This window comes from Ostrea edulis, chromosome 1 (assembly GCF_947568905.1).
Source record: "Ostrea edulis chromosome 1, xbOstEdul1.1, whole genome shotgun sequence".
In the NCBI taxonomy this organism is placed as follows: domain Eukaryota; kingdom Metazoa; phylum Mollusca; class Bivalvia; order Ostreida; family Ostreidae; genus Ostrea; species Ostrea edulis.
The window spans coordinates 106360399-106432487 of NC_079164.1; the positions used below are offsets into that span (position 1 = coordinate 106360399).

The window sequence follows — 72089 nt, forward strand, 5'->3', positions numbered from 1 at the left end:
CGTGCTAAGAGCGGTGTATAGTTTGCTGCAAACACCAACAAACCTAAGAATTTGGGGAATTACAGAAGACTCGATGTGTCCACTTTGTCACAAGCCACCAAACTTTGTGCACGTTTCATCATCATAACATATTTCTCTAAGGTAGGGAAGGTATAGGTTGGGGCAGGACCAAGTAGTCAAAGAATTAGCCCACACAATAGAGATGAAGTGGAGGAATTTGAATCAAAACACTCATATCAGCCACGGTTTGTTAACTTTGTCAGAAGTGGAGATCACAACACAGCGCAGAGACGGCATACTAAGTATGGCAAGAAACGGGAAGGTGTGAGTCAATATTTGTAAGAAGCTATATTATTCCCATTCATAATAGAGACAACACAACGACCTGCTAATATCTGAAGACAAGAAACTGGTGGTGATAGAACTGACAGTACTCTGGGAAACTCAATGTCTGAAGGCCCGTGGACAAACAATTGTAAAGTATGTCGATCTGGTGAATGACTGGAAAAAAGAAGGATAGTAGACGTGGAAGTTCCTAGTCGAAGTTGGGGCACGGGGTTCCCCAGCAGCATCACGTTGGAAGATGATGGCAGCACTGATATTGAGTGGACGAACAGGGAAACGTGGCTGTAACAGCCGAGAGGTCATCGAGCTGATTGTGGCTACAAAGAAGCCTGACTATGGGGGGTAGGTGACTGATCCCATTCTGCTGTCCCGTCATTCTGAGGACTTTTCAGGGTAGGGAATGAAACGTCTGGAGACGGATGGACATGGCTGATGACTCGATTGTTCAGTGGCAACAACACCACAACTGTTTCAAGTACTTGTGGGTCTGAAGAACCAATGGCGTTCAGGAAAGATTAAGTGATAACCTTGAAAGATTGGTGACTCTTGGAGAGACATCTGGCGTCCAGGAAAGACTAGGACGACCAAGGCATGGATCCCAAGGGACTGAAAATCAATCAGAAAATCAAATGTGGAACTGGTAAAATGTAAGGGGAACGCACAGCAGTTGCTGGTCAGACGGAGGAGAACCACACTCTGGACCAGAACCATAGAACCGAGGACCTTCAACCAAATGTTTCAAACCAGGGAATCAGGGGGGAACCAAGTGGTGAATCTAGGGTTACCTGGAGAACCTTTAAGGCGGTGTGAAAGAAAGGATAAAGGGGCCATCAATGATCATCAATGAATGGAAAAAGTTTCACGAGGATATGGACAGACTCCTTAAGCTGACACTCATTGGATCAGCATCAGGAAAGAAAAATTGACCACCAAAGATGCAGATCACAAACATCCGCTAGACACCCCGAACTCTTGCAAATAGATATAGCGAATCAGGGATGAAGAACGGGTAGGGCTATCCGAACTAAGAAGCGGCCTCAAGGGGAGATTAAAAAAGGCGAGAAAGCATGATAAAATCAGAAAGAACAATTTAGACGGACAGAAAGAGAACGGCTTTCATCAGGAACCGTTACAAGTTTGCATCAAGGTTGGGTTGGGTTTTTTTTTGGGGGGGGGGGGCTGGAAAGCTAGTTAAACCTAAAGTAGAGGTTGAAAAACATCCGAAGGAAACATATTCAAATGCAATAAGAGACGAACCACTTAGAGAGAAAAAACAGAATTGAAGCAGCATTACCACCCCCAGAGACCTGTAGACATTAAAGAACCATCGCTGAAGGAAGTTAGAGAAATGCTAAGGAAAGCGAAGGCAGAATCAACACCAGGACCAAATGGAATTTCATACAAGGCCTACAAGAAATACCCGAAATTTCTCAACAGATTACGGAAACCTAGGGAAGTTATTTGGAGGAAAGGTCGCATACCACCTGACTGGCAAGTAGCAGATGGATTGCTTTGTGCCAAAGGAGTAGAACTCGAAGATCATGTATTTCAGGACCATATCATCCCTCAATGTGGAAGGCAGGATCTTTGCAATGATTACAAGACGACTTCCTACATAGTGGAGAGTGGATACATCGGTGTAGAAAGGAGAAATTCCAGGATTCCCAGAATGCTTACAGGACATCAGTATATCATTTCTCAACTAATCAAGGAGGCGAAAGGGACAAAGTGGACTTCATTCTGTCTGGCAAGGTCCAACAACCGCATATAGTACAAATGCCCACAAGCTTATCGAGATAGCGCTTCAGCACCATCATCTCCACGATGCTAATTTATTATCTCAGAAGGAATCATGCATGATTCGGAGTTGAAGACTGCATAACAATATGGCCACGGCTAGAGAGAAATTAAGGGATGGTGACTGGATGCATGTATTTGTTACGTTTGTATAGTTGTCATGGCAATGAATCTATGGCTACAGACCTACAACTTGATAAAAACTATGAAAAAGCAAATACAAATTCCCATAATGATTTTTTTACGCGTTTAAAAAAATTACTTCCTTTCGCTCTCATTCAATAGGAAGATATATTAATCACAGGCGGATCCAGGAATTTGTGAAAGGGGGGTGTCTATAGCACTTGATCTTTTAGGTTCTTTTCACAACCTCTCCCTTACCCCACTTACACCTTTTTGCATGCTTGTGTACATAATATCCTAGGGTAGACCTTGAGATAGTTTTTATACATGAAAACGTTTAATTTATTTACTATTTGTTTCAAAGTTCTGGTCATTCTAATCGCCATATTCAGATCTGATTTCGCAATGAAATAAAAAAAGCAAGAAAAAAATGCAGCAAAAGCTGATTCCAAGAGGCCGGGTTTTGGGGGCCCCGGAAGCTTCACTGTAAATGGTGCAAAACCCTGCATACTGAACATTTCCTGGCCCTTCTTTCTCACTTTCAAACTGTTTTATTTTAAGAAAACTTTTATGTTACATATACTTTTTAATAATTCTTAAGTGATACTCGTATCTGACGAAAATATTGTAAATGGGCCTATATATTAGTATGTCGTCTTATTTATCGTAGAATTAAATGATACACTGGTGTTGATGAATTTGAATGATATATCCCCCGCTCTGGATCCGCCCTTGTTAATCACAATTGAATATCTAAATACCTGCATTTTTAAGTGTCAGTTTAGTATTCAAATTTCTTCAAATAATGTCTCTATCATACTTAAATCTTCTATATTGAATTAGAGTGTACATACATTATGTTCATAGGCAGTTTAAAAATAAATCAAACACGGGCCCATAGAACATAGAATCATACATATGCCAGTTTCTATAAAATAAAGTATACCATAGATTCTACAATGAGGCAAAATGTACCAGGTATAACTCAGATGCTTATTCTACAAATGTTCATTATGTATCATAGATTCTAAAAATAAATTATATATATATAATACATGTACAATATTTTTATACATATACTGTATTTCTAGACAGCTTAATTGTCGTGAGTTCAACCCCGGGTAGGGGCGGAAGTAGGTCTCCAAATAAAGTGAAGTTTTTTGTTCTTTATATTAAATATATCTTCACTTAGGGCAGTTATGTTCATTTAAGAGTTCATTGCTATTTCCGTGCTTTATATATATATATATCTCTAAGGTGAAGATAACTAACAGTGATCAATCTCACAACTCCTATAAACAATACAAAATAGATAGTTGGGTAAACACGGACCCCTGGACACATCAGAGGTGGGATCAGGTGCCTAGGAGGAGTAAGCATCCCCTGTTGACCGGTCACACCCGCCGTGAGCCCCATATCCTGATCAGGTAAACGGAGTTATCCACAGTTAAAATCAGTGTGCCAAGAACGGCTTAACAATCGGTGTGAAACACGTCAGACAGCATTTGACCCAATGCGAGGTTGTATTGACGAACTAAATCGTTATAACGACCATAGCATTTGCGAAATGCTGACTTCAATCGAGACTGTTGAAATCCCTGTACCATCAACTTGTTTGTCAGTAGCTTACCTCGATTTAAAAACTGACTATACGCAGAACAAGCTCTTGCATATCGAATCAGTTGAGATATATAAACACCATATGCAGGTGATAATGGAATATTGCTACATAAATATGGGAAGTTGACGATGGAGAAGCTGAAATCATTCCGTTTGTCATACAGTTGAGTTGTCAGTTTGCTGTTAATGCCTACTTTCAATAAAAGATCTAAGTATGAAGCAGAAGTGGACGACTCTGTGGTGTCCTTTATTTCGAGCTCACAGGGATATATCAAATCGACAAATGAATGAAAGCTATCATTATTAATAGACAAAACGTCACCGATATATCTAAATGTCGAATTGAAGGTCACAGCGAGAGATTTTTTCTTCTCACGTAGAAGTTTTTGAATAAATTCTGCTTCATAGGAATATAAAAACATGTCAGCTAACAAAGGAGCACAATTCGTGCCCATGGGAATTCCAACATACTGTTGGAAGACCTGATCACCAAAGACCACGAAGATATTGTCAATGAGGAACTCTAGCATATTTTTTATTTCAACTTTAGAGTACTTGTGCGTCGAATCAGAGTGGTGTTTAACAAAGTAAGTTTTTGAATGACTGATCACTAGATACGAATATTTCCGTTTTCCGTTTTTGTTGAAGAAGCAACTGTCTATGATGTCAAAAAGTCTAGTCTTTAATTTATCGTGAGGAATGGTCGTGTATAGTGTTGAAAAGTCATAGGTTTTAATGCTATTGATTTGGGAAAAATTATGTGATTTCAAGTTTACTAAAAGTTCTTTAGAATTTTTTAGAATCCACATTTGATTAACACCACTTCTGGCATATGTAGTCGCACAGTAAGTTTGAAGTTTCTCCTTCACAGCTGTTAACATTTTCGTGAGGAGCAAAGATAGGGGCTTGGTAGAGCACTTACTGGATCCAGCAATGTATCTTTGTTTGTAAGGATTCTTATGTAGTTTAGGAATCCAGTATAGGTACAGTAACTCATATTCATTCGACCCATTGACTGGAATATTAAATGTGTCTAAAACTGAAGCATGGTTTTGAAGAATTTCGTCTTTTGAAAGGGCAGTTGGAGTATAAGTATGATTACCAAAAGTGGAATTAATGCCAAGTTCGTTTAAAATACAGTTGTAATAATAAGCCTTACAAACAAAGACAATGTTGTTACAAGCTTTGTCAGCTGGAACCAAAACATATTCCTCATGTAACCTATCTAATTCTTTTATCACTTCTGGTTTACTAAACACAGAAGGATAGATGGTACGTATTTTTGTTTTCATGTGTCTAATGCGGGATTAATATCCCTCTTATGCTTTTAACCCATTCTGACAATGTATCAAGTTCTTCTTCTTCATATTTAGCCCATCGTCTGGATAATCTTCGACAGAACTCATAATAGAGATGAAGTTCTGTCGCCAATTAAAAGACCGAGGTTCTCTGTATTTAGGACCTTTAAGAATAAGTGATTTGAGGTCCTCATTTTCAACTATATCAACATCACCAGTAATGACATGTCCAGCTGGACTATAGTTGAAAGAAAATGAAGAACAATCGTCGGTGGATTACGTATAAGATGGTCTATATCTAAGCACTGCAAAGTTTGGATGCAATAGTAGAAGTATAGCTGTAGGAAATACAGGGTGTAGACTTGAACTTGAAATAAGTTGGAATACACGACTGAACCCTTTTATGACGAAGAATGTTGCTTATGTTGACGGCATATATTCCTTTGTTTGTAAATTTGAGCTTAAGGAACTGACGGCATGATTTGGAAGGAATATCATCCATGGTCCGTGCTGGTTTATAGAGCCTGTGGTAGGCAACATCCATAATCATAGAGTTCAGTCTATATTCAGGTGTTGAAAAATCCAAGTATAGACTAGCCATAGCTTCTTCAAATAACGTATGTAAAACCCTCAATGGAATAGAGTAAAGTTTTGTACGAATATGATGTGGACCTAATTGTCTGTTGACGTGAGGCAAAAGTGAATCAAACGTGACATAATTTATACTTGGTCTTTTATATATTGGTAAAAGATGTTATATTGCAATCCCTGTATGTTTTCATGGACATAATTCATATATGTCTCATTAATAATAATAATTAAAAAAAAATAGTCTCAACTCAAGCAATCTGATTAAAATCAGATCCTCGATCCGCTCCTTTATTTCTTTTGATTTGTCGCTACTAGCGACAAATCAAAAGAAATAAAGGAGCGGATCGAGGATCTGATTTTAATGAGATTGCAACTCAAGGTTTCAAATACACGAGATAACGAATCGTCCGGGCACCGCTTAATGCACCACATCCGATGAAAACAAATATGGCGTCGAGCTACACATCGTCTCCTCGATACATAAATGACACGGATTATGATGATATCGATAGCCTAGATTTAGACGATGATCGAGATTTCGAAAATTTTACCGATGAAGGTAAAGACAAAATTCAAACAGCAAATATTTGCCTCCAGTATGTTTGTGAATATGCCTTGGCGCCAAGCATGCAGCAAGCATTTGTTTGTAGCTTGTTTAGGTATTTAATTGTCAGAGTTTTTTATGTGTTTGTTATTGTATTCATTCATATATAAAGCTTATGAAAACCACAACAATATTTTGGAAACGTTTTGTTGACCCTGAATGGAAATAGTGAGCAATGTTCTCAGGATGCGATTTGTTTTGTGTTCGAATTTCCTCTTGATCGAAGAGCACAAACAAATTGCATAGTGTTTATTGTTAACGGCGGAGAAGTAATTCATTTATTTATCAATTGATATTGTTCTCTGTATTTTGCCCATATTGCTTTATAGTAGATTTTGAGTATACAGGATCTGCATGCCTGTTTTGAATTAACAGGTTTCGTACACAGTGAACACTGCTTGAATTTTGGCCCATGCGCCCTGTCCAACAGCACAGTGACATGAAGAAGTGCTAAAATTTGCATTTGAAGTGCTTGATTTTTTTAGATTGTGCTTCAATTCTTATCACGTTTTACTACACATATGTAAACAAAATTTTAAAACAAGTAAAGAAAATCATGATGACTTCATTTATATGTGTAGCTGTCAGACTGGTTCTAGAAACGGTGGCCAGATAGCTCAGTTGGTAGAGAACCTGACTAGTCTGTGGAGATTCAGGGGGCCTGGGTTCAAATCTTGGTCTGGTCCTTTGCTTCTCTCTACTTGTTACACATACATTACAAATGTTTATAAATGTGGCCTAGAGATGCCTGAATATGCTGTGTTTTTATATGTATAAAGCGTTCTTGTGACTTAATTTTCCATATCTTTACAGAACCTGTGGTAAGAATGAATTGTTATAGTTTTACAACATAGTTTGGGAATCTAAGCATAACTTGGGTCAAAGCATTTAAGCACTGTATGTGTGCAACATGACAGGATGATAAATATTGTTAATACAGGGGATGCTGCTCTTAATTCTAACATGCGAGGTGGTGATAAATATAAGAAATTATCGGGATTGAGTTTTGACAATTTTTCTATGACATTGTATCTAAAAATGGAAAGTAATTAACTTTATTCTTTTAACTGTTGATCTTGAAATGTTAGGGAGAGGAGACTGTGAACAGGAGGTTATATGAGCTAAAGAAATAATTTATCATATACTATCTTGTATTGTCCAAAAGGGCTTGAAAAATGGTCTTAGAAGTGTTGGAATAGTGCTTGAAAAAAATTGAGCTGGGCTGTACAAACTTTGATATTTGATTAATGTCAACTCACGTGCTAAATTTCAAAATATGTATTGTGTGTTAGTTATGATGTGGTCGCTGGATTTTTTTATAACATATTTTATCAGTTACAATGTCGATGTTATTTGTTAATGATTGGTTTTTTGGCTTGTGTAGATACGTGATTGTAATGTGATTGTCATCCAGGGTTCTTAAAGCTATGGACCTGGCCTTCAGTGTAGAATTTATTTTCTATAGTAAATATGATTGTTTATGTAAACTGATACCAGCATGTTATAAGTACCTAGTGATATTTGAATTGGAGTTATCTTTCTTGTAATGATATCATTGTAGCAATGGCTTCCTTCAGTAAGTAAATGATGACTCAGTGTAATTTATTAATTTTCCAATTCATGATTAATGATCAGTGACAACTGTTTTATATAGTAATGAAGAATTATATTTTATCTCTGGTATATCATTAGAAACACATGAATAGTCAAATTGTCATAATTTTATTGTATTCACTTTAGATGAAGTTATATAGTATAACAGAAACTCCCTCTGATCAAGGTCTACTTTCACTTTGCATATTTTCATTTAAACATTCATGCCATCATTTAAACATTCATGTCATTATTCTGGTGCATGCGAATACATAAAAATGTAAGAACATTGTATTGTTGGATTCTGGAATTATTTTAATTATTGGAATTTTCAAAACTGTCAGAAAAAAGTCATGAGCTACCATATTACCTAATAATAACATCAAATTAAATGCCAAGTTACGTTAATCACAACTAACCTAAAAACACTATATTACAAGCATAAATTTATTTAGTGAATTATTTTAGTGTAAGTAATGTAACTAACTAAACCAAAATTTAATTACAAATATTGGGGTACTTGAAAATTGCAGAGCTTCAACAGCTCCATAACTAATAACTAAAATTCTATCAAATCATGGTTGGTTACTTGTAATTAATATTGTCCATACTCAATGCTTGTTTAAAATTTGTAATGTCTACTAGTATTGATTTATTTTCATTCTAAGACTTGCATTCTACTCATGTTGTAATCTTAAAATCTATTCATGCTGCATTTGTTTGTGTTGTAATTTCAATTTTATTTTACTAAGACAGTTTCTTGTACAATGATAGTCGAGACATGCTCATTTGTTGGTTTTGTCCTTCTGCTGCATCTGAGCATGTAGTGGTATTTCACTCTGAGAATCAATATGACATTGCAATCTCACCAGTCTGAATAAGGATTTTCAATACCAATCATAAAATATATGGAAACACTGATCAATGGTCATGTCATGGAATATTTCTGATGTTGAAATTTTTCAATTTTGGTGTAATTTTATTATAAGCACTCGATCTGTTCAATGTATATTGGACACAATTTAGGGAGCATATGTGCAAAAAACATTTAACTGTGGTGAAACCCAGATTTAATTTTCATAGTTGTAGAGCTGTTTTTAAGCACTGTGCAATTTTCAATTAATCCAATAAATGTAAGTAAAATTTGGGTTAGCTAGGTTAATCGTGACTGATATAAAGTCGCATGTGATTTTCTTTATGAAATAATGCTGTTAGTTCAGTACTGACTATAACATGACATACTATTTGTTGTTACTATTGTTATTTGGCTGTGACAAATGAATTTTTTGACAGTTTTATAAATTCCAGAATATTTGGCTGTGACGAATGACTTTTTTGACAGCTTTATAAATTTCAGAATCCAATAATACACTGTTAAAGTTTGTTTTGTGACTCCTGCTTGTGCAGCATGTTTGTAACACATTGTTTTATATAAGTATATATATCAATAATGAAGTGTGGAGTACATTGCTCAGCAGTTTAATGATTGACAAGCAAAAGGTGCAATTTCAAATCCCAGCATGGTCACTTGATATTACGCATCATGTTCTCAGATTCAGTCCGCCCTGTCCTGTCTGTATACATTGTATGGATGTCAGCTCTTTCTCAGATTCAGTCCGCCCTGTCCTGTCTGTATACATTGTATGGGTGTCAGCTCTTTCTCAGATTCAGTCCGCCCTGTCCTGACTGTATGTACATTGTATGGATGTCAGATATTTCTCAGATTCAGTCTGCCCTGTCCTGTCTGTATACATTGTGTGGATGTCAGCTCTTTCTCAGATTCAGTCCGCCCTGTCCTGTCTGTATACATTGTGTGGATGTCAGCACTTTCTCAGATTCAGTCCGCCCTGTCCTGTCTGTATACATTGTATGGGTGTCAGCTCTTTCTCAGATTCAGTCCGCCCTGTCCTGACTGTATACATTGTATGGATGTCAGCACTTTCTCAGATTCAGTCCGCCCTGTCTTGGCTGTATACATTGTATGGATGTCAGCACTTTCTCAGATTCAGTCCGTCCTGTTCTGTCTGTATACATTGTATGGGTGTCAGCTTTAAGAGTCGGTTTAAGAACTCTGTAGCGCTCATGATAAGTATAAGCAGATGTCTTCTTAGATTCCATGGCAAAGGAAGAATTTGACTTAAAAGTACAGTATAATTTGTCCAATCTAGATTTTGAGTACTTAAAAATTTTGTTCATTCCATCGCAAAAACCGTTAAGTTAGTCCCAAGCAAATTTCTATTAATTCTAATACTAAAAACTTGTGTCTTCCAATACTGTCTATTGTGTATTTTTAACTGGTTTTCAAGTACAAATTGGTCATAAATAACTAATTATACTGTCTAATGTTGGCCTCTGTCAGAGACACTTGAAATTGGTTCATGGTCAAACGTACATGGTGTTCACATTACTGTGATATCAGTTGTGACTCTAATGTGTAACATAATCGCATGCAATATCTACACAAGAATTAAGCATTAAAGGGAGACAATCAGGTAAATAGACTATGACTATTAATCAAATGAAATAAAACAACAAATATTTTAGTGTTAGAAAATTTTATTCTCTTTTGACCTGGGAAATTGTTGACTTTGCAAAAATGCGGGTTAAATTTGCAATGACCAAAGGGAAGGACATTTACCCGTGACCCTGTATCAGTCGTAAATCTGATTTAGTTCTCAATGTAGGTAGGTAAAAGCTTGATTGGGACTGGAAGTGGTGCTAGTGTTGGTTTAAGATACAGAGATCTTTAATGTATAAAACAGCTAAACTTTTTTGAAAGAACAAAGTATATAAAAGCTGTACATTATTGTTCTGTTGATTTTGCTCAACAATATAAAAATTGGTTTTCAACAAATAGTAATACAGTATTCAGATAAATAACTTAATAACAGGTTGTAGACTGTTTTAACACAATCATAATTTATCAGTATTGCACTATTAGTGAACATGAATTGCCACAATCTGATTAAAATCCTATCTTTGATCCACACCAATATTGTTATGTTGGAGCTGATCAAAGATCGGAATCGGATTTTAATCAGATTGGAATTGCCATTGACAAATTAATTGTCTTGATTTGGTTGTGATTTAATCAGATACAATCTGCACAGTATTTGGGATTTAGTTACCATTTTATAGTGGTCGTACTTGCGGTCCAGAATTCTTAACATTAATGAACTGATGACAGAAATAACATACTTATACCATTGTGCATGTAGTGAGATTGTTTGTAACAGATTTTAGTTATAGTGAAACAGTAACAATAGATGTTAACCATGATTCAATTGATTTAATTAATTCACTACTAGAACTTTTAAAAACTCTGAAAATTACATTGTAGACACAGAAGATGCTAGTGAAACTGACATGGTTAAGCGTGAAACAGAGTACACAGAAATCAAAGAACAGTAAGTACTGACAGTCTAAGCAGTTGGAAAAAATCACTTTTTTTATGTGGTCAGAGATATATGTATGGGTGCTGAGAAAATATTGGTACAAGTTTTAAAATTTAAATACATATATTTTCATGTAGAGTAGATTGAAATTTGTTCACATGAAGGTCTTTGTATTTAAGGGGGTTCCAAGAAGGGGTCATGTGACTGGGATTTAATGTTAACATGTGAGCAATGTGGCCCTCAGTGATTCAGATTAGAATGCAAATTGATAGGACAGAGGGCCTAAATGATCAAAAAAGTATAGGCCATTTTGGCCTAATCCATGAAAACTTAGGCCTTAAATATATATGAAGCAATATTCAAAAACTTTAAAGTTAGATACTGACTTTTTATTTCTCAATGCTTCAGTTTAATTATCATGACTTTTCACTTTTTCGGAATTCTTCTCGGTCCCTTCCTGTGTTGCTGGGTGTTATTTGATTTTTTTTGATTGTTTGTTTGTTTCATGCCCCGTTGATAATTTTTCACTCATACCGAGACGTCACCAGTTGTACATGGGTGAAGTACCACAAATCTAGACCTACGCTTAGCGTTCAGGACCATTGCAGTGAGGATTTTTTAACATGCCAATGCCTGTTGCTAGACCTATGCTTAGCGTTCAGGACCATAACAGTGAGGATTTTTTAACATGCCAATGCCTGTTGCGACCTGGGGACCTCTGTTTTTAAGGAAATATCTGAAAGACTCACGATTCTCACTTCTAAATCTAGTAAATGCTGAGCATTTGTTGAAGGAGCAATCACTACCTATGTATACTATACGTCTTAAGTTTGACGCAGCCATGGCACGAGTGGGCTTAATCTCACGACCTCCCAATAACGAAGCAATGAACTATCTCAACTGGAAAATCTGATGTTTAATAGGGTTTGTTGCCCTTCATCAAACCAGGCTCTTTTCTTCAGAGCCATTTTCCCCCTTAAACTTGTTCCCCGCGGATTGGTGCTATGCACAAACAAGAAAAGCGAGATCAACAGGGATATCAGTTTATCTTTTTTTTTTTCTCAAAGTAATTTTGATTGGATGGAAGTTTTTTGAAAACCAATCAAAATCATCTTTACAAACGATTGATTGAGTACATGTATTTATTATGACGAACCAAGACGGATAGTGGTTATATTCCCGTGGCCGGCAGTCACTAAAAATTAATCAGCCATACTGACCGAAAAACAAAAATTTCATCGGCCATCTTGGCCTTTCTGGTGAATTTTAGTTAGCCATTTTGAATATTTATCGGCCATTTGCCGATGGCCAACACCAATCTGAATAACTGGCCCTTGGAGCTTCTTCACACTTCCAATGATTAGCCTTATATTTAATGCTATGTTACTCAATGCAACTTTCCTATTAAGTACTTGTATTGATATATGTTAAATCCTACTTGATTTGCTTACAGAATGTATCAAGACAAATTGGCCCATTTAAAGAAACAGCTGACACAGTTAGAAGAGGGCACCCTTCCTGAATATATCAAAAAAAGGAAAAAAATCGACCAGCAGTATAAAGAACGAATTCGTATCAATGAAATCTGGCGAGAATTTGAGGTAAAATTTGTAAAAGTGTGCATGTTTTAGCTTCTTAATTTATGCTTATTTGTTGGTCAAAACTTCATCGGGTACTGAAACGATTCTGTAAAGAAAACATGAAGTGTAATATATTGTGTACACAAGTTTGTGAGGCTTCTTAATTTCATTGGATCATTTTTTGCTTTCAGCTTGATGTGGTAGAAAGGGAATATATAAAGGAAAAGAAGGCATCCGTCAAAGATTTTGAGGTATGAAATTATGCATCTATCTATATAAGTGGTGCAAAGGGCTTGGTTGTTTCAAAATGAAATGAATTATATTATTTCTATGGCAGCCTAGTATGAAAGGTTTCGTTTCTGTGATTCTTTGAGTAAATGTAAAAGGGGGAAGAAGAGGATAAAAGATTGTATAACACCGAATGCATTTATGTTCCATGCCTTTGTAGAAGATACTAATGGGAAACACTTCATAAGGTAGACAACATATCTTCACAACAATTAGTTCAAAGGACTAGTCCAAAAGCAATTATTCATCATCAGTCCGGTATAAAACAGGCAGACTAAAGCCAGCCATTCCTTGTTCACGGTGTTAGTACTGGTGTAGTGAAATAGTAGGGGCTGGCTTTAGTCAGGCTGAATATGAAGTATATGATTTATTTAAATTCTGTGGAGCAGCTCTACTAGCCCGACAACAAATCTGGTTGCCAGGGTTATCGAGCTAGTAGTTTATAAGTCAAGTTGCGATGAAAGTGAAGTTGGGCATCAACATTTCACTTTTCTTCGCAATATCTTAATCACTGTTTGAGCTTTACCATTGAAACTTTACATGATCCGTCTAGCTGATTTTTGGAGGGTATTTTACATGATCAGTCTTGTTGATTTTTGTAGGGTATTTAGGAGTCATGTTGTCTGTCTAATGTCTATCTGTCTGTCTTACCATCCCACTAATTGTGTCTGGGTCCTAAATTTCTTATGGAGAGATATGTGGAAGCTCATACTTGACACAAAGGTTGCTTATGGTTAGATGGTGTGGCTTGACATTTGAACATGGTTATTTAGCCTAGGTCATGGTCATTTGATCATAGTTTAGTTCATAAACATTTGATGCAGAGATTGTAATGTAGAAGTTTGCATGAAAGTGGCATTAAATATGCTGTATTTTGTGTATGCATCTTTTTGGATGAGTCATGCAGGGATAGTAGTCCCATTAGGATTGGTCTAGATAGAAGACAACTTCTGAGGCATTTAAGGGAGAAAAAATAAAAGCCACGGTCATAAGCCATGTTTATATTACATTTTAGTCATCCTTTATTAATATTTAAATACAGATGACATATTTTCCATTTCATTTTATTTAACAACTCTCTGTTTTGCACCTGTAGTGTATATGGGATATTAAAATGTTGCTATTTAATCTTAGAGCCATAGATAAACTGTGTGTTTCAGGAAAAGAAAATAGAACTTAAAGAGAATCTCATTGTGGAGTTGGAAGAGAAAAAGAGAAATATTGAAAATGAAAGAAATTCCATGGACCTTACAGGAGGTGAAGTAAACTTACACTACAAGATGGAATGTAAATTCTTTGGCGGAATCTGAGTGAAATACAGATCCTCCATTTTCTACTGCTTGACTTCAATGTTACAGTTACTGTATTTGATATTTTTATTCAAACTCAAATGCCTGAATATGCATAGTCCATGATTTATTTATCAATAAGACTCTTCTAGATTTCTTTCTGAAATGGTGATTCTTTCAATCTCAGAACCAAGTAATTTTTCTGGTGCCCCTACTTTTTTTTGTACATAATGGTCATTTTATATATATAATTACATGTATTTTACCAATCACAAAATGAAATGTACTATCACTCTTTACTGATCCGGATGTATTTTCGGTGGTCAAAACTTTTGGACTTCGATTTTGGAAACTCTGAATGTTATATCAGAGGTTTAGGTTTAGCTGACTATACAGAGTCAAATGAAGCTGGAGCTTAATGCAAGGATCTTGCTGTTGTCAATAGGATACTTTTCTTTTATTAAGGATTCCTGTTATCCGACTCGATGGAAATCAAACCAGTCACCACAAGGAAGCTACGCAGGAGACCCAATGACCCAATGCCTCTACCAGAGAAAAGAAGGAAGCAAACACCTGATATCCTTTTATTGTACTGTCAGACAAATATATTTACATTCACTCTTTGTTTTGTGCTCAATTTCTATAGAAATTCATTGATTTTCATTTGCAGCCATGAAGAAGCATGTTATTTCAGTTCAGTTAGGTCCGGATATTAGGTGGGGTCTGTCCGCGAGTTAATATATACACATTCCACACACTCTGCGACGTATTTCGCTGCATTGTTGGAAAATATGTTTCCTGGATTATTTTTTATGTTTTATTTGAATTTAGTACCATAACTTTATAAATAATGCTTACTTATATCATATGATGGTTTACTTTATGAGTTTAGAGTTTGGCCTTCTTTGGACTATTTCCCTTTTAATACCATTGTTCAAATATGGAAATCATTACCAAATATGGAGATGAGTTGAGGTCAGGTGATTTTTAGCTGTGATGTTTATATGACTTATATATCAATGATATCTGTTATACATACCTGAAAATATATACATGTATATTGAAAAAAAGATAAAGAAAAATATAGATACATGTATGAATAATAAAATAATAAAATGTCTTTCTTTGCTTTATCAAAGGGAGACGAATGTCACAAACATTGCAGAAAAAAATTGCATAACCCACTGCAATGTTTGAGACCTTCATCTCCCATTTAACAAACCAAAGAAAACATTTCATTATTTAAATGACAACTTGTTTATTCCTGTATTATGGAAGACATGTGGATAAAAGCAGACAGCGTACTTGTGACATAACAGTTTTATCTTTAGCATTGCTTCAAATATCTGTTGTAAAGTAAATACCTGCAATATAAATTTATGTTGATTGGAAATAACAAATGGAACGTATAGATAAGTCAGTGCTTTAGTATTAGTTCAGTTGCATGTCATGTTCTCCCCATTGTTAACCTTAACAATCTGACCTCAGTTAAATCTCTATCTGGACGATGTAGACATAATGGAGGACTTGCGCATCATTAACAAGGTCAGCGGGAAGCCAGTCAGCAAAAAAGTCACCCCTCATCCATCACCCCTAGAACCCATTATAGCTGAAGCCAAAATTGATGATGGGAGGTTATATTATGATAAGAGATGGTTAGTATTTAGTATTGTAAAAATAATTCCATGTGCCTGGATCCACATGGTAAATCTAGGCTTATTGTTAGTGTGGATCACAGAGGTGTCCCTGGATGTCATGGGTTTTGTTTCTGTGATCTGTTTGTAAATGAATACAGTGTATACTGGCTTCGTTTAAGAAATAAATTTCAATTTTGAAAATGTGAGGGTATGAACTGTGATGCTTTACACTGGCTTACCTACGTAGTGAAGTGCATTTGCACTTAATGAAAAGTATACTGACATGTAGCGTTGCAGTTCATACCCTCATGTATTTTCAAAAATAAAAATTTATTTTCCATGTTTACGTTTTGCTTTAATTTTTGTCAGAATTTCCAGCCGTTAAATTAGACATACTACATTATTGTTACTGTTTTATTTTTGTCGGAATTCCCAGCCGTTAAATTAGACATTATATAAATATTGCATGTAGTTGAGGGTAACATTGAAAATTTTCACCCCGAGAAAACCATTATCAACCGAGGCGTAGCCGAGGTTGACAATGGTTTCTCGAGGGGTGAAAATTTCAATGTTACCCTCAACTACATGCAATATTTGTTTTATTATACTGAATGTTATGTAAACTGGAAAGCAGAAAAACTTACGTCTGTTGACATTTGATCAATCACTGTCATGCGATATTTCGTATTTCGATGCGGGTACTGGCGTTTATTACAAACGCTCAAACGACGTCGTCTAGCAATCTACGGCGAACCGTACGCGCATAAATTTGACGCATGTGATAATTTTTTATAATATCACCCGTTGTCAAGTACTGTTACCCGTTGCTAGATACTATCACCCTGGGGCGCGTGTTTTTTGTTCTCAGAGGGTAACAATATGTTTTTTCAAATGCTTCTCGACCAATCAGGTTCGAGTATTTTACATGAAAGTATAATAAACTATATTGTTACCGTTTTATTTTTGTCGGAATTCCCAGCCGTTAAATTAGACATACTACATTATTGTTACTGTTTTATTTTTGTCGGAATTCCCAGCCGTTAAATTAGACATACTATATTATTGTTACCATTTTATTTTTGTCGGAATTCCCAGCCGTTAAATTAGACATACTATATTATTGTTACCGCAAGAGAGAAAATGCAACGGATCAGACTGGGATTCAAACTTGGCCCCCTTGAATCTCTAGTCTTGGGGATATATATTTGTTTAAATGAAGGCCTAGTTAAGATTTAAAAAGATTCTGATGAAGACCACTGAACCAGAGGGGCCAAACTTATATAATGAAAATTCAAGTTTGTTCAAAACCCTCAGCGTTCAACATTTACTTTGAATTGTATCCAAAAATCTTTTGATATCTTCTCATGAACCACAAAGATTAAAAAAGATAATTTTTCACACTGACACAGGGGGGTCAGGGGAATGTAGTTTAAATTCAAGTTTGTTCACATCATGAATGACTCGCAGGTCCAAACTTGTATGCAAGAATAAATGTAGACAAATTCTTTGAAAACCTTCATCAGAAGAGTACATTTTGTCAAATTGATATGCAGACATTCTCATGTTGTGTAGATTTAAGCTGTCCAAATTGTGTAAGAAAATTCTTTTAAAATACGTGTATCTTCCTCTTATGAATCACAAGAGAACACTTTGTCACTATGCAAGCTTCCTCCTATAGCATATATTTAAGTTTGTTCACATCGTGCCACTCATGGCCAGAGTGGAGCCCTAGTTTAATTTCATATTTTACATGGGGAAAATGCAATTGTTTAGGTAAGAGTTGTGTGTCGCATGGACCTCTTGTTTTTCAGTTACATGATTTAGCATGCTGGCTTGTATGTATTTGATGTTTCTTGTTTTTCATTGTTAGGTTTCATCGGAATCAACCAGTATTTGTTGAGTCAAAAGATATGGGAAAGTTCACTGGGGTGATTACAGCAGTAGGCACGCAAGAGGTAAGGGCAAGAAGAGATGATGTGCACGATGAACAAAACATTTATAGATATATGCAAAGGAAGGGCCTACTGCAGAACAAACATTTATAGATATATGCAAAGGAAGGGCCTACTGCAAACACAATGATAATTATATATGTCTTGATAACTGAAATTTATATATATTGGAAATAAGTTTTTGGTACATATTGGTCTGATCAAAGTTTGACTGTTGACTGTCTGTCATCTTTAAACATTTTCGACTTCTTGAGAATCACTGGGCCAATTTAACCAACTTGTAACAAAACATTCTTGGACAAAGGGGATTCAGTTTTATTAGAATGAAGGTGAGAAATTCAGAACTAATGAAAATGGGTTGGGGGGATTAAGAAATATTCTTCTGGACCCAGTTGCATGACGGTTAGTTAACTTTAACAGACAGTTAACTTCCCATTAACTCTTACATTTATATCTATATAGCATTAACTAGATGTTTTATAACTGTCAGTTAAACTTAACTCATCTTCGTGCAACTGGGCCCCTGAATCATGAAAACTTCCTTAGATAATGAAGTTGATTTCTTCAAACCATAAGAGGGGTTCGAAGTTTTTCATAGGATTATGTAGTAAATTCTGTAAAGAAATTTCCCAATAGCCACATGGATGCAGGATTTCAAATTAATTTGCAAGCATTGTCATGCAGAGTAGATGATTTTTAACACCATGGCCCATTGTTTTTTAAGTTGGGACTATAAGAGGGATTCAGAATTTACATGTAGGAATATTCTCTGAAAAAAATATTCTTCTCAACAACCACAAGGGTACAATGTGTCAAATGAATATGTAAGCATACTCACGTAGGGAATAATTAACTTGATTCACACCAGGACTCCCTGGATATGATGAAGCCTATAGGCCGCTAGTCTGTGTCCCCATGTGCTGATGTTGCATGTCTGTTCATTAGTCTACCCCTTTAACTTTTGTTAAAAGTTTATACATATTAGGTGGACTGAAAAGTCAATAGTGAAATTTGCCACATTCTTCTATGTCCTTCTTTTACAATACTCTAATCTCTGAAATGTCACATTTTCAAATAATTTTGAATCATTAACATGCTTGCTAATTGGAGGGAAACCTAACTGATATTTTTCTTTGGACAACATGGTTTTAGTTGGGAAGTGAAGAAAGAAAGAAAATGTGTTTTACTGTGTTGTTGTATTTACAGTTATACCGATTTATTTTGACAGATTTGGATTCGAAAAATTCCAGACAATTGTAAAATGAGAATTTCAGTTGGACAGTTAGAAAAAGGACAGATATATTTGAGAAGGAGGTGAAAAGTGCCGGTTGGTTTTCATACATTTGCTGATGTTTCTTACTAAGAAAGGTTGTCACCAGAGTTAGGGGATGGAAACCATTCCCTGTCTTGAGGGCCGAGGCAATTTTGGAGGGAGAATTGATCACTGCCATTAATCAATGTACATATTGTATGATGTTTTAACAGTCTACATAAAATTTATTGCTCTGAGAGTATTAAAAATGTTTTGTTGATTAATATTTTGTTTAGTGGTTTTTAGGTCACATTTGTGACCTATTGTTGTGTTTGTCAGTGTTTGGCATGGATAAACAATTCACTTATAATGACTTATAAAGAATTACCGGGTCAATTCAACCAAACGGGCAAATATTATCCTTATGTTAAAATTATTTTTTTTTTTAAAAAGGACTCAAATTTGTTCAAATGCCCCATTATAGGAGAGATAATTACAAATTAGTGTCAGTAGGGTGGGTTTTTGTAAAGATAATTTCTTCTCTAGAACTAATGAATCTGAAGTCATGTGTGCAAACATCCTCATGTACTATAAATTCAAGTTCACTCAAATATAACCTTTGTAGCCAGGATGAGGTTAAAGTAGGGGTTTTCATTTAGTTTGACTTAGGGAATACTGGGAAAATAATTTAAAATCATGATCTCAAGAAGTACACGTGTAATTTGTATGCATGTATCTTTTTATATTGTACAATCCATGACTTCTTGGGCAAAAATAGTGGTTTAAAGTTTTACATGGGAAGAAAGAAGAAAGAATATTTCTCAAGAACTACATGGCCGATATTTGTCATAGTATCCATCAAAGATTCCTCAATAGTATAAATTCTATTTTATTGGAAAAAAGCACAACTCCCAGCCTGCATTGGGCCACAATAGGACTTCAAACTTATACATAGGAATATGCATGGATAGGGGGAAGTGGGGGGGTTTGAAAAAAAAAGAAATTTCTGCTCTAAAATATACATTGTTGTAATGATCCTTGTGGCCATGATAAATTGAGAAAGAGAAGATAGTCATCACTAAAACAAAAACACTGTCAAACTTGCAGCTAGTGAAAGGTTTCACAATTTTACATTGATATGTGCAACTTCAGAAATCTTTTCAAAACTATTTAATACGTACATTGTACTAGTGGCATCGGTGGCCTTATTGTTAGGCTGTTCGACTCTCGACTGAAAGGTAGTGGGTTCGAGTCCTGGCCACGGTAGGGCTGAAGTTGTGTCCTTGGAAAAGGCACTTTACATGAATTTCCTCACTCCATCCAATTGTAAAAGGGGTACCTGGCTATAGACAGTGAAAGATATTGTTAGAATGTTAGTGCTCTAGCGCTTGTAATGGCAGCTTGCACTGTATGCTTCCCAGGAAGCTGAGAAAGTTTGAGATTGAAATAAGGTCTGCTGGGGTAATAATGTATTGTAAAGCACTTTGAGCGGCATACGCTGGAAAAGCGCTATATAAAAACCAATCATTATTATTATTACTAGTATGTATGATTCTTTCCTAGTATAAATTCTATTTTATTGGAAAAAAGCACAACTCCCAGCCTGCATTGGGCCACAATAGGACTTCAAACTTTTACATGGGAATATGCATGGATAGGGGGAAGTGGGGGTTTTTGAAAAAAAAGAAATTTCTGCTCTAAAATGTACATTGTTATAATGATCCTTGTGGCCATGATAAATTAAGAAAGAGAAGATAAGTCATCACTAAAACAAAAAGACTGTCAAATTTAGTCCATGTATAATATGATAAATTCAGGTTTGTTCAAACCATAACCTGAGGGTCAAATTTCTATAGGAATATGATGTAAAATTTCATTTTAATTGAATGCCAATAAGGCATAGCTGAAATTACTCAAGCACCCATTAAATGTGAGGTTCTTGCCTAATTTGCAAACATAGCTTTGCTCATCGTGTAAAAACTATAGCCCAGAGGTGTAGTAAATCCATTTAGGTGACAGTTGTTCCTTTGGGCCTCTTGTTATTTTCTGTCAAAGATGGATTGTTTAAAGAGCTCCTCAACAAAATAGAAAATTTCAACCTTCCCCTTATGAATTCAATTTACATTTTCTATAAAGTTTAAAGAGAAACTAGCATACATTTGTGATATTAATTGTAACATTGTAGCTGGCCTCAGTTTCTGACATTCTCCAGAAATGTCAGAAAGTTGAAACTCGTGGAGGAGGGTTGTTTTATTGCAGCAAACAGTACGAAATAAGAATATACATGTATTCATTCAGATTTAAATTTGCAGACCACAATGAAATAAAGTTTTCCAATACTGACTTGATGCATATTTGCTTTTCCACGAAAGACTGAATAGTGACTTTACAAAGGTTACGAAATAAGAAAAGAATTGTAAGACAAATTAATTAATTAAGATCAGGTGACCTATTGCAATTCAGGTCAGCATCCATTGTGCATTAAAAATTTAACATTTTTAATTTCTTCTTGATAACTCTGGGTACCATTCCAATTGTAAGAAAAACTAAATGCATCGTGATGTAGAGCAGGTAGACCTGTACCAACATTGTAAATTCATGGTCCTAGGGGTAGAGGTTTGTACTGCAGGGTGGTTCTAGGGGTAGAGGTTTGTACTGCAGGGTGGTTCTAGGGGTAGAGGTTTGTACTGCAGGGTGGTTCTAGGGGTAGAGGTTTGTACTGCAGGGTGGTTCTAGGAGTAGAGGTTTGTACTGCAGGGTGGTTCTAGGGGTAGAGGTTTGTACTGCAGGGTGGTTCTAGGGGTAGAAGTTTGTACTGCAGGGTGGTTCTAGGGGTAGAGGTTTGTACTGCGGGGTGGTCCTAGGGGTAGAGGTTTGTACGGCAGGGTGGTTCCAAACTTGGAATATATATAGTTTATGTGTGTAAAATATCAAATGGTTAACCTTTTGCTAATTGTTAAATTCTTATTTCTTTGAAACAAATTTCCCAATTTTGATCAAATATGGCTATTTGTCTCAAACTTGAATTAAGGCCCTGCATGGCCCCTGGATTTATGGGGGTAAAAAAATCCCTGGCTATAGACTCATCTTTTCAGTTCACATATGCCGCAATCTATGTTTAGTGAAAGAAAACTGTTCACTAAAATTGCAAATATTTCAACTGAATTTGAGTAAAATAATAATAAAATTCAGAAATTGCATCACGTTAGATGCAATAGGTATTAGCAGACATAAAAAAAATATATAAAGTGTGATAGAAAGATTCTTTCTAATTGAATATCGGGGACAAATCATTTGAAATGTTAATAGACATAAAATAAATCTAGAAAACATTATATAACAAAAGTTAGATCCGCGCCACGTATGAGTCAAGGTCATGTAACATAAAATCACTCCGCGTAATCTATCTGAATTTTATTTTTCTAAACACATATCGAAATAGGTAATCTTGAACTTGTTCAAATTTATGGCCTTTTACTTTTAAATCATTAATCCAAGGGACATAGAAATCAGGAAATGAATTGTCATTTCTCTAAATTCTTTGGAACTACTTCATTTCCCGGAAGGATAAATCGATTAATCACAATAACAAAAACAAAGTGAAAGACCAAGACTGAGGACTGGAATTTTATTTTGGAGAGGAGAGTGCGAGTTTTAACAGTTGTGAAGTTTTTGAGGTTAGTTTAACTTTCGTTGAATGTTAAGATTCATGCAAATGCTACAAAGAATGTGTAATTCCTTTGTATGTACATCAGCGGCCTCTGATAACGAGCACTTGCTCAGATTGTGATTTCGGGAGCTTAGTTCAGTAGAGAGAGGGAAAAGTAATAATTCTGGTAAACAACGTTGATATTTATGATTGATATAAATATCTGCTTTGAAAGCTCCATTTATTTGCATCTTTAAAAGATCATAGTTCAAATTTGCTGTACAACCTTTCTCGACCTGCCGTTCTCGGGGGGTGTAGAAGTTCTTCAACAAGAGTACATCTGGGTCTGTGTATGGGTAACTAACTAACTATAGATTGCAGCATATATATGTTTTTATTTTATGAATCCTATAGCACTACCCGCTTTTACATTTGTGTAACATGAAGATCATATGCATTAGGTGTAATTCTAATCTGTTATCAGTAATGTGAGGCTCTGCATGCAACACTATTGTGCAGTGTGTTCAAGAGATTGTTGACAGATTGTGTGAGAGAAAATGTTCCAATTTGAAAATCTTAATGATAATTTTATTCAGTCAGACCAAGATACTCCCCTGAAATATTGAAATCAGAATGGCATATTCCTAACTAAAATTATGAATGCTGATATTGATTGTAAACTAAACCCAATATAATAAGCATCCCACAACATAAATTTTTGGCAACTGAATGATTTATATGCAATTAAGTTCTTCAATATGGAAAATCTTAAAGCTAGATATATAAATGTGTGAATGAATTTTTTGAGAATATCTTTAGCCTTTCATTCAGGTGTAACTATAAAGTAACTTCATTTTAAGATACTATCGCATTATAAGAACTCTTAAATTAGTATATTTGTTAAACATGCAGCTACTCTTTGATGCCATTTTGCATAGTTTTGGATTTAAATTTCAATACATGTGATGTATTCATAAATGTAACATGTGTATATTACCTTAGACTACCTTAGTGATCGGTACATGGGAAAAGTGCACTTCAGGTAATGATATTATTCATAGTTTTGTGAAGTGTTTGGTTAGTCAGGATTTGGATATAAATAATCATGTTTTGCATTATGCAAATTACAAAAATGGAAGTTTTTAATTATCAGTAAGTGGATTGATAAACTAAATTAACTATTGTATAGGGTTATAGCAGTATATAAATGTTACTTTATACATCTCTCAGACTGAAAAAAAAAAGATGCTTTAATTGGGTAGAAATCTAGTAGAAGTATACATCTACATGTGCTCACTTTGGTGTGGTTGATAGAGACTTGTACTTTAATTAATCAGGTAGATTTGACAGATCTGCCAGGAAATGATATCTTATCTATAAAATGATGATATACTTGACCACAAAGAAATCACTTCCTTTGTGTATAGTTATAATCCTCTGTTTTTCCTAAAGTGTCCTGGCTTCTTGAATGCCTGGTAACAATATTATAAGTCTCCACAGTTACTGATCCTCATTACAAATGAGACATGAGTCATTGAATCTTAATCAAATGATATGATAAATATTACCACATTTTCTCAAATTATATTGAATTATGGTAATGAGTTTGAAGGAATTTTATTCTAAGAGCTTTGGAATTGAACCCAGAAGATGTTGTGAGCAGCACATTCTTGTAATAGTTGCCATTTAGTGTCTGAGACACCAATGCAGGATATATAAATATATATTTTTACATAATCACCCATGGCTCTAACAAAGAGGAGCTCACTCTTGATCTCAAATCATTCTAAAGTGATACTTCTATCAAAATTGAGCTCATCAAATGACCCAGTTTCTGATCATGAACTTGGAGTCAGAGTGGGGCCAATGTTTAATGGTTTGCATGGTGACCTAATAGTGAGGATGTTGGTTTCTCCACTGGGAGGTCTACAGTTTGATTCTTGATCACAGCACTGCATCAAATTGAAGATGGTTAAAAATAGGTTGTGACTGTTTCTGAAAGTCCCAAAATTTATGGCACTTCACCTAGAGCTTCATCTTCGCAAGCCAAGTGTCCGATTCGCTTGTAAACTCTCATCTACCATCATCTACCAGTAGATGAGAGTAAGCGAATTGGACACTTGGCTTGTGAAGATGCTAGAGCTTGTGATGTTCTTATTTGAGTAAAATGAAATGTGAAATCAACAAATTTAGAAAAATGCAGCTGCCTAGGTGAGAGATGTGGGCCATGGGAGTCTTGTCAGATGAGCTTAGGAATAATGATATATTCAGCAGAAGTAATTATTTGAACTGTCAGAATTTCTTTCAACCTTTTATGTAAAAGAGTTTAAAATTCAAACATATATAACTAGTGCCTGAAGCTTTGTGCTGTTGTATAAACATGGTGCCAAGGGGTCAAAGTATAGGCAGACATAACTGGCATGTTTTGATCTCTGAGAAGAAGCAGACAGTGATAATATTTTTATCCTATCATAGACCCATCTGTGCCTTTGCTCACTGCTTGGCATTATGTGTGTCTGTTGAGCAGTTGTATGGCCACAGCTGGTGTCACAAAGAAGTTAAGGCCACCAGTCAAGATAAACATTGCTTATATTGATTAGCTATTAATATTTATTATTATTTCAATCCTAGTAGTTTTCAACCCAATTGTGACTTTAATTATTGTTGGTAATGTGTGTATACAATTAGATAGAATGTTCCATTGGTATATATTGATGGATGTCTTATGGACTAGGTGAAGCAGATCTAGCTATTTTGTCTTGCTACAGGGTGTATTATAACTGGCTTGAGCGAAAGGAGACACAGTTAGATTATAATTCTAACTAATGTACAATATATTGAGTCTATTGAAGATGTATCAGATGTAAATACACTGGTATTATGATATTAACTCTCTAGATGCATTAATTTTCTTTGTGACTCATACTTTATCATGCATACCCCTTAAGGCAGTGGATGAATTTACCAGTTTCTAACAAGACCCTTATCATTTTGGGCAAAATACATTCTGCATGTATATAATTAATTGCATTTGTGGGTGATTAACCTGTACATTGAGGTTAATAATTTTCATTGGTTGTGAAGGTATGCTAAACATTTCTATTAGTTATACTGTGAATCAGTGTTTCTCGTTTGTTTACGTGTTTTGAATAATCACAACGGAAATGCATTTTGATTTCTCGTGATGCGAGAACTTGTATTTAGCTTGGTCTATTTGATAACAAGTGTATACCCCAGTACTTCTACTGATCCTGTAGTGAAATTTATGTATTTTATTAAGGGGTTATTTGTGTTTGATTATCTGGATTTGAATATGCTGAAAGTAATTATTTTGCCAATGCAGAGTGTAGATAAAGATAAGAATGACATGTATTGATTATAAACATAAATTTTACAAACTGAGTTTTCTTGAATTTCAGGGGAACCATGAATTAAAATGCTTTATAGCAAAGCTTGATCAACTGATCAATGCTGAAGAATAGAATTGAGGACATTCATTTTTGTTGGACATTGACGGTTATGTGTAAAAAGAACAGACTCAAAGGCAGTTCAGTCAGTTATTGAATTCTCCAGAGTCATGTGAATTGCAGAAACTGTGAATTTATTCTATATATACATCACATGCATTATGAGCCATCCACAGCAGAGTCTACCAATGGGCATTGAGGACCAATTATCAGAAAATGCAGCCATATCGTAAGTGGTAACGTGTGTCTGTTTGGTTTCATTCAGTTTAGATTAACTCTAACATACTGTACAGTATAACATGATTATAGTGAAGTGCTGGAAACAAACAATTTTAATTCGTTACAATCGTATATTCCTTATATACAGTGAATTCATAATATGTTTAAAAACTACAGGGAATTGAAATTACATCGTTGTAAGCATGAATTTATTATGTCTATTAATTTCAATTATCATTGCCTAGCTGAGTAGTTCAATAGGTTAGCACATTGACTGCTGAACTGTAGATTGCGGGTTCAAGTCCAGCAGGGTTTTAAAAAAAAAATTCAGGTTGCTTTCTATTAAAACTTAATTTTTGGACTAAATAAGTACTTAAATTTGAAAGTTTTTTGTTTTGAAATATTGTTGTACATACATATCCTCCACTTTTCATCCATATCAAATTTCTCTGGTGTAGCATTCCTCCGTATTGAATGATGTTCATATATTTGTAGTGATTAATAGATAAAACAAAGGAAATTGTTCAAAAGGTTGAGAATGTTCATTGAAACAATTGCACATGGGTTTTGTTACAGTATATAAGATATATTGATATAAGATGATATGGCTAAGATATACTTTATTCCAATCATGAGCCCCAAAATACATACATTAACATTATACATTTGATTAACATTGCAAAAATGATAAAAATCAAATGGTTCCATAAAAGTTGTTCATAACTGAAAACTATATAAATCTCTTAGATGCAGTGAATACCAGGGGATGGTGCATGATAAAAGAAGTAATATTCTTCCTAGTATAATCAGTGCAAACGGTCTGATTATGTACATAATATATAAAAAATTTTAAAGAAAGGATTAGACTTGTAAACATAATTTAAGGACTTATCACATAGAGTAACATTTGACAAGGACTTGGGGCATTCAAATGCAAAGGTCACCAAGGAACAGCGTCATAGGGTTGTTGGAAGCATGTACTGTTACATAATCCTCGTGTCTAGTGCACATGTCTGATAATTGTAAGATGTGTATATATTACTACATGTAAAATCTATATACCTCATTCAGTGAAAATTACTAATTTGGCTTAAAATCTTGGAGGAAGAAATGTAAATCCCTCAGTGCATGAGCCAAACTTGATGTACCTCAGACCGGAAGCCTAATGGTGTGATCCACTGAGCTAAACAGTATAATAAGGAGTACTATATTGATATTTATTTCAAGTATTATGACCGTATTTTATTCGTCCTTAATGGTATGCTGAATATAGATATAGCTCTTCATATTTTATTTACATAGAGATGGGATTTTGATGGCTTGGTAAATATCTTGGCCTTGTGTCTATGGCTATGTGTTATATCAGGATGATACGTAACATTTCGACACTATTTATGTGCATAATAACTTTCTCTGAATGACAACATGTAATATTTGTGACCAATATTAAGTGAATTCGAAGATATTTAAAATTCTTTGTAAAACTTGCTATGATAAAGAAGCTTTTGAAAGATCACTACTACTATAAATCATTAAGTTCTATATTTAATGAAGAGAAGAAAGCAATCATTAATAAGTGATTTTACATTTACTGGTGGTTATGTTTTGTCATAAAACTGGAATGCAGGATAATGTCACTATCACTAATGAAAAACAGTTCAACTTAATTCTGGTCCAAATTTCAGGTTTCAAGATAAGAAATGTAAACAATATCAAAGTTTGATTGTACATCCATTTTGTAGAAGAAACTAAATGTATTGTTTAACCCATTTGATACTTTGTATTTCAGGGCATTTTCTGTTATGGACTCTTCGCGCCTGTCCACTTTTGTGATATCAATATTGCTGATAGTCTATGGAAGCTTTAGGTATGTAACAATTACACGTAGTCCAAGAATACTATATAGCTACCCTTAACATCAATGTGTGGGAGTACTAGTATAGCTACCCTTAACATCAGTGTGTGGGAGTACTAGTATAGCTACCCTTAACATCAGTGTGTGGGAGTACTAGTATAGCTACCCTTAACATCAATGTGTAGGAAAACTAGTATAGCTACCCTTAACATCAATGTGTGGGAGTACTAATATAGCTACCCTTAACATCAGTGTGTGGGAGTACTATTATAGCTACCCTTAACATCAATGTGTGGGAGTACTAGTATAGCTACCCTTAACATCAATGTGTAGGAAAACTAGTATAGCTACCCTTAACATCAATGTGTGGGAGTACTAGTATAGCTACCCTTAACATCAGTGTGTGGGAGTACTAGTATAGCTACCCTTAACATCAATGGATGGGAGTACTAGTATAGCTACCCTTAACATCAATGTGTGGGAGTACTAGTATAGCTAGCCTTAACATCAGTGTGTGGGAGTACTAGTATAGCTACCCTTAACATCAATGGATGGGAATACTAGTATAGCTACCCTTAACATCAATGTGTGGGAGTACTAGTATAGCTAGCCTTAACATCAGTGTGTGGGAGTACTAGTATAGCTAGCCTTAACATCAGTGTGTGGGAGTACTAGTATAGCTACCCTTAACATCAATGTGTGGGAGTACTAGTATAGCTACCCTTAACATCAGTGTGTGGGAGTACTAGTATAGCTACCCTTAACATCAATGTGTGGGAGTACTGGTATAGTTACCCTTAACATCAATGTGTGGGAGTACTGGTATAGTTACCCTTAACATCAATGTGTGGGAGTACTAGTATAGCTACCCTTAACATCAATGTGTGGGAGTACTAGTATAGCTAGCCTTAACATCAATGTGTAGGAGTACTAGTATAGCTAGCCTTAACATCAATGTGTGGGAGTACTGGTATAGTTACCCTTAACATCAGTGACAGTGCTGTGCGATTACTAGGCTCGGTAAGTATATTGAAATATTTGTGGACTGATATTTATACAAGATATGGTACTAAAGTAATTTCTATCAGTACTTGTGAACACATTTTTCACTAATTGGGCTTTTTGGAATGAAGCATGGTTGGACACAGCTTGTAATTTAACCTCTGAACAAGATACATAGCCCATCTCAATATGAATAATCTAAAACGAAGGATAAATCAATATTGTTCAATTAGGCTTTTTTTAATGGACATTCAATCTGTCTTCAGATTCTTGAACATAAATGTTTTTGAGATTATTTTAGTTCATATTAACATTAAATGAAATATGTTAGTACTCTTTCTATGTGAAGCTTTTATATTATGTCCTTCCAAACATCTGTTACCATTAATTTTACTCTTTTTTTTAAGACTCCTTTAGAACTGTTCAACACTCTGTTCAAGTAAAGAGCTACCTTTCTCTTTATAGAGGAGTTTAGTTGATAGAAAAGATGGGGTGGAATCGTTTAAGAATCTATTTCTCTATACCCACTGGGCAAGACCAGTAAAAACAATTTTGTTTTGATTCTTTACTTATTTTAAACACCCCTCTTTTGTAAACAAAAATGTGGTTTTACAGGAATTGTCCATCTGTCTGTAATTTCATCCAACTTTTTGTATGGGCCATAACTTTGTACTAAAGCGACGTCAGAGGATATTACTTAGCACAAAAGTTGCTGACCAAACAGTGTGATCGAATAAATTTACACTGTCCAACTTCCAAGTTCTGAACTTAACAATCTTACTTAGTTGAGAATGTGCTTAAGAAATTTAAGTATAGATACTTAAGAAAATTCTCAGAAACACCTGACCCAACTTGCATGGAAGTTATATTTAGGAATGTATTCAATGGGTCCATGGGATTCAGTTCCTGACCAGGTAACAGTTGAGAGCAGGATCTAGTTTTTGGACTTGCTCACATTCCCAAGAAGCCATAGGCCCAACCTGGACTAGAATTACATGGAAGTTACATCAAGGGATACTAGCCACTATCCTTGCTTCAGATGCTGAGTGTGACCCATATTTTCTAAATGATTGATCAAAGAGAGTAGGTTGAAGCTTTTTGATATCAATCAATACCCAAGTAATTCTACTCCCTAACCAAATGGGTGTGGAAATTACATAAAAGCATGGTTACCATCGAACTTGCTTTTAAGATATGCTGATTGTGACCTAAATTTTACAGATAATTGACATGTGGAAATTTTTAGAGTAGGTTAAAGTTATAAAACTCGATTGCATTTAGTGATGAACATTAGACCCACCCAGACTAATATTGAGCTGCATATACCACTAAACTTGTTTTGAATCCTCACTGTGACTTGTTTAAACATGTGACAAATTCGTCACAAAGAAAAAGTTTAGAGTTCATCTTGATTCTTTCAAAGCATATTTTATATATGTAACACACATGTATAAGGATATATATACATGTGTATTTCAGGATGTATGTACTGAATTCTAGATTACAAATGCTTTCTATGGCCTGTATATTCAAGATGGTTGATTGCATGAGTAATGCATTTAGGGTATATATTACTAGCTTTGATTCAGGTGCCTTCATTATTCTAAAGCAAGTCCATAAAATGCATAAAGGGTATACCAACCAAGATTGAACTACAAAGATGTATACGTATATCTTTTGGTCCAGATTTGTTGATAAGATTTTAAGTTGGTAGTGATGTAAGGAATTCCAGTGTCTTTACACTCATTTTGTCACTAACTGTAAATCTGAGTAACCAGGAACTGGTGGAATAGATATCTGGCCTCAGGTTGTAGGGTCAATACTGTGGTCCATGGACCTATCAATGAGCTCTAAGCACTGCATTGTGGGATGTGCTGATGAGCATATCATAATGTTGCAGAGTTGCCGTATTTGTATTATTGATGTCTTTTTATAGGTCTCTAAATTTAGAACAAGAAAATCGAGAGAAGGAGAAAGACAAGCAGTATAGTTCATCCACAGATGGAGAAAGCAGTAAGTGTACATTTATTGCTATGGTTACGAAGGGTTTGGTGCTTTTCACAGCATTAGCTCATGTCAGGCTCGTGGCTAGTTCTAGACTAAAATCCAGTCTATTCTGAATACTGTAAAGCAATCAATTTTCATGGAGCGTAATTTTTGTTAGTTTTCTTTTCTTGGTCTGGACATGCCCACAAACTCCATTAGCTACATTGAAGAAAAACAACTTTTAACCAATTAAGACATGAAATTTCTTCAAATATTCTATTTTTCTTTATTCACAAAAATTTATCCCTTTGAAAATAAATTATTCAATGTTAAATGTATTTTAAAAAGGGAAGAAAAGGGGGGATGATTGGACGAATGGCATTTCAGATTTTCTCAACTTTTCATAGGACCAGATCTAGACAAAAGCACCTTCAAAAAACAGCACAAAACATGATATTGCATTTTACTGAATATTATTTTCTTGCTGTTTATTTTATCAAATACCTGTTGTGAATGGTTAATGTAAGGGCATTCATGGAACGGATACTACTTTGTTGAAACTGCATTTTTCACCATACATGTATATGCATCAGAATGAGTGCATTTGTAAACTATGGTTTTTATGGTAAATGAAGCTGTTATATGCAATTTGATTTCAATGAAATTTAGAAAGTTGCAATTTGCCAGTTATCTCACAATATGTCCAATATTTTATTGGTAGAAGTCAGACGGGTGACATCTGTGTGATTAGGAGTTTATTATAGCTTTTTTTTTTCAACAGGTTGAACCATTAATGCATGTTTTTGATGTTAGAATAAATTATAATATTGCATTTTCTATGTAGGTTTAGTGTTATTTCCTATAGTAATGTAAATATTTTCCAAAAGGTTAGATTGTTAACTTTCTGAAAAGGACATTCCAAAAAAAATTCTGTTGCCATGTCAACAAAAAGTGAGTAATACTGTGGAAATTCACCTCAAAAGCTTTATTTTAAGCTATAATTCTTCTACTACACAAATGGTGACAATAAAATCAGAATTTTTTTTATCAAATATGGAAAATGTTGTGGGGACACTTTTTATGCTACAAGACATTCCAGAGTTGACACAGTTGCCATGGATACAGTGGCCAGTTTGTATAATGTTTGTGTTCGCATACTGCTGTTGATTTATTGCGAACTTGGGTCGAATGGAGTCCAATAACTATTCAGTTTATCCTAAGATGGTAAAGATATCACAAAAATAAGTTCAGTTTAGATTTTGTCAAAAGGTCAAGGTCATAGAACATTTATTACAATGAGACAAAATGTCAAAGTCATGATGAAATGCCAATACATCACAGATATTTTAATGAAAATAAATGGGTCAAATTGTGTAGTTTTCAATAAAGCTGAGTACTTTGATATCCTCTCTCTTTTATATTTACCAAAGTATAGAACAGAATAAATCGGAATACTTTTATAACATTATGCAATATCCCTATTAAGTACTCTTGTGTAAACCAGTGATAATAATCCGCATTGTTTTCCAAAATCATTTCATTAACTGTGTTATAAACAACTGTAAGAACTTTTATAATCTCAACTTTATTCTGATTTTATGACTTTTCACACAACTATAAGACAATGTCACGATATCAACAGACGCGGAATATTGATGCGATGTCAAACAATCGCAAAAATTCAATACAATTTACCCCTTATATTAAAAAAATATAATATTTACCATAAATTTCATAAAACAAATCTTTCACATGCTGTACCGGAGATGAGTAACAATGTGCTTCTGCCATGTAAGGGGTTAAATGTGTGCTGAACATTACACCCGATGATAATTTTCTTGAAGAGCTTCGTATTTCTGTAATAAGTAATTGATGTAAAGATTAGAACAGGGCGATAATCCATCAGATTTTTCTATATTTTGTAAATCTTAATTCTTCTAGCAAGCTGAAGTTTAGATAATTAATAGTTATATATATGCACATTGTATTTGAAGAAATTAATTTTTATCACTTTGGGCTAAGTATCAACAGTATTTTTGTTTCAAAATGTATTACAACAGTTGTGCCCATAGAAAAAGGGAACATTTTTAGATTCTTTGTTTATTTTACAACTATTTCCAACAGTAACATATGGGCAACACTGCTATGTGGATGAAGTTAAAAGACATTGAATTAGTTTTCAAATTCCAAATCAATAAAAGCTTCTAATGGAAGGCTCATGAACTGGGATCATTAAAAACTTTCAGCAGTTGATTAGCTCATAGATTTTCAGCAGATGACAATTGTTGAAATATTGAAGAATCTACCTTCCTTAAATCATTGTAATTGGACTGCAGGTGAAATGTCAAGGATACATATGTATGACTATAGATATTGTCATTACTAACATTTTACACAAGTAATCAAGAATGATCTTAGGGGTCTGCATTTGCTGTTTTTTTTCAATTATATATGTCAAGGGACATGGTTTCTGTACTGAGAAATGCTGATACCAGTATTCTCCTCTAATCTTCACTAATTCAGAATAAAATTCACAGATTCATTTCCTGTTTTACCAACATCAGTATTGACAGACTAGCTAATTTTTTCTTGAAGCATAATAAAGCCACGAAACTTAGTGTTACGGAATGAGTCATCATATTTTGTGCATGATAAACATAACTTTGATATCCAGTGGCCTTAGGAACTGTGTAGGACTTACTAGGCAGTTATGCTGTAGGTCGACAACAAGTACCTTTCTCTTGTCATATCCTTTGACACTTGTAAACTAATGTTCACAACTTCACAGGTGTCAGAAGATGACAAGGAACTAATCTAATGAGAGGCAATGCATTTGTGCTACTACAAGTCTGTAATTGCTTGCGAAAAACTTTTAATTTTCATTTGTCTCTTAATTATTTCTTATTTTCTTGTGTATCTAATGTAATAATTTAAAACATTTTATGCTCATATTTACCGGATCCTCTGTTAGGTAGTTCACTACACTAAAACTCTATATGACACCACGTCACAAGATGGTGATTAAAATGTTTTGTGAAATTATTTGTATCAATCGATTTGTTTGTCTATCATCGTAGCTCAATGGTTAAAGCATTGGGCTGGTGAACCGCAGATCTCGAGCTCAAATCCCCCAGAGTTTTTTATTCATATATGTGTTGAAATAAATTTTTGAAAATCATTTTTTTTATCCAAATTTGTATATTTTTTGCCATTTTGGCATATATACTTATTGTATATCATCATATCTTTTATAATGAAATCAATTCGTACTGATTTGAGAAACTATTTCTGGGTGTAGTGAGCCACCTTGAACTTTTGATTGCAGTATTACGAGTGTAGGCGAGTATGTATTATTGTAATATACCCTCAAAGAGAGAGATAGCTACTAACTGTTTCTGTGTGGAATACGTAAAAGAAATCTAAATAAATCAAAAGTGTCTTAAAAATTACCAAAACAGAATGATAATATGATCTTTCACATTGTGATTTGTGTGTAGTTGGGTACCAGATAAGATGTTATTATATAGGTATACTGTATATATATTTACAACATGATTTTACTATGAAAATCTGGTGTGCATCATATACAAAAAATCCACCCCAATGATAATGTTGACACCACAGTTCCATCAACCAGTGATGTTATTTAGAGTTCTAGGGAAAGGAAAATTGCAATAATGTTTTTCAAAAATTTGCATATATCATAATCATGTATTACCCTGAGACTCTGATCTCAGACCAAGGATTGATATGCAATATGTTCTGAAAAAGAGTGTTTATTACATATACTTCAACATACATATTGATGTAAATTCAAGGTCATACGCAACATTTTTGACATTTTTTCCAAGATTATATTTTGTCTTCTCCTCGATATGAAGAGTTGTTGAATAGGTTTAGATTCTGTAGTGTAGTACTATTACCAGGCTTGGAATGTCTGCTTGGTTAGCTCGGTGGTTAAATCACCTATCTAGTAATGCAGGCTTACCATGTTCAATCCCTGATTGATACAAAGATTCTCTCCCCTTCTTTGTTACAATAACAGTAGTTCAATCATCAACCATGGTAGTTGTCTAGTTGACTTCCGAAACTTCATTGCGTACCCCTAGCTTGCTTTTGGACCTTCAGTGCGCATGTCTGGTAAATAAAGTTCAACCATTCTGTAAGCATGGGTAGACGAGACATTCTGTAAGCATGGGTTGCTGTATGGTAGACGAGACATTCTGTAAGCATGGGTTGCTGTATGGTAGACGAGGCATTCTGTAAGCATGGGTTGCTGTATGGTAGACGAGACATTCTGTAAGCATGGGTTGCTGTATGGTAGACGAGACATTCTGTAAGCATGGGTTGCTGTATGGTAGACGAGGCATTCTGTAAGCATGGGTTGCTGTATGGTAGACGAGACATTCTGTAAGCATGGGTTGCTGTATGGTAGACGAGACATTTTGTAAGCATGGGTTGCTGTATGGTAGACGAGACATTCTGTAAGCATGGGTTGCTGTATGGTAGACGAGACATTCTGTAAGCATGGGTTGCTGTATGGTAGACGAGACATTCTGTAAGCATGGGTTGCTGTATGGTAGACGAGACATGCGTAATGACACCCCTTCCGGTTTTGACTTCATGGTTTAACTCTAGTCACTATATATAGTTGATGATCGAACTAGGCCTTAGCATTGTTCATATATATATATAATATTTTGTTTTTACTTGCCACAATCAGGAACTATCAAAGTATGCGAACTCGAACCTGGTAATATGGGTTTTGTAGAAACAAGATAGGATACAAGTGAATTGTGCCCGAAATGTCATGAAAAATTACATATTATTGAGAAACATTGCATATGTCCTTTAAAAAATGAATATGTTAATATTTTGATGTCTCTTGTTCTGATAAGACATAATGGTGTGCAATGTGTATTAGCATGTTATTCAATTATTCTGCTCACCATATTGCACATTAGCACAAGAGACATTTTAAAAATTAAGGGGGCATTAACTGCTAAAGGGATGGCAACCATTTTTTTCTCAAAATATCTCAATGGTCTAGGAATACTGTATATATTAATGATTAATGAAAACATTTGTTTTGTACTAAAACAAGAGAAACCTAATAAAACTATGTTAGATAACCGCTTTTATTGTAAAGATATATATAAGGGAAATTGTTGTCTCGCAAGACAATAATTATTTAATCACCATAATTTGTGTGATTATTAATGTGCCTGTTTTGAGGTTAAAAAGTGTTTGAAATAATTGAATGCACCGGTCTTATTTCTGAAATGTAAATATAGAGCAATTTTCATTGAATTCAGTGTTTGGTGACAGACTGACAGCTAACACCCCTTTAACATTTATCCAATGCTTAATCAGATAATTGTGTCAGCTGCTGCAGTAGGTAGTTTGATGCAGCTATAGATTTTCCAATAGCTCATACATTAATAACTTGCCTGTCTGAATCATAAATACAAACTTATGACATTCTTCCAGATTAGTTTCAATTTTTATGCACTGTGTATTTATAATTCATTTAAAAACCTACAAGGAAAACATCAAATATATTTTAGATAAGATTGGACTTGAATCTAAGATTGTTTTACTTCAATATTGTGCATAAATGAATTGTTTTAACATATACTTAAGTAAAGTAGACAGAACCTGTTTCATGGTAGTTGGTTATTTGCTAGATTCTAAGACTTTCAAAAACCATTTACAAAAGTCAAGTGCAAAGCTTTTGTTGGAAGAGTTCATTTGCTATTGATCAATTTGACGTTTTCCGGTTTCTTCATTTTGTAAAATGATTAGTTATTTATAGATTTTCTTTTCGGTGACTCTCAAGTTTAGGAATTTAGCTGTTGCATGAGATTTATTACAAGCCAAATTAGTCTAACAAGATTTTTATTTTTTTTTTTAATATTTTTTTTATTAACCTTCATATTCACAATATTTTTACAAAAGCAAACAATAACATATACATACATGTACATATATACGCATGCATATACACACACATGTACATACATACATACATACATAAATACATATACATGTACACATATACACATAATAGATTATTTTCAGTTAAATAAATGATATTATATATATATATATATACAATGTATATATATATATATATATATATATATATATATATGAAAGTTTTGGGCGTTTTTTTTTTTTTATAGAAAAGACAGGTTAGAGATAAGAATTGAAAGGAAGGAAGAAAGTCATTTAAAGAGATGCAACACATAGAGAGAAACAGGGCTTTTCATAGCTTATGATAAATGTTCAATTTTTTATAAGGCATTTTTCAAACATTTGTTAAATTCGTTGTACTTACAATTTTTCAGTAAAATAAATTTTCAATATATAATCGACTAATTACATTCTTTTTTAGGGTCTCAAAGCTCAACCTCTTTTGAAGGGGTGAACTTGTTTGTATAAATATAGTATTTAATTATTAGAATTATAAGATTTTCCAGACTGTGTAATCTAACATTATTCAATTTACCAAACAAAATTGAATTTCTGCTTGTGTTTATAACAATAACTAATGTAGACTTTAACCAATGATCAACCTCAAACCAAAGATCTTTAATTAAATAACATTCTGAAAACAAATGGTCTAATGTCTCTGGCAATTGATTGCAGTAAGAGCATAGTGTAGAGTCTTTGATACCACATCTATTCAGGTAGTAGTTTGTAGCAGGTAATCTGTGAAGCATTTGGAATTGAAACCACTGCAATTTTGTTTCTGCAGTTGTTTTAAAAGGAAGCATATAAATAGTATTCCATTCTTTTCTGCTAAAGTTGATACCATTTTCAATCCGTTTAATTTCAGAAGTTGGATATATTTTTTTCTAATTGAGATAAGGACATTATACATAGCTTGGCAACCTTTCTTAGATGTGAATATTAGTTCAATAGTAGAGGGATATCTGATATTGTAATCTTTTACAATAATCTTATTGTTCTGTTGTTTCTTTATTGCTGTAACAAGACCTGAAAACTGGAGGAAGTTTACTTTTCCTGTAGTCATTTCTGTAAATTCTGTAAATGACATAAATGAATTGTCCATATTACATAGGTCACCAATGTGTATTCTTGCAGTAGTTCAATTTCATGATATTTAATCATATGCTGAAATGCATCAAAACTTCCAAAATTGTTTTCATTTCATGCCAATTAAGCTCAACAAAACTTCAGAATGTCATTACTGGTACTGGTTAAGGATTCGAGTCCTTGCATGGAATAGGCTACTGCAGAACATGTAGCATGCAAGGTGTAGAATTGTTCAAAATTTGAATTGTTGATAAAATTCTGCTAGCTAAATGTTTCCATTACTCTGATGAAAGAGCCACCACTTAATTGTTGCACAAAAAACAACTTTCGGTTTTAAGTTGATCTTAACTTTGGTGACCATCTTCTAGTTTGTATGTATGTAAGTCCATAAAATCACTTTCAACTGCTTATGTTTTTCCTAAATTCATTGAAGTTATTGATAAACATGCTCCATTAATTATGAACAATAAACTTGTATTTCAAGCGATGACAGAATTTTGCTCAATTTATATGTTTCATAACTGGTGTATAAAAGAACTGTTTTCTGAAAACAACACAGCTGGTGATTGAAAATTTATTTATTTTTCGAACATTTATTTTGTGAACTTTTAACATTAGGGAACATATATGATCATGTGAATGTCAGGCTAGCTGGATACAAGTAAGAGTCGTGATTATTGTTCCTATGCTCCTAAAACACCCTGGACATGTAACGTGATATTATTAAAGATTAAAATGAAATGAAGTACCTAAGATAAAATTTAAATATAATAGAAATAAAATTTTAAAAATGCATATATAATTCCAGTGTTATTTATTACAATTGATTTGATTGGACAAAAATAAAGCTGAACAAGAGTTTATACATCAATAAATCCGAAAACGCGATGGATTCATACACGCCTGAAAACAAATAACATAGTGCGGGGAAACTATTCAAATTTTTGCAGTCGTTAATAAAGTGAATGAATTGGAATTATAAGAATCAAACATTCTTTATGAAGAATTTATCGATGTGTAAACTCCGGACATTTTACTCACAAACTTAACGTAAAAGTGCTTTGCACTTTTATTCAGTTTGTGAGTAAAATGTCCAGAGTTTACACCTTGAAAATTTTTTCAAAAAGAATGTTTAATCCTATAATATACTCTCGTTGGCTGAAATAGTTCACTGAGTAACTGTATATCAAAACTGTTAAATGATCATGAAAGGACATCATTGTTTATTTCTGGAAATATATAAATACCACATCTCACAACCAATTCAAATGTATAAGAAACTTATCATTGCTGAAAATGGCAGCACACCAATGACTTGGCTTAAAAAAAAGTTTCCCTCCCAATGAGGTCATTAAAGAACTTTCCCCTCCAATGACTTTGACCTTATGTATTTGACCTTGAAAATCAATAGGAACAAAGTATGGCTGCAAGATTATGAAATAATGTACACAGGACTGAAATTGTGGGACCCATGTTTATAAATGCATTAGGTTGATTTATCAGTGGAATTTTTACCATTTTCAGAACTACAAATGTGTTTTGCTGCTTTCAAAAATATATACTTCTTCAATATTGGAGATTATCTTGAAGTTAATATGAATTCCCTGTTGACTTGATATTTAATATAGCTTTCCATTCATTCAATCGATTTTAAAGCAATGTAGCTCTAAATCTGAACTTTTTGTTTTGTTGTGCTATTATGATAGTTTTGTATGTAACTTTAACCATAATATCAATAAAATTACAACTAAGTATAAGGTTTTATCAAATCTATTGAATTTATAGCATTATATACAAAAAATGTATATATAAAAATCAATTTTTGTAGGGAAGACAACAATGTAATTTTGCTTCATTCAACACCTCTTAATAGGTTTGCTAACACAAATAACAATTAAAGGTTTTTAAAACCTTATTTTTTTCTGTCATTGAAATAGTGAATCACAATTTGGCAACAAAAATTTCCAACACCAAAATGACAGCTAATATTGCTTTAATATCAAAATATTGATTAGCATAAGTTGAAAATCTATGAATTGGATATTGTGCATTAGAAAGGTACCAGTGATTATAGTGTATAATATTGAACATATATGGAGTGTTTATGGCTATTTATGCTATTAAATTTACGTACAATTTGTTTTATTGCAGACATGCAAACCATTGACACTTGCCAAGCAGCATTTCTGCCCATCGGAGCCTCCGCCTCCCTCCTTATTATGTTCCTCTTCTTTGATTCTCTGCAGATGGTCTTCGCCATTTGTACAGCAGGTGAACTTCACATCACTGTATATCTACGTCAGGCCTCAGTGCTTTATATTATTTTCAATGTATAGGTGGTAGTTAAAATGAAATTAATATCAATTTATATCAGTAATAAACAACAAACTGTATGCAGATCAATAATATAACAGAATTGTTCTTTCTCAAAGACACTTACTGTGTACTCAGGGATGAAGTCTGTATTGTCTTAATCAATATAGTTCTTTTGAAGATAATACAAGGTATGAAAGTGTAGCCCCTTAGATATGATTTATGTTCAATTTTATGCAACATCTTTTTTGTAGTCCTTGCGACTGTTGCCTTTGCCTTTCTCCTGTTACCTATGTGTCAGTACATCATACGGCCATGTTCAACAGGCCAGAAGTAAGTGAATTATGTCATTGATTAGTACAGTACACAGGTTCAATAAATAGTTTTAGATAAGGAAGTTTGCTTAAAATTGATCAAGAGTCATTTATTTATATCAAAATAACACACACTCTCTCTCTCTCGTATCAGAAGTGAGAAAATTGTTTTAAAATGTGGTAATTAAATTGAACAACTGACAAGAGAATATTTTTATGTGCAATTAACTAGATATTTTTAATTGATGAAAGCGAAATCGGTATTACATTCTCTTTGGGGGAAAACAAAACTTCATAAATTGCAAGGACATTACAATTACTCTTCTACTGAAATAAAAATAATAGTTGACTATATATATATATAAGATGTAACAAGTCATGTATGTACCATTGTAGGATATCATTTGGGGTGTGTGGTCGTTTCACAGCAGCAGAGATTTTGTCCTTTTTCCTGTCATTTATGATTGTTTGTATTTGGGTCCTAACTGGGCACTGGCTACTTATGGATGGTAAGGTTAATCTTTCATAGTTTTATTTCTGGTTATAATATTACAAAACTGAAGGAATATTCCACCGATTGCTATGAACTGGTTGAATGGTTGCATAAATAGTTCACCATGATTTAATACACGACTAATATTTTAATTGTCGGGTTGCAAACCAAGAATCCACAAAGCAAGATGTCCCCTTGCAACATGGTTCATTGAAAGATAATATTTAAGAGCATACTACAATCATTTCACATTGAATTTCTCTTAGAAATTTCATTAGTGACCTTAACATATATGTAATTTTAAAAAACACAAGAAACTACTAAAATATTTGTGCAAGAATAATATCCCCAAGAAAGATTTATTTACAAGGAAACTTAAGACACCCCTTCCAATGACTTTGACCTTTTGCATTTATTGGAAAAAAAAAAGATCTTCCTCCAAGGTTCATTCCTGAATATATGTAATCTAGTCTAACATCCAAAATATTAATGATTGAAGTTCCATTCTGCTGATCTCGCCTTTTTTATTTAAAATCAACGCGAACAAAGATCTTCCTGATGGTTTGACAAAAAATTGGAATTTTCCTTTCAGCGACCTTGAATTTCATATGTAACTTTGAAAACTCTGTGAATAATGATCATTACATATTCCCAAAAATGGCATTATTGAAATTTATTCCTCTAATGGTATTTAGAAAACTCTATAAACTAAGTATTGTAAACATGATAGCACAAGTATCTGAAACATATTCTTGGTTGTGCTATTTTTGAGAAGATTGATCTGATTTGTAAGTGAAATTAATCTTTCCCAGTAAAATAAAGATTGTCTCCCCGTCATCTATTTGTCAGCCCTGGAGATAGGGAAGAGCAGTCATTTTTAAAAGAATTGAAGGAAATTAACAAATTTAATATTATCTGATTTACTTATACTACCATACAAGAATATCAATTTAATGTTTATTTTTTTTTTTATATCTAATAGCCTTGGGCATGGGGCTGTGTGTGGCGTTTATTGCACTGGTTAGACTGCCCAGCCTGAAGGTTTCCACCTTGCTGCTGGTTGGCCTTCTGGTATATGATGTGTTCTGGGTAGGTTAATTTATCTACATAGAATAGATAATGTACAATAGTGTATTTATTAAAGGGTTTAGTGTTGCATTTTAAGTAGATTTTTACTCAGCTGAGCAGTGCACTGTTTTTAGATCAGAAATTTGTATGAATATAAAAGTACTGAGTCAAACTTTAAAAGGAGGGAACGTAAAATCCCAAAACCTTGACTTGTGAGGATGAACTTTATCATATACTGGTAATTGTATACCACTTTATGACCATTTCCTGCTATTAAATTGTACTTCCTTTTTTGTTCTGAAGTGACAACTCAAGTATATGATATGAAGTGGTTTGCTATCTTGTTCCTCGAGGGATTTTAAATATCTTTAGTATTAATACAGTCAGCAAATATTTTGTATTTTACAGGTGTTTTTCTCCTCATACCTCTTCAGTGCAAATGTCATGGTGAAGGTTGCTACACGACCAGCAGAAAATCCTGTATGTCATCAATTTCATTTCATGTTTTGAAGAAATTTATCTGTTTAGATAAAGCTATTTTCTTTGATGCTGCAATATTCTCTAATTGGCTATGTCAAATATCTGCTGAATGAATACAATATTTATAATAGAGTGTTCCTGCAACTGCCTGACAAATGAAGCAAAAGATGGTTCAAACTAGAATGTAAAGTTTACCTTTTCATTTGTTTGTGTTTAGAGGAGACATATTATGGTACAGCGATGGCTTTATGTCTGACTATCTGTCCGTCTGTTTGAAGTTTTCTGTTTCTATTTTCATTTTTCTGTCACATATGAAGCTGAAACTTGCTGTGTAGCTTCTTTAAGGGATACTCTAAATCATATTGCAGCGTTGATCTATTTTGACCTCACTTGTAGGAGTGTTGCCACTTAATTTGAAATCTAATGTTATATGGAGGGTACAGGATTTGTCCCTCTTATCTCCTCCCACAGATTTCAAATGAAGACCTTCTTATAAGTCCCCCTGCTAGTGAAACCAAAGGGGACTATAGGTTTCCTCTTAGTCTGTGCGTCTCTACCTCTGTTTATTGAATGAGTAGATACACACAAGTTTTACTTTCATTACAGTTGAATTATTATACCCCCACCCCCCCCACCCCCCCCCCCCCCCCCCCCCCCCCGAACGAAGTTCTGGGGGGTATATAGGAATCACTCTGTCCGTCTGTCTGTCTGTGCAGATTTGTGTCCGGGCCATAACTTCTTTGTTCTTTGACATAGGCATACCATATTTGACACATGAGTGTATCACCATGAGACGATGTGTCATGTACCTTCATGACCTCCATATGACCTTGACCTCAATGTCAAAATTAAAGGTTTTTATAATGGATTCGTGTCAGGGCCATGACTTCTTTGTTCTTTGACATAGACATATCATATTTAACACATGAGTGTATCACCATGAGACGATGTGTCGAGTACCTTCATGACCTCTATATGACCTTGAACTTTGACCTCAAGGTCAAAATTGATTATAGGGTTTTGACATAGTCATACCATAAGACATGGGTGTATCACCATGAGACTATGTGTCATGTACATTCATGACCTCTTTATGACCTTGACCTTTGATCTTAAGGTCAAAATTATAGGTTTATGCCATGGATTTGTGTTCGGACTATATCTTCCATTTTCTTCTACAAAGGCATACCATATTTTTACACTCAGGAAAGAGGTAATTTATACCTATTAACAACACCCTTTGGGAGATTGGGGTAAGCGAAGGGTATTCTTAATGAGCATTGCTCACAGTACCTCTTGTTCTAACAAAAATTATTCCAACAAAATTCTATAAAACTAAGTCTCGTGGTTGACTTGATTAATTCCTATACTCTATCTAGTTCTTTGTATTTATAGGGGCGAGATCAAAATTTCAATGTCTGACAAAAAACTAAATTCACTTAGTTTTCACCAAACATACAATTATAAATAACACTGTATACCTTTTCTACTGTTTATTCACAAATGAGAGTCACATTAAAACTATTAAATGCTCATTAAAATGTAATATGTGGTTTTTAATAGTCACTTGTCTTTTTTCTTTTTCCACTAAAGTGTAATTGATGTTGGATGACAGAAACTTGAGGGATATTTTATCCCCCTCCCCCTAACTATTTGAATTTAGATTTTAATCTGACATCAATCTTTTGATTTCGCCCCTTATTGTGTGAGATATATAGATAATTTAAGGCATATCAGTTTTTAATTGCATCTGTCAAGTTTTCCGCATCTATTTACAGGAGATGGAAATTACAATATTTCCTGGTATTACAAAAATAATATCTGCCTGCTCTTCCATGGTCTGCCTATAAGGGCATCGATGGAATAAATAGGGGGCGCCGGTAGGGGACATGTATTGCTTTTGCATTACTCTCAGAATGCTTGTTTTACAGAGTGTTTGTATGGGTATTGAAGATGTGGCAAGGATTTTGATTTTCTTCAATTTTTGAGAAAATTACAGGTTGTTGAAAGTAATAAGTTTTAAGGAAATATTAAAAAGGGAGTACATGTACATGATCTGTCCATCTCCCAGTTTTCAAGTGAGGACTTTCTTATTTTACAGAGTATTTATATAGGTATTGAAGATGTCAGTTTTGAAGAAATATTACATAGAGTGTACATGGTTTAACCATTTAACTCCTGTCACAGTTTCCAAGCTAAGGCCTTTGTAAACAACTAGAAGTAACTTGCATATTGCAAGGATTTTAATCCCCAACAATTTTCTAATTTTCTTTATGTTTGAAAAAGTTACAGGTTGTTGAGCTTAGTCAATTTTTGGAAAATATTTACTCAGAACTCTTAGTCTGTCTGTCTACCCCCTGTCACAGTTTTTAAGCTGGAACCTTTTATTCATACAATGCAAAAGAAGGTCTATCACAGCCTGATGTTGGCTAATACAACCCTTCAGTAAAGTTCTACAACGTGTGGCTTAAGAAAAACGGCCTACATAAGCTTGTGACAGTCGTATTATGCACTGTTTCTGATACTCTTGTCTATATTCAGTTAACATTTCAATCTAGTGGGAGATTTGTAAAAGTTATCTGCACAGATCCTCCTTTTCAATAATGGTAATACATGTATTCCATGTTTCTTTGAAGGTGGGTCTGTTTGCCAAAAAGCTCCATTTGACTGGCTTTATGAGAGATGCACCGAAGTTATCATTGCCGGGAAAACTTGTATTTCCAAGGTAAGGTTAGAGCCCTGCAATGTGGCACATAGAACACAGGATATTCAGTCCTATGATATGGGGACCTCTTTGCAACTGTTATCTTGATGAATAGTTTAAACATTCCAGTTCTTTTCACTAGGAGGTTAATGTTTTGTCCCTGTTTCTTTGTCAGTAAGGTCAATCTCAGAAAGTTGTGGACAGATTCTTGCAAAATTAGAATGATAGTCCTTCAGTGAAGAAAATATTGATTAGATTTTCGGACACATCGGGGATGTTGGACGATTTATGATTGATTTAATTGATATTGCATTGGTATCTAGATTTTGATATTAATAATCATGGATAGCTCAGTGGTCGGATCACCTGGCTTGGTAAAGTCCTAAGTTGGATGGTATGCCATAATAATGTCACAATGCTGGGAGTTGGGGGCATATGCGTACTGAGTGATCTTGACTATAGTTTCAGGTTAATTGAAACATTTCACTACCTTGTGTAGGGAAATTTGTGTGCAGATCCAAGGATCTGACTTGAAGTTTAGATGAGCTTTTTACTTGCATAATACAGTCAAAATACATGCATCGTAAATCTATTTTTAAAATCAGTCTTTAGAGAGAAAATCGATAAGAAAGGAAATTGTAGTAAGAATTAGTATACTGTACACCATACATACACTAAGTATAAAAAGCTAATGATGGAATACATTATTTTTCAGCCTCCAAAATTCTAGTCATTTTTCAATGTTGGGCTTAGGAGACATTGTAAGTACATGTAAAACCAGTGAGTAAGCTTTTATAACAGATATGCAGATGTCTGTGTACAAGTATTTCCAGAACAGAAAAATGAAATTCCTCTATGAATGAAAATTTTTTGGAAAGAGATTTATTGTAATGACTTTCTATTAAAAATTTGTCTTGCCATAAAACCTTGTTTGACAATTTCCTCTGTTAACAGGTCATGCCAGGCCTACTCTTATGCTTTGTGTTGCGGTATGATGCTTATAAGAAAGCACAGACTAATTCTGTAGAAGCAGGAGTCCCACCTCCTCCAACTTATGTTCACAAGGTCACCTACTTCCATTGCTCTCTGATTGGCTATTTCTTAGGTAAGAATGTGAGCAGGGGCTGAAATTGACAGTTGAATGTGCTTAAATTAAATCCAACATCCATTTGCAGTTACCCTCAGACGGTCATGTTTCATGTATATTCTTTTTCAGGGTTGCTAACTGCTACAGTGTCATCTGAAGTATTTAAGGCTGCCCAGCCAGCTCTCTTGTATCTCGTGCCGTTCACATTACTGCCCTTGCTAACTATGGCATATCTGAAGGTAACATAGATTATGACATTGATGAGAGAAATGGGGAGAATTATTGATTGAAAAATTAATTTCAAGAGATATTTCAATTCTCATTTTATTTCACAACTATGTTATTAGGCTTGTATTTACAAGTAGTTTCTGTAAATGTGTCATTTTGCCCTCCACACGTGTGTCAGAGAGACCCTCCACGCGTGTGTCAGAGAGACCCTCCACGCGTGTGTCAGAGAAATATTTTAAAGCGTGGTACATGTATTGATTAATATTCTTGAAATTTTCAGGGAGATCTAAGGAGAATGTGGAGTGAACCATTCATTGTTCAACAAACACCGAAAAATTTAGATGTGTGATATTAACAAGTGTTGTAGACAATCGAAGACTGGATTTATCTGAGAAGGGAAATAACTCCATATGAATTTGTTTTCAAAGGAAAAGAAGGGATTTCAGTGATTTTTTACATATGGGAAGTTCCCAGGGGAGGAATCCGGCAACATTTTGCAGATCTTTTAGTGCAATGTTTCTTTTGATGTGAGGACCCATGACCTTTTTATACTATGAATTTCCTTTTGGCCAGTGGTTTGATTTCATGTTTTTATTAAATAGATGTATATCAAAATGATCTACTTATTATGTGTCAGGAATGAAAAATGTAAATGTGTTTAGAAAAATTCAGACAAGGATTCTTGTTGTCAAATGATACATAAAGTTGTATGTAATCATGTTTATTCTAACTATGGTGGTACATTTCCATTGCCAAATATGAAGATTTTTGTGAGTTGTGTACCATTATGAGAAACAGAAGAATTAACATGCATTTTATGCTTATAATAAAAACTGGGCTAGAAGCTCATTTTTTAAATTACTTTTTACAATTATTTTCTGTCTTTAAATTCTAGTTTTAGGAAAGGAGACTACAAATGAAAGTTTACAACCTTTGCATTATAAATCCTCATAATTATTCAAAGCCATGCATATCAACATTTTGTGATGAAAGAAAGACAAAATTGCAAGCAACAAACATTATAATAATGCCAACATTTACCATTTGTCTTGAGTGCTTCCAACATTTGTAGCATTAGAATATCAGATTTGTTTTCATTCTCATACATCATTTATATATACAGTGTATATATATTTCAAAGAGACTGCAGGAGTTGTTTTTTATTATTGATAGATATTATTTCAGTAGTAAGACATGGTTGATGGTGTGATGACTGTTTACGTGTAATACTAACATTCAGATGTGTTAGCTTTATATGTATTTTGATCATAATGATAGATATTAAACGTTGTAAGAGTGTTGATAAATTATCTTTGTATTGTGATTGTATTGTTAACATCAAACAAGGATATTCAATTATATTCTGACAATGGTTGTAAGTGTCACTTTTCACAATCCATTGATACCAATGGATTGCTGTCCAGGTTTAGTTAAATTCACCCTATAAACACATGTACATGTATCCGGTAGTCAAATAGCCATTAACAAACCAGGGCACCTATTCACAAAATATCTTACGACTAAGATCAAAATTTACAAACACGGTAATTTCCTTATTTTTCATTTCTTGTAGACTTTCTTAATTAATATGTGAAGTACATCCATGGTTTATTAAATTTGAATACATACTTGTGACCTTGGGATCGGTATTTGATTATCAGACAGAATTATTTTTTTCATCTTAGTCGTAAGGGCCCAGGTTTTAGGGATTCAAAAGACTAGACTCTTATCTATTAATCAGCTATAATAATCAAAGGCCTTGGAGTTGACTCGTCCACGATTTCCAACAGGGAAGTGGGGGGGGGGGGGGGGGGGGGGTATATACACAGCACCGTTTTATAAGCTCTAATTCTGAATCTTTAAAGTATGGTAAAACAAAATGTACATGCATAAGTATTATGCTTAACTAGATATCTATGGAATTTCAACATCACAAACTAAGAACACGACATATCGCTTGAGGAATTTACCCATAAAAGCTTCAAATTTTTTGTGAACATAAAAGTTCAAGATCAAAGGTCACTATCCATTACCATGGTACCCAGCACATCTGCATGAGATGATCACTTATCAGTACTTGTCAAATATCAAAAGCCTACTGCAAAAAACAAAACAGTAACAGCCCGAACACAATTTGTAGCAGATATCAATACAAATTCTTCTCTTGAAGTCTTCAAATATCTTGATTGCATCTCCATTCTGTTTAAACAAAGCAAATATAGAATTTGTTAATTCATTTCTAATAAGATAGATTTTTGCCAGAATTCTGTTAGTTCAAAAATTGCCATATCATTTATTTCCACGGAAAGTTAAATGCAATATATCGAAGTCCTTATTCATCTACTACCCAAGTTCTAACCCTCCCCCTCCTAATATTCATGCACGATTAAAAATATTATTAGTTTGTTAGATTTCATAAGTCTTTTACCATTATTGTTTGGTTAAATTTTGAATATACATATATCATACATAACTTTATTAATCAAGTTAACAAATCTTAATCTCAATGAAAGACATGCAGTGTCTAGTCTCATCTTCTCCCAACTGTATTAAGTTGCAGACCTGTTAGATCGATGCCTGACTCTAAAATATTTTCACATTCTTTCGCAAACAATGTGTGCATTCCATTAACATTATTATACCCCCCACGAACGAAGTTCAGGGGGGTATATAGGGATCACTGTCCGTCCGTCTGTCTGTGCAGATTCGTGTCCGGGCCATAACTTCTTTGTTCTTTGACAGGCATACCATATTTGGCAAACAGGTGGATCACCATGAGACGATGTGTCGAGTACCTTCATGACCTCTATATGACCTTGACCTCAAGGTCAAAATTAAAGGTTTTTTACAATGGATTCGTGTGCGGGCCATAACTTCTTTGTTCTTTGACATAGGCATACCATATTTGACACATGAGTGTATCACAATGAGACGATGTGTCGGGTACCTTCATGACCTCCATATGACTTTGACCTCAAGGTCAAAATTAAAGGTTTTTACAATGGATTCGTGTCAGGGCCATGCCTTCTTTGTTCTTTGACATAGTCATACCATAAGACATGGGTGTATCACCATGAGACTGTGCCATGTACATTCATTACCTCTATGACCTTGACCTTTGATCTCAAGGTCAAAATTATAGGTTTATACCATGGATTTGTGTTCGGACTATATCTTCCATTTTCTTCTACAAAGGCATACCATATTTTTACACTTGGGAAAGAGGTAATTTATACCTATTAACAACACCCTTTGGGGTAAGCGGGGGGTATTCTTAGTGAGCATTGCTCACAGTACCTCTTGTTTAAATTTTATGTGCACTGTAATGATTTTATTTAACAAATCGATTAATGTACACTGCCAGTCAAACTATATTCAGTTGCTTGCATCCATTGTAACAGGTATGCAAACCTGTATCTATTGAACAGATTTTAATTGAAAGATACGTGACCACTGTTGAACCTTAAATTCACTGGGGCTCTACCCTGCTCCAAGAGATCATAGCATGAACAAATCTGAAACTAAACTACATGGAGATGCTTGTGTATTTGTAATCTGTCCCCTGTAGTTCTTTTAAAAAGATTGTTACTATATTCATATATAACCAATATTAAACTTTAAACACCTATTACGACCTAAGGGGTCATGCAATGACAAAATCTAAAAATACACTACTTGAAATTGCTTGCAAATAAATTGACAACTTTTATCCTTGATATTCTTGAAAAGAGCAGTTTTCCTATACATTACCAATATTAAAGTCTTAACCTTTATTTAGGCCGCATCCAGGCCGATCATGGCATAAACAAACCTGAAAGTACACAACAGCAGCATTTGTACTTGTGTGGTTTTTGAGAATTTCAAATATATACCAATATACATGTATAAGTAATGTTAATCTTTGAACCCCTATTGCAGTTCTGCCCTGGCCTGGGGATCGTGGTATAGATAAAGTAAAACACTATGCAAGCAGTTCTACCCCGGTCTGGTGATCGTGGTATAAATATAGTAAACACTACACAAGCAGTTCTGCCCCGGTCTGGTGATCGTGGTATAAATATAGTAAACACTACACAAGCAGTTCCGCCCCGGTCTGGTGATCATGGTATAAATGTAGTAAAAAAACACTACACAAGCAGTTCCGCCCCGGTCTGGTGATCGTGGTATAAATATAGTAAACACTACACAAGCAGTTCCGCCCCGGTCTGGTGATCATGGTATAAATGTAGTAAAAAAACACTACACAAGCAGTTCCGCCCTTCGCCCTGGCCTGGGGACCGTGGTATAAATGTAGTAAAACACTACACAAGTGTACTTAATTAATAATTTGACCATGTAAATTTTACAAAGATTTTTCCTTTGTGTAACTAATGTTAAACTTTGAACCCTGTAAAGACCTGCCCTGGCCCAGGGATCATGGTATGAACCCTGTAATGAACAAAGCTAAAACTATACTAGATGAGGAAGATTGCTTATTTTAAAATGTGTCCATCTGTATCCTTCTGGTTTTTGAGAAAAAGATTTTTCCTATATATTACAATGGTGAACCTTGAACTCCTATTGTGGTCCCACCCTGGGGTGAAGTGAGTCATGATGGGAATGTATGCAGATTTGACAATCTGTTCCCTTGTGGCTCATCATCAGTTTTCCTTCATATACAGTATTCGATGTTAAAGTTTGAACTCCTAATGTAGTCGCAGCCCTCAGAGGTTATGGTATGAACAAATTTGAATCTGCATTGTGTAAGGAAGCTTTTAAGAAAGCTTATCAAGGTTCTTTAGAATATTTTTCAAACACCCCACCCCACTTTTACTATTTCTTAATTATCTCCCCTTGGAAAGGAGCATGGTCTTTCCTTTGAATAAACTTAAATCCCTGTTGCCCAAGGATGCATTGTGGCAAGTCATCCTGTGACTCTTGAGTTGAAAATGAAAAATTTACAGATACAGGATATGGGGTCCATTTTCACCTAAATTTCAAAATAAAATTAAAACCTAGTACCTGGTGAAAATTTATTTCAAGATGATACCCTAATAAAAATATACAATCAAGAATGTATGTATCTAAAGCCAAAAGGTCTTCACAGGTTTGAGCTTTGGGGTTTTGAAAGAACTAGAAATGTTTGTAAAAGATGTATGCCACCCATGGTGCAAAATTGAAAAGGGTTATACACATGCATCATTTAATTGATAGTAGTGCCAAACCATTTCAAAATATTGAGCAGACAATATCTTCCTATATCCAGAGTGGATTGACTATGTGACCTCAAAATCAGTAGGGGTCATCTTCTTCCGAGGATGTACCAGAGTACAAAGTTTGATATCTGTCAAGCAAAGGGTTCTCAAGAAATTGAGCAGATAGTATATTCCTATGTCCAGTTTGACCTTTGACCAAGTGACTTCAAAATCAATAGGGGTCATCTGCTCCTGAAGATGTACCAAGTTTAATGTCTGTCAAGCAGAGGGTTCTCAAGATATTGAGCGGACAGTATATTCCTCTGTCGAGTTTGACCCTTGACCATGTGACCTTAAAATTGATAAGGGGTCATCTTCTCCTAAATGTACCATTGTACCAAGTTTGAATTCTGTCAAGCAAAGGGTTCTCCAGATACTGAGTGAACAGGATATTCCTATGTCCAGTTTGACCCTTGACCATGTGACCTCAAAATCATAAGGGGTCATTTTCTCCTGAAGATGTACCAGTGTACCAAGTTTGATATCTGTCAAGCAAAGGGTTCTCTAGACATTTAGCAGTCAGTATATTCCTATGTCCAGTTTGACCATTGACCTCAAAATCAGTAGGGGGTCATCTACTCCTTATGATGTACCAGTGTACCAAGTTCAATGTCTGTCAAGCAAAGGGTTCTCAAGATATTGAGCGGACAGTGTCTTCCTATATTCAGAGTGGATTGATCCTTGGACCTGAAAATCAAGAGGGGTCCTCTTCTACTCATAACCAACCCTCATATGAAATATCATCACGATCAGGTGAATGGTTCTTGAGATATTGAGCGGACAACGTGGTCTACCGACAGACAGACAGGTGCAAAGCAATAGGCCCCCTCTTCTTTGAAGGGGGGCATAAAAAGGCATGTTTTCCACCTAAATTTTGCAAACATTTTACTTTGAAAAACATGTTTGCCTATTAAACATGTATTCTTCAATAAATTTTTGGTATAAAAGGAAGAAATTTGGAATTTTCATTAACATTGTGACCTTTCTATGAACTTGGAATATGTTGTATTTTAAAACTTGTACTTATTTTTAGATGGACATGATCTGGGTTCCTGAATAATTATCTACATTTTTGTCTATGATGTCTTTTCAATATGGGGACCATACATGTTAGATCTGCTATAAAGGCAAATCTAATTTATACATATTTGTAATTATGTGTTTGTAAATTCTTTATATAATTTACTTGTGTTTATTCGACGTCACATGTCTTTACGTGACGTCGAACGTGCATGTCTATTGTGACGTAAAATAACAACTCAGAACAAGAGGCCCATGGGCCACATCGCTCACCTGAGTCACTTTGGCCCATATCTGAAGACTTTCCTTATATATTTGCATGTAAAACCTTAGTCTCTATTATGGCCCAAACTACCCTTTGCAAACTTGAATCTACACTATGTCAGAAAGCTTTCATGTAAATGTCAACTTCTTTGGCCCAATGGTTCTTGAGAAGAAGATTTTTAAAGCTTTTTCCTATATTTGTATGTAAAACTTTGACCCCCCCCCCCACTTGTGGCCCCATCCTACCCACTGGGGGCCATGATTTGAACAATCTTGAATCTTCACTATGTCAGAAAGTTTTCTTGTAAATATCAGCTTTTCTGACTCAGTGGTTATTGAGAAAAAGATTTTAACTATATATTTGTATGTAGAACTTTGATCCCCCTTGTGGCCTCATCCTACCCCCAGGGGCCATGATTTGAACAAACTTGAATCTGCACTATGTCAAAAGGTTTTCATGTAAAAATCAGCTTTTCTGGCTCAGTGGTTCTTGAGAAGAAGATTTTTCCTATATATTTGTATGTAAACTTTGATCCCCTATTGTGGCCCCATCCAACCCCCGGAGCCCATGATTTGAACAAACTTGAATCTGCATTATGTCAGGAAGCTTTCATGTAAATCTCAGCTTTTCTGGCTTAGTGGTTCTTGAGAAGAAGATTTTTAAAGATTTTCCCTATATATTTGTATGTAAAACTTTGATCCCCCCTTGTGGCCCCATCCTACCCCCAGGGGCCATGATTTGAACAAACTTGAATCTCCACTATGTCAGAAAGTTTTCATGTAAAAATCAGCTTTTCTGGCTCAGTGGTTCTTGAGAAGAAGATTTTTAAAGATTTTTCCTATATATTTGTATGTAAAACTTTGATCCCCTATTGTGGCCCCATCCAACCCCCGGAGCCCATGATTTGAACAACTTGAATCTGCATTATGTCAGAAAGTTTTCATGTAAAAATCAGCTTTTCTGGCTCAGTGGTTCTTGAGAAGAAGATTTTTAAAGATTTTTCCTATATATTTGTGTGCAAAACTTCGATCTCCCCTTGGGGCCCCATCCTATCCCCGGGGGCCATGATTTGAACAAACTTGAATCTGCACTATGTCAGAAAGTTTTCATGTAAAAATCGGCTTTTCTGGCTCAGTGGTTCTTGAGAAGAAGATTTTTAAAGATTTTTCCTATATATTTGTATGTAAAACTTTGATCCCCTATTGTGGCCCCATCCAACCCCTGGGGCCCATGATTTGAACAAACTTGAATCTGCATTATGTCAGGAAGCTTTCATGTAAATCTCAGCTTTTCTGGCTTAGTGGTTCTTGAGAAGAAGATTTTTAAAGTTTTTCCCTATATATTTGTATGTAAAACTTTGATCCCCCCTTGTGGCCCCATCCTACCACCGGGGGCCATGATTTGAACAAACTTGAATCTGCAATATGTCAGGAAGCTTTCAGGTAAATTTCAGCTCTTCTGGCCCAGTGGTTCTTGAGAAGAAGATTTTTAAATGACCCCACCCTATTTTTGCATTTTTGTGATTATCTCCCCTTTGAAAGGGACATGGCCCTTCATTTGAACAAACTTGAAAGTCCTTCACCCAAGGATGCTTTTGGCCAAGTTAGGTTGAAATTGGCCCAGTGGTTCTGGAGAAGAAGTCGAAAATGTGAAAAGTTTACAGACAGACGGACAGACAGACAGACGGACGCCGGACAAAATGTGATCAGAAAAGCTCACTTGAACCTTCGGTTCAGGTGAGCTAAAAACAACAATTTGATGTACTAGTTACCAGTAGTTTACAGTTGTAGTCGGCAGTGTAATAAGTTAGAGACACTATATTTTGGTAAGCATACTTTTATTATTTGATAATTTACAGTTCAATCAAATAACCATTAGCGTACATAACGCACTTACCATTATTTCAGTAATTTAGCAGTTCATATTTAGATATCAATAATTGTCCGTATTCTTACGTAATATTGTACTTAGTTTAAAGTTTTATACTAATGATCTGTAATCATATTGTATTGATATTGTATTGTTTGTTTATTCTCTCTTACAGAGAATCGTTTCATTACTACAGAAAATAAAGACATGTAAATATGGAACGCATATCTCTTCATTCTAACATCGGACAAGCCGACGGCAACAATACAAGTCCTTATCAGACCTCCTTTTGATTAGAAAAGCTCATTTGAGCTGAAGGCCTTCAGCTCAGGTAAGCTAAAAAAAAAGGGGGGGGGGGGATTTTTACTGACCCACAAACTCCAAGCATTTAGCTTAGGTGAGCTAATAAAAACCATCGATTACATGTTCAATGACTTTATTTCTTCACCAATAAATGTAATTTCACATTACACTTAAAAAGATTTCTTAATTCTTCTTTTGCTTTTTCTATTATAACGGAAACTTCCTTTACAACAGATGCCTGAAAATAAAAATATGAATTTAGAGCAAGGCAACATTTCATTCATTAACAAGAGATGTTTGTAAAACACATATGCCCCCCCATGGTGCAAAATTGAAAAAGGTTATACACACACACATCATTTAATTGAGAGTAGTATCATCAATTCAAAATATTGAGCAGACAATATCTTCCTATGTCAAGAGTGGATTGACCATGTGACCTAAAAATCAATAGGGGTCATCAACTCCTGAAGATGTACCAGTGTACCAAGTTTGATGTCTGTCAAGCAAAGGGTTCTCAAGATATTGAATGGACAGTATATTCCTATGTCCAATTTGACCCTTGACTTTTGACCATGTGACCTTAAAATAATTAGTAGTCATCTTCTCCTGAAGATGTACCAGTGTACCAAGTTTGATGTCTGTCAAGCAAAGGGTTCTCAAGATATTGAGCGGACAGTATATTCCCATGTCCAGTTTAACCCTTGACCTTTGACCACGCGACCTCAAAATCAATAGTTGTCATCTTCTCCTGAAGATATACCAGTGTACCAAGTTTAAAGTCTGTCAAGCAAAGGGTTCTCAAGATATGGAGCTGACAGTATATTCCAATGTCCAGTTTGACCCTTGACCTTTGACCATGTGATCTGAAAATCAATAGGGGTCGTCTTCTCCTGAAGACGTACCAGTGTACCACGTTTGATGTCTGTCAAGCAAAGGGTTCTCAAGATATTGAGCGGACAGTATATTCCTATGTCCAGTTTAACCCTTGACCTTTGACCACGCGACCTCAAAATCAATAGTTGTCATCTTCTCCTGAAGATGTACCAGTGTACCAAGTTTAAAGTCTGTCAAGCAAAGGGTTCTCAAGATATGGAGCTGACAGTATATTCCAATGTCCAGTTTGACCCTTGACCTTTGACCATGTGATCTGAAAATCAATAGGGGTCGTCTTCTCCTGAAGACGTACCAGTGTACCACGTTTGATGTCTGTCAAGCAAAGGGTTCTCAAGATATTGAACGGACAGTATATTCCTATGTCCAGTTTGACCCTTGACCTTTGATCATGTGACCTAAAAATCAATAGTGGTCGTCTTCTCCTGAAGTCGTACCAGTGTACCAAGTTTGATGTCTGTCAAGAAAAAGGTTCTCAAGATACTGAGCAGACAGTATATTCCCATGTCAAGTTTGACCCTTGACCTTTGACCATGTGACCTCAAAATCATTAGGGGTCATCTTCTCTTAAAGATGTACCAGTGTATCAAGTTTGATGTCTGTCAAGCAAAGGGTTCTCGAGCTATTTAACGGACAGTATATTCCTATGTCCAGTTTGACCTTTGACCATGTGACCTCAAAATCAATAGGGGTCATCTTCTTCTGAAGATGTACTGGCGTACCAAGTTTGATGTCTGTCAAGCAAAGGGTTCTCTAGACATTGAATGGTCAGTATATTCCTATGCCCAGTTTGACCCTTGACCTTTGACCATATGACCTCAAAATCAATAGGGGTCATCTACTCCTTAGGATGTACCAGTGTGCCAAGTTTGATGTCTCTCAAGCAAAGGGTTCTCAAGATATTGAGCGGACATTATATTCCTATGTCCAGAGTAGATTGACCCTTGACCTTTGACCTGAAAAACAATAGGGATCCTCTTCTACTCATAACTAACCCACATATGAAATATCATTATCATCAAGTGAATGGTTCTCAAGATATTGAGCGGACAACACATGGTCTACAGACCGACCAACCGACCGGTGCAAAACAATATGGCAATGCCCCCTCTTTTTCAAAGGGGGGCATAAAAATTCTACTGCAAGGTGTAAATATTAGACTAGATGGATTTTATGAAACTTTGTTTAATGGTTTACTATATGTATTTCATTCCTTGTTTAACAACAGGTGAAATATCCTCATTCCTTGTTCAACAACAGGTGAAATATCATGTATCTGTGACAAAAGTAAGTAAGTGGGCATGGAAATATATGTATAAATGGAAAGATCGATAATGATTTCCCAAATTTTCCTACTGAAGGTACAACATGGTGTGTCACTGACTTACGCATCCATTAATATGTCGTACACAAATTAAATTTCCCATATCTTTCTTATAACTCAACAACTTTGTAATGGAATTCACTCACCACCAGGAAAGTATTGCTACAGGTGATGGTCATGTGGATCTCTAGATAGTCATAGTCCCAATCCCACTGCCAGAGTTTTATCTCCTACAAAGGAATACATCACCTTTTAAAGTTCAGAGGAAAAGCATGCATTTATGAAAACGGGGACAGAACAGGTAAAACGGGTCATCACCTGCTAAATTTGGCATATTGTGAGATGCTATCCCTGTCAGAACCGTTTCCAGTTACCTTGGTCTTTCAACAACCAATAGGCACCAAGGCCTTAATGACATAGACAATGCAGTACTGGATGTTTCCCCTATCTCCTTAAACTAGAGATTGTTTTGTCTCCCCAGCTCCCCAAATTGGAAGTGCTCCAAATGAAAACTCTTCCCTTTAATGTACTGCATGGTATGAAGGAGAAAGCATTAGCAGGAACATGGACATTATGAACTCCGATGAACCACATAGGAGAAGTGTTCAAAAACTATATTACACCTTTCTCCCCTCAGATCCACTATAACTTTAAGGATAACAATTGGATCCTCCTGTCGCTACAATATGCATTTCTGTAAATGGCATTGAAGTATTGTACAAAATTTCGAGTCTATCGGATAAGCCATATAGGAGGAGAAGCATTCACAAGCTATTTTAACATACTCCACCCCTCTTAGATCCACTATAACTTTTAGGAAAATAATTGGATCCTCCTGTCCCAACAATATGCACATCTACAAATGGCAATGAAGCACTGTACAAAGTTTCAAGTTTATCCGATAATCGATATTGGAGGAAAAGCGTCCACAAGATTTTGTGACATAGACGGACGTACAGACAGACAAAAAGTACAAAAACAATATGTCTCCCCCAGAAAAAGGGGAGACATAATGAAGAGCTCCAGAACAAACAATTTTGTATACTGAGAACTGAACTACTTGTATGTACATAGCAAACATTTTACATATCAAAAGCAGTGTGTGGAATTAATAGAAGAATCCTTCATTAGTACATGTGTGGGATAGGGAAATTCCACTGAGGGAAAAAAAATTGCAGTCTAGGACGAGGCTTTGCCGATACAGCGAATCTTGTTCCAGTAAGTGTAAACTAAAAAAGGCTGTCCACCAGAAAGCTATATCAAATTGAAATTTAAAGAAAACAAAATATTTTACTTCCCTGTGTAACGTAAATCATAGAAAATATATGACGTCACAATCCAATGACGTCGCAGCAGTGGGAGACAGAAAAATCTCGCATGGCTGTCTCACATGGGTAAAGTCGATCTCACACTGGTGATAATGTGAGAAAACATTGTATCATATTGTAAGAAGTTCATTTCAATCTATCAATGTACGTGTACCATACAGTTACTGATTAGGTATCTTTAATTATTAATTATTACAGCAGTTTGCCAAGAACTTGATGTACACTGTATATGAAAAGAAATTATGAGAATATTAAGTAACGCGAATTATACAATTTAATATAAGTTTTCTTTTTCCTTAATATTTACATTTTACTTTCATTTCTGTTAGAATTCCCAGCTGTTAAAATAGACGTACTATATTTATCAAGATTCAAATGCACAATGTTTACAACTGCATCACATTCATCAGGAAATGGCTATAATTACAATTGTAATGATATCAAATGCAAAAACATTGGAAAGGTAATTATCTTTTAATAAATCTGAGAAATGGCTACCAAATAAGGTGGTACGTGACAGCTCGATCTGCACGCATGTCGCAGTAAAGTATATCAAAACGAAGCCGGTAAAATGTGTAGTTATTGAGAAAACTAGCTTATTGGCTTAAAGGCTGAACTCTAAATGAAATTTTCAAATTTTGTGTAAGTTGAAACCTGATATTTCCATGAAGGTCAAAATCCAAGCAATATCCACATCTTGAAATGAAAAGGTCCTAGCTTGAAAACTTCCGAGTTAGATGGACACACCATATGCCCTATATAACTTACATGAAAATTTCCCCAAATTTGACTAGGTTGCTGATTCCCAAGGAAATTTAAAAAATCTATGCAACATACACATCTTAAATACCCATATTTATAAACGTGGTGTACTAAGATAGAGTCCTACCTTGAAAACTGAGAGAGGAATTGGACAGAACATTTTCCCCTTATATAAAAACTAGTTTCATGAACAGGGGCATAACTCTTCCAAATCTGAGTGCTATTAAAGGAGTTTTACAAATGGAATTTATACAGCAAGTTTCAATATTCAATATGTGAAAACATCAGAGAAATTATGCAGCAACAGGTAGCTATCTCCAACAGATAGATAGGCCTGACAGACAGCATCTAATGATGGGCATTTAAAAATAAAGAATAATCTACAACTAGAAAAGTGACAAGTCAATAAGGACCCCCCAGATAAATCTATAAATTGAAAAGGGGTCTTCCTCTACCTAATCCAAATATCACCGGCATGTGCAGAATTCAGAAAAATATTTTTAAAGAAACTTAAGCTATTGTGTGCCATTGAAAGTGCTGATGGACAGACGGACAAAGTGATTATTACAGGGCACCTGCCATATGATGGGACTCTAACTATTGCAAAATGTACAACATGGGTCACACCTTCTGGGAAAAAAATTGATCCCTTATTAGGACTTATATTACCAGTGACTGAATTGAAAGCTTGTACATGTACGTTCTCTTTCGAGATGAGAAAAGTTGGATACTAACAGGATACAGCTCGTAGACAGGAAATTTGACATGGTCCATCATTTTCTCCCAGACGATATTTTGTGCTAGTTTATAAGGAGATTCATCTGTAATGACTGAGCTGTGGTACATCCAATCCCCAGGCTTGGCACAGGAAAACATATACTCCTGTAATAAAGGAATGCAACTTTAGAAACGACTTCCTGTTACATGAGGAGTACATGATTCTCTGAAGCTGAACTGAACATTCTATGACAAATTGAAAAAAAATATACAGGTACAAGTAGTATTTATTATCATAAATATTTTGAGAATGTGTGCATGTTAGAATTCACTCCATGCACATTTATAGGTAGTTAGGCAACCAATATATATATATATATATATATATATGCATGTACATTAAAAGTTTCCAACTTTGTTTAAATGCTGGTGCAGTAAAAAATGTTCATGTGTCGACAGTTACAGTTTTCGTGAAAATTCCTACCCTCAAATCATCCACACCATCATCATTTAATGCAGACACCATGAACACTTCCTGGAAATTGGACCAGCCCGTTCCCTGAACAGCAGATTCAGGACAGCCATCCAGCCTCTTCAAGTACCTCCTCAACTGTAAATCATCGTCCTCATCTGACGCCTCACCTGAGGACATAGTCTGTTCCTCTGCCTCTGCCCCACCCCTCACTGTTGTACTAGTGTCCTCCGATTCACTGCCAGATAGTCCAGTAATTTCTCTGGAAGTTTTGAAGTTTTTGATCACCGAGTCTATGAAGTCCGTTTGATTATCCCTCCTGCTCAGTGTGTGTGTTCTCTTCATCGACATTACTGGTATCTGTTTTCCCTCGAGTTGTTTGTTTGTTAAGGAGACAATAGTGTTCAGAAGACCTTCTTTGTTCACTATAGCATCTACCTAAATTAAAAAACAAAAAACAACTGTTTTCACATGTTCATGAAAAGCAAGAAATCCTTATCAGAGTGGCCAAAACCATGTGAGGTAGTGTATTGAGGGTAACTAAGCTGACTAGACTTCCTAAATCTTCACAATCTTCTATGCAAAGTAATAATCAAATTCTGTTACATTTACATGCATTATATTTCTAATATGTTGATGGTGCTACCGTTTGAGCGAGCGCAGCTTCATGTATTTACATATTGTGTAATGTTCATGCTTTGATCAGGTTCAATTTTAACAATATCTATTTGCCAAATACTCATTACATGGATTTTCTTCCAGGGTTTTAAAAATCATTAAACATGTATACATGAACGTGATTGAACTATTTTTATGCTATACATACATTTTATTTCTGCTGCCTTCAGTTGTAACACAATGATAAAATATTTCAGCATTCACATATAATTATTGAATAAAATTGCAATGTTGTTGTGAGGATACATTAATTAAGATTAATTCACAAAACTAGAATTAATTAATGATTTGTCAGTAGTTAATTCAAGCACTCATTATTTTTAATCAGAAAAAAAAAAAAAAAAAATTTTTTAAATGTTTTCAATCCAACAGAATTCAATAGATTTTTTGGTATTTTTGTTTAGCACTAATTCAGTACCTGTTCTTACAATTTAAGTTAGTCTCCCTTTTTTTTGTTAGACTCCTATTGAGAATTTAGTATTTTGATCAGATGTGTGGTTTGCAGTCGATTATACACAATTTGTATTCGATGCCATATTATGTATGCCTAATGTTTACGTATATTCAATATTGTAGTATGACTTTTACAAATGGAAATAACAAGTACGTATTTAGTCTTATTATGACATACGTCAAAACGTAGACATGATGTCACACATCATCTTAACCTGCCTTTCATAAACATTGCACTTCGTTAAACATTTCGCCTTACGGTACACTGAATTTTGGAGCTAGGAGACTACAAAATTAGGATGATAATCCACGTGAGTTCACAATCATATTCCAAAGTGTGACTTTGCGAGATCTCAGCCATTTTTGACAAGGGACAATCTGATTAAAATCAGATCCTCGATCCGCTCCTTTATTTCTTTTGATTTGTCGCTAAATAAAGGAGCGGATCGAGGATCTGATTTTAATCAGATTGGACAAGGGACATCTGGGATTGGCGTCAAAAAATTTTCCTTGTTAAAGGTTTAGATTTAGCTTGGGTTATTTCCCGCGCTCTAGTCATTAGAGCTCGCAGAACTGGCTCGCTGCGCTCACTATCATTTCTGTGGAATCACACTCTACTGAACTGCTGCATCAGAATTCATACCTTGTTCAAAATTAGTATAGTCGGTGTGTTTCTATGGAGATGTAGAATCTTTGTCACTGTTTTACTCAGTGTGTTTCGACGGAACTTGTCCTTCACATCCACCACTACTCCTACTAATTACAGTAACATCCAAATTACAAAACTTTCAATGATGGCGTCAATAAACTAATCCAGATTGTGAAATAAACCTATAAACCGTTATTGTGACCTACATATAATGCACCCTAATTTTAGGGGTTATAATTTGGATCATCAAATTTTGTTGGGGATTTTCAACCCTTTCCCCCGTATATTTTTAAACCCTCCCCAGTAAATTTTTAAACCCTTTTTGTAGCCCTGCCCTGGTCCCAAGCATCATGGACTAATCAAAATAGAGCTCTCCTTATAGAAGGATTCTTTTGTGTGGGATTTGGTTTTTCTGATATAGTCGTTATTGAGAAAGTTTTTTTTCTTTTAACACACCTCACCCTATATCCACTAGTCTTTCACAATGATTTCTCCTTAGAATGGGGTATGGACTCAATCAGTAAAATTTATTTCGACTCAGGCGAGCTAATAATTCAAAGTTGACGAATTGGCTATGTTGACAATATGTTAAAATGAAGTTCATTACATTACAATTAGTATTACATAAAACATACTATTAAACAAAAAACACACTTAACTTGAATACTGCTCATGACCGAGTGATTTTCATTTCCCAGCAAAACATACAAAGAATAATTCAATTAACCAATTGTGCTTCCAATGAAACAAAATTAGCCGTTCCTAGCACTTCATTACCATAAAGATTCAAATTACCAAGGAGAGGTGAGAGCACACCAAGTTATACTTACATAAGTCCACATCACCTGCACACCAAGTTATACTTACATAAGTCCACATCACCTGTAGACCAAGTTATACTTACACAAGTCCACATCACCTGTAGACCAAGTTATACTTACATAAGTCCACATCACCTGCAGACCAAGTTATACTTACATAAGTCTACATCACCTGCAGACCAAGTTATACTTACAAAGTCTACATCACCTGCAGACCATGCTATACTTACATAAGTCTACATCACCTGCAGAACAAGCTATACTTACATAAGTCCACAGACCAAGTTATACTTACATAAGTCCACATCACCTGCTGCCTTGTCTGGGTCTATCACCAAGGATGATGGGACACAATGCCTAAAAAAAGTCAAGCTGTTTTTAAAATGGACATTGCAGAAATTCATTTTTGTCTTGCATCCCTCCATTTTTTCCACTCATTCAAAAATGATGCAGAGAATTTATTATTGCTAATGTGTTACTTAGGAAAACAGTGTCACAGTTCATACACTCGTGTATTTTCACAGATGAAATTTACTGCTTATATTTACACTGTACTTTCATTTCTGTCAGAATTCACAGTCGTTAAATTAGACTTACTATATTTATCAAGATTCATACATGCACTGTTCCCAACCATGATTTAACATTTATGAGAAAATGGCTATCATTACAATTTGTAAAGATATAAAATGCAAAAACAATAGAAATAGAAATGATATGGATTAAAGTCCAAAATATTCTCATGTTTATTTGAAAGAGACAGATGAACTCATGCTAAAGATAGTAATATAAAGAGTCTGAGTAAAAGATAAAAAGAATACACGTAGCATGAACACCTGTTGTACCGGTACAGCATTCAGCAAAATCAAGTAAATATAAATATATGCATGATCAAGAATTTACATACAATATGACCAATCAGTTGAGGAAATAAAGGGTACCTTGATTTTGCTTCAGGATGTAAAACTCCAGGAGTATCCACAAACTTCTATAAAGTATAAAAGAACAGGATAAAAATCTTTCTAAGATGATGATGATGCGTGCACTGCAGAATTAATCCATCAAAAAGCACAGGGTGAAATTTCAGAGAGTTTTGATAATATTGAAGACCTGGTATAAGTCTGAAATCTTCCCAAGTTAAGGGTTTGTGATCTACCACATTTCTCACAAACTCTTGACAGATTACGATGAAATTGTCAGGGCTAAATATCTGAACTCTGAATGGCTTCATGAGCGAATGCATGATCCAATGAAATTCACTGTCTTATTCAATATATAAAAAGATAATGGTGACACATGTGCTCCAACATGGGCAACACATATGTTGATCTGAACTTATTATGAACATCATAGATGATATCTGATGTTCTTTCATGGAGACAAAGAGGGATTTTTTTAAAGACTCTTTCACAGTTTTTGGTCACTTGTTGAAGTCTTTGAGTATGTGCCTAAAAATTCTGAAAGTCTTTATGAGTACATATGTTTCAATAAGATTGATTGATATGTTAGAGCCACTTGTTACACAAACATAAACTCTAAGTGAAAGTTCAGCTGAGGTCAAAATCATGTTTAACAATAGATATGCAATATCATCAACCGTCTTTTATGAAACGTAATGTGTCGGATCACAAAAAACTCAAACTAATTGAAATTAGATGTTGGATCCCCTTGCATACTCGCTACACAAACATCTAAAAACATCCCATAGAGGGTCACGTCAGAGGTCAAATTCGGCATCACTCTAGACTTATCGGCTTCAACAAACATTCAATGATTTTGCCAGCGGTGATTTCATTGGTCAATTGAATTTGACCTCTGACATGACCCTCTACGGGATGTTGTTAGATGTTTGTGTAGCGAGTATGCGAGCGGATCCAACATCTAATTTTAATTAGATTGCAAAAACTAGACTTGGGATTATGAGTATAAATTACTGTAGCATCATTAGAAGGTTTTTACAAGAGGTGGATCTGTAGCTCTCTGGTCTGTCCCAATATTTTTCCAGAGAGCTACAGATTTGCAGTTATATATTACATACACAATCCATATGATTTTTTAATGTACAAAATCCATATCTATGAAATTAAATGTACATCCCAATGAAACAATTAGTATCTAATCCACTAAAAATGGTCCCCCATGAATTTAAATGAATCAACAGTATTTCTTCAGTTTAGTTGTTGGTTGGTTGTTTGTTTGTTAAACGTCCCTTCGAGAATTTTTCACTCACATTGAGACGTCACCAGCTGTTGATGAAGTACCACAAATTAAGACCTATGCCTAGCAGTCAGGGCCATAGCAGTAGATGTTCTTTACTGTGCCAATGCCTGCCATAACACGTGACCTCAGTTTTTAAGGTCATATCTAAAAGACCTGAAGTGTGATTCTCATTCCTAAATGCTGAGTGTTTGGCAAAGGAGCATTCACTACCTATGTTTATGTCTTAGGTTTGATGCAGCCATGACAAGAGTGGGGCTTAAACTTACAACCTTTCGGTTACAAAGTGAACGCTCTACTACCGAGCCACCGTGAGTGTAATAGTGATAATACACTAAACTTAAGACTTACGATCTGGAACTCATCCTTTGTCAGCACCGTGAGTAAGATAATACACTAAACTTATGACTTACGATCTGGAATTCATCCTTTGTCAGCACCGTGAGTAACTTAAGACTTACAATCTGGAACTCATCCTTTGTCAGCACTGTGACTAACTTAAGACTTACGATCTGGAATTCATCCTTTGTCAGCACCGTGAGTAAGATAATACACTAAACTTAAGACTTACGATCTGGAACTCATCCTTTGTCAGCACTAGAAGTGTGTTCTTCCGTGTTGTGTTTATCTTCCTCGATACTGGGAGGATCTAAAATTTCAAAAAGATACCTGCATAAATTTCAAACTTAACATAACAAATGGCTTGTATTCTTACGATAAAAAATTCTATCCTTTGCTGAGCTGTTATTTTACAGCCATTTTCATTATAAGCATTCAGATGATTCTTCAATCCTAAGAAAGGTTTTAATAACAAATATCAACAATGATAGAATAATATCGAAAGTATTCGAAACTACGTTTAATTTTCCTGTAAAACAAAAGCTTGTGTTTTCCTGACCTTGTGTCGTAGTAGTCTGTTGATGAGGGAGGACTTCCCTACATTAGGGTCACCAATGACAGCCACCCTGAGGGTTTGGGAATTTTCTGGCTGATCGGGCGGAACTATTATCTTCATAAGTTGCTCCTCTTTGAATAAAAATATCCATTTACTACTGTGCTACACACATTGGCCCAACATATTTCTTCCAGTCTGTATATCAAACTTTAGTGACTCAAGTTTGATACTATAATATCTGAGTAATATACAGAATTGATCTGACATAATCATGTCTTTAACTAAATGTCTAGTTTGTTTTGTAAGAAAATGAAAATAGTGGAAAGATGGAATAATTTGCATATCCGGCAAAGGTAACTTACATTAGACATTTATTCCTTAAGTATGTATCTATATTTTGTGATGACACTTTATTTACTAGGTATATGGGCTTTTAGTTGAAAGGTCACAATGAAGTTAATATGCTTAGAATATAATGAAACAGCAAAGTTATTGACCAAAACATTGAGAATGTAAGTAAAATCTACACAATGATCAAAGTATATACCTGGAGTAAAACAAATTCTTCTATCATCAGGATGAAATTCAGGAAATTTCTTATTTGCTCCAAAGTACTCTGATATTTTGTCATTATATCCAAACTTTGTGCGACATAGCTGGAACTGAAATCTCTCACAATTGAGGATCCTTTTAACATGACTCCAGGACAACCCTGAAAGTACATCCCAAAATACATTCAATCAATGTTCAGACTATCTATTCTGGCAAACTTTCAACCTAGTCAAGAAAAATCAAATTTCAACCTTAAACTAATAGCAACAAAATATGACTTCTGGAGAACTCATACCCAGGAGAACCCGTACCCAGGAGAACTTGTACCCAGAAATTTGGGTACGAGTTCTCCTGGAGAAAAACTTTGTCATTTAATCAAATAGTAATTTGGGTACGAGTTCTCCTGGAGAAGTCGTATCTGGGTACGACTTCTTCAAGAGAAGTCGTACCCATCAATATCTGGGTACGAGTTCTCCTGCAGAAAAACTTTGTCATTTTATTAAATAGAAATGTGGGTATGAGTTCTCCTAAAGAAAAACTTGTCAATTGTATTATAAAAATCTGGGTACGACATTGTAATTTTATCTGATAAATCTGGGTACGAGTTCTCCTACAGAAAAAACTTTAGTCATTTCTGTCATAAAAATCTGGGTACGAGTTCTCCTGGTGAAAAACTTCGTCATTTTGTCATATAAATCAGGGTACAAGTTCTCCTCCATGTGCCGGAGAATAGAGGTACGCTATAAAAATACAATGCTGCAGGTTTAAAATTGGTGTTTAATTGCAATAATTATACTAATTATCGTCTCAAGCCAAACAGCAATTCAAATGAAAAAACAAAACAACAAACAAGTATGATCATTGTATTTACTTTTTAGCCGAGTTGCGTAGCAAATCTCGGCTTTTAAATTGGCGAAGGATAGGCATCCAGTTGGGCGAGCGGCGTCCACAATTAGCTTGTCTGGTCTCCAACTTTCATACTACAAGGGGCATCTTTGTGAAACTTACATAACATGATCACATCCAAAAGAGGAAGGTTCCTATTTATTTTGAGGTCAAAAGTCAAGGTCTCTATTTCACTATATACTGTAGATTTTAGCTTGCCTCTAACTTTTATACATGTACTTGCTGGTATAATGTATGAAATCCTAGAATTTTTTAAGGAGAAATTGTACCCAGATTATAATACCTAAAATGGTACAATTCTTAATGAGATAAACTTGTATCAAAATTTTGATTACTATATAATGACAAACTTTTTCTCCAAGAGAACTCTTACCAGGATTTATATGACAATAAAGACATAGTTTTTCTCCATGAGAATCCATTTAATAAAATGATTAAGTTTTTTAATCTCCAGGAGAACTCGTACCTAGATTTCCATAACATTTTTTTCCCCAGGAGAACTTGTACCCAGATTTATCAGATAAAATGACAAAGTTTTTTCTCCGGGAGAACTCCTACCCAGATTTTTATGACAGAAATGACAAAGTTTTTCTCCAGGAGAACTCATACCAGATTTTTATAATACAATATTGACAAGGTTTTTCACCAGGAGAACTCATACCCACATTTCTATTTGATAAAATGACAAGGTTTTTCACCAGGAGAACTCGTACCCAGATATTGATAGGTACGAATTCTCTTGGAGAACTCGTACCCAAATTTCTGGGTACGAATTCTCCTGGGTACGGGTTCTCCTGAGTACGAGTTCTCCTGATACCCAAAATACTGCCCTTCATTATTCCCCATAAAGGCATTACAATCTCTACCCAGAGTTGTCATTCCTTGCTCTCACTTACACCTCTGTTAACGTCTCAAAATAAGCAATGTTATTCCACATGTAAATCCACTTTTTTACAGCTGATAAAACTAAGAACTATCTTAAAAAATATCTGGAAAATGTAGGACAAGCAACTATTTGTATATTTTTTTCCATAACTACATATTCTTCATGTACCTATCTGTAGGCCTGGTGCAATAGAACTACCCCAATACATCTACGTTTCAACCCAAATCAATGCTTCTTGTGTCACAAAAAGACTTGACATCTGCTCAATATTTATTTATTTACGTATATTTTTGTAACTGAAGTCAAAACCATACTTTATTTGAGCACACGTGCCATTTTACAAAAATCTTGTAAAACTCTTGAGACGTTTACAGAGGTGTAAGTGAGTGTAAGGAACGATAACTCTGGGTAGAGATGGAAAGGCATTAGTGTTTGCAACAAACTGTGTTTTAAAGACAATTAAAAGGTAGAACACAATGACTGTACCAAAATACAATCGTTAATTGTATATATTGCTGCCTCTTTGCGTAACTGTTTACACACATTTTGTAAACATCAAGAGTCTTGAAGAGAACATGACTACTCAAGTCAATGGTTAAGTTTCGCTTCAATTAAATCCAACATTTTCATAAATCTACTAAACTAATTTACTCCCAATATTTATTCCATAAGTTCTGAGAGATCAAGTATATCTCAAATAAATCACTTGCTTTCATTCCATTTCATCAAATTCCTCGTTGACATGGGCGCAGCCATCTTCGAAAATAAAGTTAATTCGTTCGTATTCCGCATTGCGGGAAAGGAGTCTGAACCCGATGCATAATTACTTTTGACCATCTTTGCAGATTCACGTACCTAACAAACTAGACACTGAGACAGTGATTCCTTACATTTATATTAAACATCCTCCTTCATCTATTATCGAGAGAACGACCGAAGGAAAGCATATTAGGATTAGACCACCATAATTTTTTCTTTCTTTTCTTTTTTAAAATGTGCATACTCTTTCAAGAATGCTAGGTAGGATGTTTAAATTCTCAAGTTCAATATATTGACTTACAAACAACACTACCGGTTTTTACGTTAGCATAACATATGTTCCGAAAGTTAAAAAGAATTAATTCTTTTCATACATATACTTAGTTTTATTACGTGGTTTTTAAATTACAATTAATGTTCTTTTACATTTTGAATTCTTTAAAAAAAGCTGTACCACCAAACACATTAGGGGTTTAAAAAAGGAAATTACAATGTAATGTGCTTGAAATCACGTGTCGGATTTTCAAATCATTTTAAAGTGCACAATGGACATCTGAGGGTATCATGATCATTTCATGAACAAAGTTTAAAACCCTGTTATTTTTATTTTTACAATATTCTGATTGTGATGCAAAAGCCTAATATATGGCACGCCATATTTATATTCATTACTTTCTAAAGATATCTTATATAATTTATGAGATATCTTCTATTTCTAATCATATATAAAATATATTTTATAAGATATCTAATATAATTTACAGTTTATAAGATATCTCATAAAATAAACAAGATATAAACTAAATAAGATATCTCGTAAACTTTATAAGATATCTTGTATATTAAACAAGATTAAGTTTATGAGATGTGTTATTTGAAAAAAATAGAAGATATCTTATAACTTTATTTTACAAGATATCTAATATGTTTTATAAGATATCTTATAAACGTAAATTCATATGATACTTTATAAAGTTTATAAGATATCTCATATAATTTACAGTATATAATATATCTTATAAAATATGTAAGTTTGTGAGATATCTTATAAAACTTATAAAAAGATATGAGATATATTATAAACTTTATTTTATGTGACTGATTTATTGTATATTGTTTAACATCCCGCCCGACCAGAATAATTCACCCATATGTATGGAACGCCAAATTAACATAAACTCAAATAATTGAAGATATCTTTAATTATTTGAGGATATCATCATTCAATTATTGCTCTCTTTAATTGAATTAATGCGCGCATTAAATCAATCATTGCTCTCATCAATTGAATTAATGCGCGCATCAATTGAATTAATGAGAGCAATAATAGATTTGATACGCGCATTAATTCAATTATTGCTCTCTTCAATTCATTGATGAAAGCATCAATTTCGTGGAAATATTGCTCGCAATAATTAATTTAGAGCTCGGTATAAATAATTTGATGATCTCTTTAATTCAATTGAAGATATCTTTAATTATTTACAACGCTTTTATATAAGGAATTAATGCGCGTATCAATTCTTTTAAAGAGAGCGACAATTCAATTAAAGAGATCATTAATTCAATTGTGGATATGTTGAATTGAAGATATCTTTAATTATATAGTTGCTCTCTCTAAAAGAATTATTGCTCTCTTCAAATGAATTAAAGATATCATTAATTCAATTGAAGAGAGCAATAACTGAATTAATGCGCGCATTAAATCAATTATTGCTCTCATCAAATGAATTAATGCGCGCATCAATTCAATTATTGCTCTCATAATTTGATTTAATGTGCGCATTATATCAA

The 72089-nt window shown here is 34.7% G+C and overlaps 3 protein-coding genes across 8 annotated transcripts; 2 read left to right on the top strand and 1 right to left on the bottom strand.

Annotated features, from left to right (window-relative positions):
• Positions 1-6196: 6196 nt before the first annotated feature.
• On the top strand, positions 6197-19648 carry LOC125667754 (sin3 histone deacetylase corepressor complex component SDS3-like). Of its 2 annotated transcripts, XM_048901406.2 has the most exons (10): positions 6197-6333; positions 7940-7954; positions 11312-11378; positions 12820-12967; positions 13138-13197; positions 14395-14491; positions 14989-15099; positions 16007-16178; positions 18031-18115; positions 19341-19648. In XM_048901406.2, exons 1-10 carry the CDS (start codon positions 6210-6212, stop codon positions 19428-19430), a joined length of 969 nt encoding a protein of 322 aa, XP_048757363.1. In that variant the 5' UTR covers positions 6197-6209; the 3' UTR covers positions 19431-19648. The 2 variants fall into 2 exon arrangements, with proteins under 2 accessions (XP_048757363.1, XP_048757371.1); XM_048901414.2 differs by lacking the exon at positions 7940-7954.
• A 3121-nt stretch (positions 19649-22769) lies between these two features.
• LOC125667744 (signal peptide peptidase-like 3) lies at positions 22770-48598 on the top strand. 2 transcript variants are annotated; one of them, XM_048901387.2, is made up of 15 exons: positions 22935-23041; positions 24016-24055; positions 26433-26709; positions 28489-28566; positions 31493-31569; positions 40756-40875; positions 41172-41250; positions 41628-41740; positions 42707-42813; positions 43201-43272; positions 45909-45997; positions 46692-46737; positions 46931-47081; positions 47193-47302; positions 47572-48598. In XM_048901387.2, the coding sequence occupies exons 3-15, from the start codon at positions 26642-26644 to the stop codon at positions 47638-47640; spliced, it is 1179 nt and encodes a 392-aa protein (XP_048757344.1). In that variant the 5' UTR covers positions 22935-23041; positions 24016-24055; positions 26433-26641; the 3' UTR covers positions 47641-48598. The 2 variants fall into 2 exon arrangements, with proteins under 2 accessions (XP_048757334.1, XP_048757344.1); XM_048901377.2 differs by lacking the exon at positions 24016-24055 and having other exon boundaries at positions 22770-23041.
• Positions 48599-56098: 7500 nt separating this feature from the next.
• On the bottom strand, positions 56099-70318 carry LOC125667674 (GTPase Era, mitochondrial-like). Of its 4 annotated transcripts, none has more exons than XM_056153183.1 (12): positions 70247-70318; positions 67740-67904; positions 67196-67323; positions 66869-66946; positions 65022-65068; positions 64391-64437; positions 64238-64252; positions 63254-63366; positions 61492-61917; positions 61026-61172; positions 58347-58430; positions 56099-56220 (listed from the first exon to the last, which is right to left on the bottom strand). In XM_056153183.1, exons 1-12 carry the CDS (start codon positions 70290-70292, stop codon positions 56116-56118), a joined length of 1401 nt encoding a protein of 466 aa, XP_056009158.1. In that variant the 5' UTR covers positions 70293-70318; the 3' UTR covers positions 56099-56115. The 4 variants fall into 4 exon arrangements, with proteins under 4 accessions (XP_056009158.1, XP_056009156.1, XP_048757222.2 ...); XM_056153181.1 differs by lacking the exon at positions 64238-64252 and adding an exon at positions 64311-64325; XM_048901265.2 differs by lacking the exon at positions 64238-64252 and having other exon boundaries at positions 64376-64437.
• Positions 70319-72089: the final 1771 nt, after the last annotated feature.

Bases quoted from the DNA above. Each gene is read 5' to 3' on its own strand.
- LOC125667754 (XM_048901406.2), top strand. From the start codon at position 6,210: ATGAAAACAAATATGGCGTCGAGCTACACATCGTCTCCTCGATACATA. The intron at 12,968-13,137 runs GTAAAATTTGTA...TTTTGCTTTCAG, and splicing joins AAATCTGGCGAGAATTTGAG to CTTGATGTGGTAGAAAGGGA. The intron at 13,198-14,394 runs GTATGAAATTAT...TGTGTGTTTCAG, and splicing joins CATCCGTCAAAGATTTTGAG to GAAAAGAAAATAGAACTTAA.
- LOC125667744 (XM_048901377.2), top strand. From the start codon at position 26,642: ATGAGCCATCCACAGCAGAGTCTACCAATGGGCATTGAGGACCAATTA. The intron at 28,567-31,492 runs GTATGTAACAAT...GTCTTTTTATAG, and splicing joins ATAGTCTATGGAAGCTTTAG to GTCTCTAAATTTAGAACAAG. The intron at 45,998-46,691 runs GTAAGGTTAGAG...ATTATTTTTCAG, and splicing joins GGAAAACTTGTATTTCCAAG to CCTCCAAAATTCTAGTCATT.
- LOC125667674 (XM_056153183.1), bottom strand. From the start codon at position 70,292: ATGGCTGCGCCCATGTCAACGAGGAATTTGATGAAATGGAATGAAA. The intron at 64,438-65,021 runs GTACCCTTTATT...GACTTTTTTTAG, and splicing joins CATCCTGAAGCAAAATCAAG to GCATTGTGTCCCATCATCCT. The intron at 61,918-63,253 runs GTATGAATTCTG...TTTTTAATTTAG, and splicing joins CTATACTAATTTTGAACAAG to GTAGATGCTATAGTGAACAA.